The sequence below is a fragment of the Triticum urartu genome, chromosome 5A (genome assembly GCF_056163025.1).
Source record: "Triticum urartu cultivar PI428250 chromosome 5A, HENAU_Tu73, whole genome shotgun sequence".
Classification (NCBI taxonomy): Eukaryota; Viridiplantae; Streptophyta; class Magnoliopsida; order Poales; family Poaceae; genus Triticum; species Triticum urartu.
In genome coordinates this window covers 50,908,785-50,980,873 of record NC_141877.1, presented here as the reverse complement: position 1 = coordinate 50,980,873, position 72,089 = coordinate 50,908,785, and the positions used below count along the sequence as shown (strand labels likewise).

General features: G+C 45.4%; 2 long non-coding RNA genes across 7 annotated transcripts; one reads left to right on the top strand and one right to left on the bottom strand.

The window, feature by feature from the left end:
- Positions 1-12,043: 12,043 nt before the first annotated feature.
- Positions 12,044-16,959, bottom strand: LOC125531658 (uncharacterized). Of its 5 annotated transcripts, none has more exons than XR_007293402.2 (5): positions 14,943-16,959; positions 14,736-14,857; positions 13,406-13,526; positions 13,231-13,293; positions 12,044-12,411 (listed from the first exon to the last, which is right to left on the bottom strand). It is a non-coding gene; the product is annotated as an uncharacterized LOC125531658 (long non-coding RNA). The 5 variants fall into 5 exon arrangements; XR_007293404.2 differs by having other exon boundaries at positions 13,442-13,526; XR_007293401.2 differs by lacking the exon at positions 12,044-12,411 and having other exon boundaries at positions 13,030-13,293.
- A 22,840-nt stretch (positions 16,960-39,799) lies between these two features.
- Positions 39,800-45,313, top strand: LOC147967953 (uncharacterized). Of its 2 annotated transcripts, none has more exons than XR_015603921.1 (2): positions 39,800-40,540; positions 44,978-45,313. It is a non-coding gene; the product is annotated as an uncharacterized LOC147967953 (long non-coding RNA). The 2 variants fall into 2 exon arrangements; XR_015603920.1 differs by having other exon boundaries at positions 39,800-44,545.
- The last annotated feature ends 26,776 nt before the right edge of the window (positions 45,314-72,089 follow it).

The following is a 72,089-nucleotide window of genomic DNA, read 5'->3' as shown; positions in this document are numbered from 1 at the left end:
CGGAAACTTTCTTGAGAAGGAGTTTCTCTCGAAAGAAGTGAGTGGGAGGAAAGTAGAACTTGACGAGGTAACTGTACCTGCCCCCTTACTGGAAAGTAGTTCATCACAGAAAACTGTTTCAGTGACTCCTACACCAGTTAGTGAGGAAGCCAATGATAATGATCATGAAACTTCAGACCAAGATACTACTGAACCTCGTAGATCAACCAGAGTAAGATCCGCACCAGAGTGGTACGGTAATCCTGTTCTGGAAGTCATGCTACTAGATCATGATGAACCTACGAACTATGAAGAAGCGATGGTGAGCCCAGATTCCGCAAAGTGGCTTGAAGCCATGAAATCTGAGATGGGATCCATGTATGAGAACAAAGTATGGACTTTGGTTGACTTGCCCGATGATCGGCAAGCAATTGAGAATAAATGGATCTTCAAGAAGAAGACTGACGCTGATGGTAATGTTACTGTCTACAAAGCTCGACTTGTCGCGAAAGGTTTTCGACAAGTTCAAGGGGTTGACTACGATGAGACTTTCTCACCCGTAGCGATGCTTAAGTCTGTCCGAATCATGTTAGCGATTGCCGCATTTTATGATTATGAAATTTGGCAGATGGATGTCAAAACTGCATTCCTGAATGGATTTCTGGAAGAAGAGTTGTATATGATGCAACCGGAAGGTTTTGTCGATCCAAAGCAAGCTAACAAAGTGTGCAAGCTCCAGCGATCCATTTATGGACTGGTGCAAGCCTCTCGGAGTTGGAATAAACGCTTTGATAGTGTGATCAAAGCATTTGGTTTTATACAGACTTTCGGAGAAGCCTGTATTTACAAGAAAGTGAGTGGGAGCTCTGTAGCATTTCTAATATTATATGTGGATGACATATTGCTGATTGGAAATGATATAGAATTTCTGGATAGCATAAAGGGATACTTGAATAAAAGTTTTTCAATGAAAGACCTCGGTGAAGCTGCTTACATATTAGGCATTAAGATCTATAGAGATAGATCAAGACGCTTAATTGGACTTTCACAAAGCACATACCTTGACAAGATTTTGAAGAAATTCAAAATGGATCAAGCAAAGAAAGGATTCTTGCCTGTGTTACAAGGTGTGAAGTTGAGTAAGACTCAATGCCCGGACACTGCAGAAGATAGAGAGAATATGAAAGATGTTCCCTATGCATCAGCCATAGGCTCTATCATGTATGCAATGCTGTGCACCAGACCTGATGTGTGCCTTGCTATAAGTTTAGCAGGGAGGTACCAAAGTAATCCAGGAGTGGATCACTGGACAGCGGTCAAGAACATCCTGAAATACCTGAAAAGGACTAAGGATATGTTTCTCGTATATGGAGGTGACAAAGAGCTCACCGTAAAAGGTTACGTTGATGCAAGCTTTGACACTGATCCGGACGATTCTAAATCGCAAACCGGATACATGTTTACATTAAACGGTGGAGCTGTCAGTTGGTGCAGTTCTAAACAAAGCGTCGTAGCGGGATCTACATGTGAAGCGGAGTACATAGCTGCTTCGGAAGCAGCGAACGAAGGAGTCTGGATGAAGGAGTTCATATCCGATCTAGGTGTTATACCTAGTGCATCGGGTCCAATGAAAATCTTTTGTGACAATACTGGTGCAATTGCCTTGGCAAAGGAATCCAGATTTCACAAAAGGACCAAACACATCAAGAGACGCTTCCATTCCATCCGGGATCTAGTCCAGGTGGGAGACATAGAGATTTGCAAGATACATACGGATCTGAATGTTGCAGACCCGTTGACTAAGCCTCTTCCACGAGCAAAACATGATCAGCACCAAGGCTCCATGGGTGTTAGAATCATTACAGTGTAATCTAGATTATTGACTCTAGTGCAAGTGGGAGACTGAAGGAAATATGACCTAGAGGCAATAATAAAGTTATTATTTATTTCCTTGTAATCATGATAAATGTTTATTATTCATGCTAGAATTGTATTAACCGGAAACATAATACATGTGTGAATACATAGACAAACAAAGTGTCACTAGTATGCCTCTACTTGACTAGCTCGTTAATCAAAGATGGTTATGTTTCCTAACCATGAACAATGAGTTGTTATTTGATTAACAAGGTCACATCATTAGTTGAATGATCTGATTGACATGACCCATTCCATTAGCTTAGCACCCGATCGTTTAGTATGTTGCTATTGCTTTTCTTCATGACTTATACATGTTCCTATGACTATGAGATTATGCAACTCCCGTTTGCCGGAGGAACACTTTGGGTGCTACCAAACGTCACAACGTAACTGGGTGATTATAAAGGAGCATTACAGGTGTCTCCAAAGGTAGATGTTGGGTTGGCATATTTCGAGATTAGGATTTGTCACTCCGATTGTCGGAGAGGTATCTCTGGGCCCTCTCGATAATACACATCACATAAGCCTTGCAAGCATTACAACTAATATGTTAGTTGTGAGATGATGTATTACGGAACGAGTAAAGAGACTTGCCGGTAACGAGATTGAACTAGGTATTGGATACCGACGATCGAATCTCGGGCAAGTAACATACTGATGACAAAGGGAACAACGTATGTTGTTATGCGGTCTGACCGATAAAGATCTTCGTAGAATATGTAGGAGCCAATATGGGCATCCAGGTCCCGCTATTGGTTATTGACCGGAGACATGTCTCGGTCATGTCTACATTGTTCTCGAACCCGTAGGGTCCGCACGCTTAAGGTTACGATGACAGTTATATTATGAGTTTATGCATTTTGATGTACCGAAGGTTGTTCGGAGTCCCGGATGTGATCACGGACATGACGAGGAGTCTCGAAATGGTCGAGACGTAAAGATTGATATATTGGAAGCCTATGTTTGGACATCGGAAGTGTTCCGGGTGAAATCGGGATTTTACCGGAGTACCGGGAGGGTTACCGGAACCCCCCGGGAGCTATATGGGCCATAGTGGGCCTTAGTGGAAAAGAGAAGGGGCTGCCCTAGATGGGCTGCGCGCCTCCCCCTTCCCCTAGTCCTATTAGGACTAGGAGAGGTGGCCGGCCCCCTCCTCCTCTTTTCCCCTCCGAGGAATCCTAGTTGGACTAGGATTGGAGGGGGAATCCTACTCCCAGAGGGAGTAGGACTCTCCTGCGCCCTCCTCCTTGGCCGGCCAGCCCTCCCCCTTGGCTCCTTTATATACGGAGGCAGGGGACACCTCTAGACACACAAGTTGATCCACGCGATCTATTCCTTAGCCATGTGCGGTGCCCCCTGCCACCATATTCCTCGATAATACTGTAGCGGAGTTTAGGCGAAGCCCTGCTGCTGTAGTTCATCAAGATCGTCACCACACCATCATGCTGACGGAACTCTACCCCGACACTTTGCTGGATCGGAGTCCAGGGATCGTCATCGAGCTGAACGTGTGCTCGAACTCGGAGGTGCCGTAGTTTCGGTGCTTGATCGGTTGGATCGTGAAGACGTACGACTACTTCCTCTACGTCGTGTCAGTGCTTCCGCAGTCGGTCTGCGTTGGGTACGTAGACAACACTCTCCCCTCTCGTTGCTATGCATCACATGATCTTGCGTGTGCGTAGGAAATTTTTTGAAATTACCACGTTCCCCAACAACTCCTACTTCTATTTCAGAAGCGTATGCCTCTCCAGAAGCTAACTACTGGAAGGATGCGGTCCGTAGCGAGATGGATTCCATCATGGCTAACGGGACATGGGAGATCACTGACCGTCCCTATGGTTGCAAACCACTGGGATGTAAGTGGGTGTTCAAAAAGAAACTTTGGCCCGATGGTACAATTAAAAAGTACAAGGCTAGGCTTGTGGCCAAGGGCTATGACCAGCAAGAAGAGGAAGATTTCTTCGATACTTATTCACCTGTGGCTAGACTGACCACCATTCGAGTATTACTCTCATTGGCGGCCTCACATGGTCTTCTCGTCCATCAGATGGATGTTAAGACGGCTTTTCTAAATGGAGAGCTAAAGGAGGAAATCTACATGCAACTGCCTGATGGCTTTGTGATAGATCGTCAGGAAAGAAAGGTGTGTAGGTTGATAAAATCTTTATATGGCCTGAAACAAGCACCTAAGCAATGGCATGATAAGTTTAATACAACTCTGACATCTGTTGGTTTCGTTGTTAACGAGGCTGACAAATGTGTATACTATCGCCATGGTGGGGGCGAAGGAGTTATACTGTGCTTGTACGTTGATGACATACTGATATTCGGAACAAACCTCAAAGTCATTCAGGAGGTCAAATCGTTTCTATCTCAGAACTTTGAGATGAAAGACCTTGGTGTGGCTGATGTTATCTTGAACATCAAGCTACTGAGAGATAATGAGGGTGGGATCACACTTCTGCAATCCCACTATGTTGAGAAGGTGTTGAGTCGTTTTGGATATTCGGACTGCACACCATCTCAAACACCATATGATCCTAGCGTGTTGATTCTAAAGTCCAAAGGCATGGCTAAAGATCAATTGAGATACTCTCAAATCATTGGTTCACTGATGTACCTAGCGAGCACAACGAGGCCTGACATCGCGTGTGAGCAAACTGAGCCGGTTTGTTTCCAAACCGGGTGATGTACATTGGCATGCTGTTGAGAGAGTTATGCGCTATCTGAAAGGTACTATGAACTATGGACTTCACTATACCGGATACCCGTCGGTACTTGAAGGGTATAGTGATGCGAATTGGATCTCCGATATTGATGAGATGAAGGCCACAACTGGGTATATGTTTACTCTTGGAGGTGGTGCTATTTCCTGGAAGTCTTGCAAGCAAACGATCTTAACGAGATTGACAATGGAAGCAGAATTAACGGCATTAGACACATCTGGTGTTGAAGCGAGATGGCTTCGAGATCTTTTGATGGACTTGCCATTGGTTGATCAACCGGTTCCGGCTATCCTTATGAACTGTGACAATCAGACTGCCATCACCAAGGTGAAGCGTTCAAAGGACAACATGAAGTCCACCAAACACATAAGAATGAGATTAAAAGCTGTCAGAAAATTAAGAAACTCCGGAGTGATAGCGTTGGACTATGTCCATACGGCTAAGAATCTGGCAGATCCCTTTACGAAAGGGCTATCACGTGTTGTGATAGATAATGCATTGAGGGAGATGGGTATGAGACCCACATGAGTTGCCATGGTAGTAACCCAACCTATGTGATCGGAGATCCCGTGAAGTAGGACCTGGGAAAACAAGCCAGTGGTGAACTGAGGAGAGTAACTATAATAACCCCCTCCGTTGGAGATGCAATACTCTCGATACTGTATGGTAGGATGACTACTGTCGTAATGTGTTCCGAAGCTTATATAAGCAAGATGCTATCCTACAGAGCGATCTTTGGAGGAACAAACCTATATGAGCCCGACTACTGGTCACAGTCTATGAGATTGGAGTGATCTCTAGTAAGCTCATGAGACTTATATGCTCCACCCGAGGGGTCAGCCTTTGGCAGCGCAGTACTAGTAAGACATGTGGTGAAACTTCTTTACGCCAAACTGACAATTCAAGGCATAGTCCATTGTTCAGTTGCGAAGGAGTGTAGCTACTTGCTCTAGGTGAAGCTCAACCTTAACAGGTCTTCACTGAAACACTGGTATATCAAAACAGTAATTGGAACAGAGGACACAATGGGCCCTCGAGATCTGGTGGGGGATTGCTGAAATTTGAGATGGGCTCTAGGCCCATACGGCAATTTCTGAAAAATCTCTAAGGGCCCATGTGGGTATATGGCACTAGGTGTAGTGGGAAGTTTAGTCCCACCCCGGAAGTGGAAGAGGAGTTGGACCTCCTTATAAGGGTTTCTTTTCTACATGCTATTGGAGCTTGAGAAGAGAAGAGGCCCTCGCGCACTCCTCCTCCGCCGCCCGCCTCGCCAAGCCACGCCTCGTCACGACGCTCCGCGGGTTGCGGGATTGAGCCGAGCCGAGCTCACACCTACGCGCTTATTTTTGCCAGTCACTAACGGAGAGTTCTCTAACAGCTGGGCCACGATTTGAGACGTCAGATCGTGGGCTGTTACGGACTCGGACGTGGGTCGAGCCCACGTCTCTCCACGCGGCTGCGTCTACATAAGTGTGCGGTGTCTCCTAACCCTAGCCGCCACGAACAGATCACATCTGCTCACGCGCACGCCCACCGTCGTTCCTTTGCTGCTGCTGCCGCCGGTGACTCCATCCCGTCCGCCGCGTACACGGTCGACGGGAGAGCAGGTCTCCGAAACCACGCGCTTCTGGTTCCTGTACGGGGTGAGGGGCGAATAGGTTTTTGGGCAGCGATTACGCGACTGCTCGCTTCCGGTCGTCTACTTCCTGTACGTCCGCGTCGCCTTCATCATCACCATGTCCACCGACGCCGACCGTGCCCCGCCGAGAAAGCTGAAGCTGACAAGAAGGCTGCTGAGGACGCCGCTGCTGCCACCAAAGCCGCGGCCTCTGCATGGCCTACTGGAGGGTATAACTCGTTTATCCCGCTCCTATTGTTTTCTGTTTTAGCCATACTAGCGTTATACGTAGATCTTTCTACAATTAGCGTAGTATGTGCTAGTTTGACTGAATATCAGTATGCGTTTATTTCTGTCAATACCATGCTAGTGATTTACTCGTGGATTAATTTAATTGAGAAATTGCCTATTTACTCAACAATCCAAAAACCTATTATGTGTAGGAATTTTTCGGCAAGTGGCTTTGCCGCTGCAATGAAACCAGATAAGTTTACCGGTACATACTTTAAGCGTTGGTAGACTAAGACCACGTTATGGCTCACGGCTATGAAAGTGTTCTGGGTCACCGGTGTCTCCACGGGAACGATTGCTCCTGAACAGAAGAAGGAGTTCAAGGAGGCTACCGTTGTGTTTCTCGGAGCAGTTCTTAGCATGATCGGGGATAAACTGCTCGACGCATATTTACATGTGCATGTCGCCAAGGACTTGTGGGAGGCGCTCGAATCTAAGTTTGGGGCAGCCGATGCCGGGAGCGAGATGTATATTATAGAGCAGTTCCACGATTACAAGATGGTTGAAAACCGTCCTGTATTGGAGCAGGCTCATGAGAGAATATGCATTGTTAAGGAGCTTGAACTTCTGAAGTGCGAGTTACCGGGCAAGTTTGTCGCGGGCTGCATAATCGCTAAGCTCCCTAATTCCTGGAGGAACTTTGCCACCACTCTGAAACATCAGAGGCGTGAATTCTCTGTGGAGGATGTCATTGGCCATATGAGTGTTGAGCAGAATTCAAGGGCAAAAGACTCGCATGGAAAAGGGGCCGAAGGGACCTTTGTCGCCAACATGGTGAACCAGAAGAACTTCAACTCCCATAAGCCCAAGGGAAAGAATGGTGTCCAACAAAATACCGGATTTAAGAAGAAGGGTAAGAAGACCTTCAAGAAGAACAAGAAGGATGAAGGCTGCTTTACTTGTGGTTGGGTTGAACATTGGGCCAACAAGTGCCCAAACAAGTACAAGAAGCCAGGACAGGACTCCAAGTCTGTCAATATGATTGTGGGCAACAATGAGAATGGTGCATCTGGGTACGGTAATCTGTTTACTGTCTTTTCAGTGTTTCAGCCCAACGATTGGTGGGTGTACACAGGTGCAGGTGTTCATGTGTGTGCTGACATTTCATTGTTCACTTCTTACCAGGTCACAGGTCATGGGTCCGTATTGATGGGGAATGGCGCGAGTGCTTCTGTTCATGGTGTTGGCACGGTCGATCTGAAGTTTACTTCGGGAAGGATCGTGCAGCTGAAGAACGTGCAGCATGTCCCCGCCATCAAGAAGAACCTCGTTAGTGGCTCCCTTCTATGTAGAGAAGGGTTTAAGTTGGTTTTCGAGTCCAATAAATTAGTTGTTACGAAATATGGAATCTTTGTTGGAAAAGGTTATGAGAGCGGAGGGATGTTCCGCCTTTCCCTCGCAGATTTTTGTAATAAAGTCGTGAACCATATTCATTCAAATGTTAAGGAATCTAAGGTTTGGCATTCACGTCTTTGTCACATTAGTTTCGGTGTTATGAAGCGGCTAGCCAAGTTGGATTTAATCCCGAGTTTCACTTTAGACAAAGGTTCTAAGTGCCTTTCATGTGTGCAAGCTAAGCAACCTCGCAAGCCTCACAAGGCCGCGGAGGAGAGACACTTGGCACCATTAGAACTCATACATTCTGATCTTTGTGAGATGAATGGTGTGTTGACTAAAGGTGGAAAGAAATACTTCATGACATTGATAGATGATTCCACTAGATATTGCTTTGTGTATCTGTTAAATACTAAAGATGAGGCTCTACCCTACTTTAAAATCTATAAGGCGGAAGTTGAGAATCAACTTGAAAAGAAAATTAAACGAGTCCGGTCAGATCGTGGTGGAGAGTACTTCTCGAGTGAGTTTGATTCCTTCTGTTCGGAAGACGACATTATTCATGAGAGGACACCTCCCTATTCACCCCAGTCAAACGGGGTTGCCGAGCGGAAAAACCGTACTCTAACTGATTTGGTTAACGCCATGTTAGATACATCGGGTTTATCCAAGGCATGGTGGGGGAGGCTATATTGACGACATGTCATGTCCTGAATAAAGTTCTGACAAAGGATATTGAGATCACTCCCTATGAGAAATGGGCAAAGAGGAGGACAACACTCTCGTACTTGCGCACTTGGGGCTGTCTGGCGAAAGTCAATGTGCTGATCCCCAAAAAGCGTAAGCTTGGACCCAAGACTATGGACTGCGTTAATTTGGGCTACGCTAAGAACAGCGTTGGCTATAGATTTCTAGTAGTGAAATCTGAGGTACCTAACCAGAAGGTCGGTACAATTATGGAGTCTAAGGATGCTACATTCTTCGAGGATATTTTTCCTATGAGAGATATGCAAAGCACTTCTAGACAGGAATCTAAGGAGACTCCTGAACCTGCCATCCCTATGGAATATTATGAACAAACACATGATGAAAATCCTGAGGAGGATGACGAGGAAACCCTTGGTAGGGGCAAGAGACAAAGGACTGCAAAGACCTTTGGTGATGATTTATTCGTGTACCTCGTGGATGATACTCCTACTTCTATTTCAGAAGCGTATGCCTCTCCCGAAGCTGACTACTAGAAGGATGCGGTCCGTAGCGAGATGGATTCCATCATGGCTAACGGGACATGGGAGATCACTGACCGTCCCTATGGTTGCAAACCACTGGATGTAAGTGGGTGTTCAAAAAGAAGCTTAGGCCCGATGGTACGATTGAAAAGTACAAGGCTAGGCTTGTGGCCAAGGGCTATGACCAGCAAGAAGAGGAAGATTTCTTCGATACTTATTCACCTGTGGCTAGACTGACCACCATTCGAGTATTACTCACGTTGGCGGCCTCACATGGTCTTCTCGTCCATCAGATGGATGTTAAGACGGCTTTTCTAAATGGAGAGCTAATGGAGGAAATCTACATGCAACAGCCTGATGGCTTTGTGATAGATGGTCAGGAAAGAAAGGTGTGTAGGTTGATAAAATCTTTATATGGCCTAAAACAAGCACCTAAGCAATGGCATGATAAGTTTAATACAACTCTGACATCTGTTGGTTTCATTGTTAATCAGGCTGACAAATGTGTATACTATCGCCATGGTGGGGGCGAAGGAGTTATACTGTGCTTGTATGTTGATGACATGCTGATATTCGGAACAAACCTCAAAGTCATTGAGGAGGTCAAATCGTTTCTATCTTAGAACTTTGAGATGAAAGACCTTGGTGTGGCTGATGTTATCTTGAACATCAAGCTACTGAGAGATAATGAGGGTGGGATCACACTTCTGCAATCCCACTATGTTGAGAAGGTGTTGAGTCGTTTTGGATATTCGGACTGCACACCATCTCAAACACCATATGATCCTAGCGTGTTGATTCGAAAGTCCAAAGGCATGGCTAAAGATCAATTGAGATACTCTCAAATCATTGGTTCACTGATGTACCTAGCGAGCGCAACGAGGCCTGACATCGCGTTTGCTGTGAGCAAACTGAGCCGGTTTGTTTCCAAACTGGGTGATGTACATTGGCATGCTGTTGAGAGAGTTATGCGCTATCTGAAAGGTACTATGAACTATGAACTTCACTATACCGGATACCCGTCGGTACTTGAAGGGTATAGTGATGCGAATTGGATCTCTGATGCTGATGAGATGAAGGCCACAACTGGGTATATGTTTACTCTTGGAGGTGGCGCTGTTTCCTGGAAGTCTTGCAAGCAAATGATCTTAACAAGATCGACAATGGAAGCAGAATTAACGGCATTAGACACATCTGGTGTTGAAGCGAGATGGCTTCGAGATCTTTTGATGGACTTGCCATTGGTTGATAAACCGGTTCCGGCTATCCTTATGAACTGTGACAATCAGACTGTCATCACCAAGGTGAAGAGTTCAACGGACAACATGAAGTCCACCAAACACATAAGAATGAGATTAAAAGCTGTCAGAAAATTAAGAAACTCCGGAGTGATAGCGTTAGACTATGTCCATACGGCTAAGAATCTGGCAGATCCCTTTACGAAAGGGCTATCACGTGTTGTGATAGATAATGCATCGAGGGAGATGGGTATGAGACACACATGAATTGCCATGGTAGTAACCCAACCTATGTGATCGGAGATCCCGTGAAGTAGGACCTGGGAAAACAAGCTAGTGGTGAACTGAGGAGAGTAACTATACTAACCCACTCCGTTGGAGATGCAATACTCTCGATACTGTATGGTAGGATGACTACTGTCTTAATGTGTTCCGAAGCTTATATAAGCAAGATGCTATCCTACAGAGCGAGCTTTGGAGGAACAAACCTATATGAGCCCGACTGCTGGTCACAGTCTATGAGATTGGGGTGATCTCTAGTAAGCTCATGAATAGGCCAGGAGTGTGACTTATATGCTCCACCCGAGGGGTCAGCCTTCGGCAGCCCAGTACTAGTAAGACATGTGGTGAAACTTCTTTAAGCCAAACTGATAATTCAAGGCATAGTCCATTGTTCAGTTGTGAAGGAGTGTAGCTACTTGCTCTAGGTGAAGCTCAACCTTAACAGGCCTTCACTGAAACACTGGTATATCGAAACAGTAATAGGAACAGAGGACACAATGGGCCCTCGAGATCTGGTGGGGGATTGCTGAAATTTGAGATGGGCTCTAGGCCCATATAGCAATTTCTGAAAAATCTCTAAGGGCCCATGTGGGTTATATGGCACTAGGTATAGTGGGAAGTTTAGTCTCACCCCGGAAATGGAAGAGGAGTTGGACCCCCTTATAAGGGTTTCTCTTCTACATGCTATTGGAGCTTGAGAAGAGAAGAGGCCCTCGCGCACTCCTCCTCCGCCGCCCGCCACACCTCGTCACGACGCGCCGTGGGTTGCGAGATTGAGCCGAGCCGAGTTCACACCTACGCGCTTATTTTTGCCAGTCACTAACGGAGAGTTCTCTAACAGCTGGGCCACGATTTGAGACGTCGGATCGTGGGCTGTTACGGACTCGGACGTGGGTCGAGCCCACGTCTCTCCACGTGGCTGCGTCTACATAAGTGTGCGGTGTCTCCTAACCCTAGCCGCCACGAACAGATCACATCTGCTCACGCGCACGCCCACCGTCGTTCCTTTGCTGCTGCTGCCGCCGGTGACTCCATCCCGTCCGCCGCGTACACGGTCGACGGGAGAGCAGGTCTCCGAAACCACGCCCTTCTGGTTCCTGTACGGGGTGAGGGGCGAATAGGTTTTTGGGCAGCGATTACACGACTGCTCGCTTCCGGTCGTCTACTTCCTCTACGTCCGCGTCGCCTTCATCATCACCATGTCCACCGACGCCGACCGTGCCGCCGCCAAGAAAGCTGAAGCTGACAAGAAGGCCACTGAGGACGCCGCTGCTGCCACCAAAGCCGCGGCCTCTGCATGGCCTACTGGAGGGTATAACTCGTTTATCCCGCTCCTATTGTTTTCTGTTTTAGCCATACTAGCGTTATACATAGATCTTTCTGCAATTAGCATAGTATGTGCTAGTTTGACTGAATATCAGTATACGTTTATTTCTGTCAATGCCATGCTAGTGATTTACTCGTGGATTAATTTAATCGAGAAATTGCCTATTTACTCAACACTGTTATCACAAAAGCTACCGAATGAGCCTAGCAAAAAAATAGAAAGGTTATAGGAACCAGTCTGTACGTCTCCCCTCAAAGCCATCGACGGTCCACCATGGATAAGACACTACAACTCTTCCTAGAATAAGTTTCTTCTTGACTCGTGTTACAATATCAGCATCCACATCACCTGAATGCCCCTCTTGGCTAGGGTAAACCTTATCTGGATCACAGAACTCATCATGTTGAGTCCGCTAGCACCGCTCTCTTCAACTGTCACAAGGTGGGTGGATTCCTTTGTCTGCAACCTGCCAGCAGATAAATGCTTCTAGTACATTCTTAAATTCGGATAAGAAGCAATAATATGAAACACTATATGAGTGGAGACATTATTTAATATTATTAGAAGGAAATGATGACCGAGGTTTAGTTGAGGGAGCAGTCAGAAAGAATTCTGGAGTGTAGAAAAGAGCACTTCTAATACATCGTGAGTTGGTGTTGTTTTCTAATACATTCTTAAATTCGGGTAAGAAGCAATATTTTGAAACACTATATGAGTGGTGACATTATTTAATATTATTAGAAGGAAATGATGACCGAGGTTGAGTTTGGGGAGCAGTCAGAAATAATTCTGGAGTGTAGAAAAGAGCACTTTTACTGAATTTCTTCGAAATAAAATAATTTCGACCATAGATGGAGACACCCTACAACAAAGGGAACCTCTATATAAAAACCTGGATAACCGAAGTACTCGAAAAGTTATCGTAATTTTTTGCATGACAATGGTTTTAAAGTCTGACTACATATTGGTTGCATGGCAGCATGGACTACTAATTCTTATAACACACACCTAATATATATTTTCCTTTATTCTATTTTCAGTGAGATGCTATCACACTAACATACAAGTCAACACTCGTGGGTCATGCTGAATTAGCTTCCAGATACATACAAAATGTAAGTTGTAAAGACAATGGACAAATCAGAATCTATGGCGGTGCATAGAGAAATCTGGGAGATGAGTTTCAGTTTTGTCAAGTTTGTTACTTTGTTTGGTGTTAACAGAGTTGATGGATATGCCAGAAGCAAAAAAACAAACAGATACAGCAGGCTGAATTCCACCCAACTTGACAATGGTGTGTCATTTTTTCTGCAGTAGATTAACTCCTGAACATTGGCATCGTTGTAATCTGGAAATAATTGAAGAGGATAGTAAGCAAAGTATTCTGCCATCTCGCATGAATAGTAAGCAAAGTAGATTAACTCCTGAACATTTTTTCCTTACAGTTTGAAAATGCTTACTAATTGATACTGTAGAAGAGAAATCAATATTCTCACATTGAAGATATGTGGCAAGCACCCCCTACAATCTGTCCATCACCCCGTTGGCAGCCAAGCTCCCCTTTTGCTTGGTTCCTCACTGCTGCACGTACCGATTAGTGGGGTCAGATTTTTTTTGTCTTCTCTACTTTGGAAAAGAAGAGGTAAGGACCTACAGTACTGCAAATCCTCATATTTAAACATATTAATAATCCCTCGTTTTTCTTTCAAGAAAATAATCCCTTGTTTTATTATAATTATAGATTATCTTAAAATCAATTTCTGCTTTGTCATTTGTAAAGCATAAGCAATTGTGTAGAATAAGTGGTCGTATTTGAATGATTTGGATGTTCCATTGACATCGCATAATTACATACTGCATGTAATAGCTAGTGATCGATGGATGCAAGTTGGTATAACTTTAATGTCAAATGTATAGGAAAATATCCAAAGTCTTGTCCTGGTGTTGCTGCAAGGATTAGTTGCTGGCATGTTGTGACTGGAACCAGCATAAATTGTACAAAATGTACAGTTTTAAAATTTATGAACTAATCGAGGTTGTTTTTCTCTTCATGTTACAGGTAAAAACAACATATAGATCAAATAAGTTAGATGAACCAGCAAATGTTATATTAGTGAGCTCTATAGGTGCAACAATCAGTAACAGACCATCTCCATGAGCTTTGACTCCATGATCACTACTTAATACAGGAAAAAGGAAAGGCCAATATTGCTCAATTGGTACTGAAATTTTAAAGGAAATCAAGTGGCACTACAATATCAGGACATATGTGTAGAATGAAATGTCCATTGGTTGCAGTAGAAGACAATTCACTTCATCTCCTTTCAGAATAACACATTTACTCTTGGAGCATGTACAACAAAAATAGAACATAAAGCTAACCAAGAATATACATATCCATGTGTGCCACTTTCAGACTATATGACATAGTACCTCTGAGATATCTAACTTTTTGTTTCCATGCATTCAAGAAGCACTTTATTACTTTCAGGGATCCTATTCCAAATTTAATTTGTTTGATTCAAACCTATGTAGTAGCATCGTAATTTTCTGTGACATCCAAAAAAATATGTTTACATACCAAATAGGCAATACCAGTAATTCTTGGTCCAAATCAAGCATGGACAGGTTTGCATCTGCTAAATAACACTATAATGTTTCTCCTATTCCACAACCTAATGACCACATTTAAGCATGGACAGATTTGTGTATATGATAAAAGAACAACATGCTCCAAGTAATAAACCACAGGCTGGGAGGAAGCGATGCAGATGTAGTGGATTAGCATACTTGTCAGTTGTCAGCAGTTGTGCTTGTCAGCCTGGTGGAGGAGGTGTTGGTAGGTGACGGAGCTTCTTCACCTCGGGTGACTGCACCGCCATGTTCTTACATAACATAATATTCTTGCAAATCTGCAATTTAGAACAGAAAGGTAAAATTATCAAGTTCAGTACCCTGTTCAGAACAGAAAAACAAATCTGCTTAATTGGGATTTACCTTATGCAGATATATAAAAGTTCAGTACCCTGTTCCTCCTTTCCAAATCTACCAGACTGCTTAATTTACAAACAAAGAAACTTGTGCTGCTTGCCATGGAAGAGATGGAGGCAGGGAAAACAAAACCTTACTCCCTCCGTCCCATAATAAAGAATGTTTTTGACACTACACTGGTGTCAAAAACGTTCTTATATTATGGGACAGAGGGAGTAGAAAACATGCTGCTTGTATAACCCCAGAAATGTCAAGGATTTGACATGAGTGTCACAGGCGGCCAAGCAAATCTGCTACTTATCAACACATGCACGCACGCACAGTACATATTATCTACCAAAGTAACAACAGATCAGAGACAGATGCCTCATGTTGTCCCCACGGTTCAATGGAATGGATGTTCAATTTGAGCGCTGGTTTTGCAGCCACAGTTTTTGATAATGAAACACTTTCCAGCGCATGGGCAACGCACAGGCACATTTACTTCCTTGATGTGGATGCATTGTCCACTCTGAATCTAAAGATCAAAATCTCGTCACCACGACTCGCCAGAGTTACGTATGCAAGTAGCAGCCTTCTGTGTGTTCTCTGTATAGATGTGTAGTACTCCCTCTGTCCGGAAATACTTGTCCTCAAAATGGATAAAATGAAATGTATCTATAACTAAAATAAGTCTAGATACAACCATTTCGAGGACAAGTATTTCCGGACGGAGGGAGTAGTAACCAAGCAACAGCATGAACAAAATCGCAGGAGCAGGCTGCTGCTCTCCTCCCTGATCTCCCTCTATATGCAATAGCAGTAGCAGAACATCATAATTAGCACCGGCAGAACAACCTCTGAAAAATAGTAGGGATAATTAAAAAGATTCTAATGCGTTTATTTTGGCATATCAGAACATTTAGTGTGTATATCTGAGTTCAACACCAGCTATCATGGTTACGCATCATAACTCAAAATGTCTTGTCATAATTCATAAGTCCGCACACAGTGCTTTACCATGTCAAATTCGCGACAAATATTTAAGAGTCTGGAAATGTTTGATAAGCATAATTATCTCATTCTGATGATTCAACAATGTTTGGCCAAGTGACTTCTACTCCTTCTAGCAATCTGTGGCAGTAGCAATTTACAAAAAAGTTTCAGATTTGTTTCAAAAAAAGAGGGAAATTATATTGGTGGCTGGTGCCTGTAGTCTGTAGATGGATGGGGGATGGCTGGATACAGTGTGCTGTACTAAATGTTTGGTAACCTCAGTTTGCAGCAAGCCTTATCACAGTACCTATTGTATATTCCATTTGGTTTTCCAACTCAATTTGTATTCTGATGGTAAGCTGCATGGCATCAAGTATTGCTGCAAAATTAGTAATTTGGTAGCAGTACATAATTAGAATTGTGGCGCGTGGCTTACTATCTAATGCTATTAGCAGGATGGTCTGTGGCATCAGATTTGACAGTAGTCTGCAACGGTGGAAAGGTGTACGAAGAAATTGCTGATTACCATGGGACGCGGTGCCGGATGTCGCTCGTGGAACTGATTGAAGACTGAAGAAGGTTCGCCTCTCTGGATGGATGGATGCGGAGGATGATAAAGGAGGTCCAAGGCGGGAAATATTGCCGGCGACAGCGAGCCATTGACGCAGCCGCTTCCCGGTGTCCCTATTTGGCGAGCTGGGCACCGGAAGTCATGGAAGCACGCACCCCGGGTCGATGAGATGGCTCCATTTGCTGCTTCGTCCATTTGCTACGGCCTCCTCGTCGGTCGTACCCGTCGTCCCGCCTGGACCGCTTGAAGGGCGGCGACGGGGACCTCCTGGACGGCGGCGAGTGGCATAGGCGCGGCGGGGGCTGCAGGAGGCACGGCGGTCGCGGATGCGCTCGGGGCGCGAGGAGCCGATGGACGGTGGCGGATGCGCTCGGGGCGCGAGGAGCCGATGGACGGCAGCGGTAGGGAGGGCCGCGGGGGCAGCGGCTGATGAATAAATAGGCAGCTTTTCGATTAAATTAATCCATAAATAAATCATGAGCAAGACATGGACAGCATTGGTAACACACTGATTATGATCTAACAGAGCATGTACTACGCACATAGTAGAAACATCTACGCATATCACTATTACTACTATAACAGAAAGAAACACGAGAGGGATAAGTGATGTATACCATCCTCGACGGCCTTTTTGTCGGCCTCGGCCTTCTCAGCGGCGGCACGGTCGGCGTCGGTCGACATGGTGATGACGAAGGTGATGTGGACGTAGATGAACAGAAGCGAGCAGTCGCGTAGTCGCTGCCCAAAAACCTAATCACCCCTCTCCCGTACAGGATCTGGAGAGGCGGGGTTTCGGAGGCCTGCTCTCCCGTCTACCGTGTACGGGATGGAGTCGCCGGCGGCAGCAGCAGCAGAGGAACGACGTGGGCGTGGAGGCGGAGATGCGTTCTGTTTCGCTGCGGCTAGGGTTGGCAGCGCCCCACATATATATGTGCGGCCGCGTGGGCTGAACCCACATCCAAGTCGGTAGCCCATGATCTGACGTCTCAGATCATGGCCCTACCTGTCAAAGACTCGGCAAAAAGAAGCGCATAGGAGTGAGCTCGGCTCGGCTCAATCCCGCAACCCGCGTCGGGTCGCGTCGTGACGAGGCGTGGCGAGCGGAGGAGGAGGAGTACGCGAGGGTCTCATCTCTTCTCAAGCTCCAATAGCATGAGGGAGAGAATCCCTTATAAACCACTCCAACTCTCCTTCCACTTCCAGGGTGGGACTAAACTTCCCACCACCTTATCATGCCACCTACATGGGCCCTTAGAGATTAAATCTGAAATTGTCATATGGGCTCTAGGCCCATCTCATATTTCAACAATCCCCCACCAGATCTCAGGGGCCCACTTTGTCCTTTGTTCCAAACGCTGTTTCAATATACCAGCATCTCAGTGGAGACCGATTAAGATTGAGCTCCACCTAGACCAAATAGTTACACTCCTTCACAACTGAACAATGAACTATGCCTTGAATTGTCAGTTTGGCGTCAAGAAGTTTCACCACAAGTCTCACTGATACGAGGCTGCCGAAGGCCGACCCCTCGGGTGGAGCATATTAGTCACACTCCTGGCCTGTTCATGAGCTTGCTAGAGATCACCCCAATCTCATAGACTGTGATCAGCAGTCGGGCTCATATAGGTGTGTTCCTCCAAAGATCGCTCTGTAGGATAGCATCTTGCTTATACATATAAGCCTTGAAACACATTAAGACAGTAGTCATCCTCCCATATAGTTTTCGAGAGTATTGCATCTCCAACGGAGTGGGTTAGTAAAGTTACTCTCCTCAGTTCACCATTGGCTTGTTTTCCCAGGTCCTACTTCACGGGATCTCCGATCACATAGGTTGGGTTTCTACCATTGCAACTCATGTGGGTCTCATACCCATCTCCCTTGATGCGCTATCTATCACAACACGTGGTAGCCCTTTAGTAAAGGGATCTGCCAGATTCTTAGCCGTTTGAATATAATCCAACGCTATCACTCCGGAGTTCCTCAATTTTCTGACAACTTTCAATCTCATTCTTATGTGTTTATTGGACTTCATGTTGTCCTTTGAACTCTTCACCTTGACAATAACTGTTTGATTGTCGCACTTCATAAGGATGGCCGGAACCGGCTTCTCAACCACTGGCAAGTCCATCAACAGATCTCGAAGCCATTCCGCTTCGCCACCCGAGGTATCTAATGCTGTTAATTCTGCTTCCATTGTCGATTTTGTTAAGATCGTTTGCTTGCAAGACTTCCAGGAAACAACACCACCTCCAAGAGTAAATATATACCCAGTTGTGGCCTTCATCTCATCAGCATCAGAGATCCAATTCGCATCACTATACCCTTCAAGTACCAACGGGTATCCGGTATAGTGAAGTACATAGTCCATAGTACCTTTCAGATAGCGCATAACTCTCTCAAGAGCACGCCAATGTACATCACCCGGTTTGGAAACAAATCGGCTCAGTTTGCTAATAGCAAATACGATGTCAGGCCTCGTTGCGCTCGCTAGATACTGGAGTGAACCAACAATCTGATAGTATCTCAATTGATCTATAGCTGTGCCTTTAGACTTTCGAATTAGCACACTAGAATCATATGGTGTTTGAGATGGTTTGCAGTCCAAATATCCAAAGCGACTCAACACCTTCTCAACATAATGGGATTGCCGAAGTGTAATCCCACCCTCACCATCTCTCAATAGCTTGATGTTCAAGATAACATCAGCCACTCCAAGGTCCTTCATCTCAAAGTTCTGAGATAGGAAAGACTTAACCTCCTCGATCAACTTGAGATTAGATCCAAATATCAGTATGTCATCAACATACAAACACAGTATAACTCCTTCGCCCCCACCATCGCGATAGTATACACATTTGTCAGCCTCATTAACAACAAAGCCAACAGATGTCAAGGTTTCATTAAACTTGTCATGCCATTGCTTAGGCGCTTGTCTCAGGCCATACAAAGATTTCACCAACTTACAAACCTTTTCTTCCTGACCATCCACCACAAAGCCATCAGGCTGTTGCATATAGATTTCCTCCTTTAGCTCTCCGTTCAGGAAAGCCGTCTTAACATCCATCTGATGAATGAGAAGACCATGCGAGGCCGCCAACGAGAGTAATACTCGAATGGTCGTCAGTCTGGCCATAGGTGAATAAGTGTCGAAGAAATCTTCTTCTTCTTTCTGGGCGTAGCCCTTGGCCACAAGCCTAGCCTTGTACTTTTCTATCGTACCGTCGGGCCTAAGCTTCTTCTTGAACACCCACTTGCATCCCAATGGTTTGCAACCATAAGGACGTTCAGTAAGCTCCCAAGTCCCGTTAGCCATGATGGAATCCATGTCACTACGGACCGCATCCTTCCAGTAGACAACTTCTAGAGATGCATACGCTTCTGAAACAGAAGTGGGATTATCCTCCACGAGGTATATGAAGAAATCATCACCAAAGGTCTTTACAGTCCTTTGTCTCTTGCCCCTACCAAGGGTTTCCTCATTATCCTCCTCAGGATTTTCATCATGTGTTTGTTTATAATATTCCATCGGAGTGGCAGGTTCAGGAGTCTCCTCAGATTCCTGTCTAGAAGTGCTTTGTACATCTCTCATGGGGAAAATGAAGGAAATATGCCCTAGAGGCAATAATAAAGTTATTATTTATTTCCTTATAATCATGATAAATGTTTATTATTCATGCTAGAATTGTATTAACCGGAAACATAATACATGTGTGAACACATAGACAAACAAAGTGTCACTAGTATGCCTCTACTTGACTAGCTCGTTAATCAAAGATGGTTATGTTTCCTAACCATGAACAATGAGTTGTTATTTGACTAACGAGGTCACATCATTAGTTGAATGATCTGATTGACATGACCCATTCCATTAGCTTAGCACCCGATCGTTTAGTATGTTGCTATTGCTTTCTTCGTGACTTATACATGTTCCTATGACTATGAGATTATGCAACTCCCGTTTACCGGAGGAACACTTTGGGTGCTACCAAACGTCACAACGTAACTGGGTGATTATAAAGGAGCATTACATGTGTCTCCAAAGGTAGATGTTGGGTTGGCGTATTTCGAGATTAGGATTTGTCACTCTGATTGTCGGAGAGGTATCTCTGGGCCCTCTCGGTAATACACATCACATAAGCCTTGCAAGCATTACAACTAATATGTTAGTTGTGAGATGATGTATTACGGAACGAGTAAAGAGACTTGCCGGTAACGAGATTGAACTAGGTATTGGATACCGACGATCGAATCTCGGGCAAGTAACATACCGATGACAAAGGGAACAACGTATGTTGTTATGCGGTCTGACCGATAAAGATCTTCGTAGAATATGTAGGAACCAATATGGGCATCCAGGTCCCGCTATTGGTTATTGACCGGAGACGTGTCTCGGTCATGTCTACATTGTTCTCGAACCCGTAGGGTCCGCACGCTTAAGGTTACGATGACAGTTATATTATGAGTTTATGCATTTTGATGTACCGAAGGTTGTTCGGAGTCCCGGATGTGATCACGGACATGACGAGGAGTCTCGAAATGGTCTAGACGTAAAGATTGATATATTGGAAGCCTATATTTGGATATCGGAAGTGTTCCGGGTGAAATCGGGATTTTACCGGGTTACCGGGAGGTTACCGGAACCCCCCGGGAGCCATATGGGCCTTCATGGGCCTTAGTGGAAAGGAGAAAGGGGCAGCCCAAGGTGGCTGCGCACCTCCCCCCTCCCCTAGTCCTATTAGGACTAGGAGAAGGTGGCCGGCCCCCCTCTCTCTCTTTCCCCCCTTGGGAATCCTAGTTGGAATAGGATTGGGGGGGGGAGTCCTACTCCCGGAAGGAGTAGGACTCCTCCTGCGCCCTCTCCTGGCCGGCGCCCCCCTCCCCCCTTGGCTCCTTTATATACTGAGGCAGAGGCACCCCAGAAACACACAAGTTGATCCACGTGATCTATTCCTTAGCCGTGTGCGGTGCCCCCTGCCACCATATTCCTCGATAATACTGTAGCGGAGTTTAGGAGAAGCCCTGCTGCTGTAGTTCATCAAGATCGTCACCACGCCGTCGTGCTGACGGAACTCTTCCCCGACACTTTGCTGGATCGGAGTCCGGGGATTGTCATCGAGCTGAACGTGTGCTCGAACTCGGAGGTGCTGTAGTTTCGGTGCTTGATCGGTTGGATCGTGAAGACGTACGACTACTTCCTCTACGTCGTGTCAGCGCTTCCGCAGTCGGTCTGCGTTGGGTACGTAGACAACACTCTCCCCTCTCATTGCTATGCATCACATGATCTTGCGTGTGTGTAGGAAATTTTTTGAAATTACTACGAGACCCAACAGTGGCATCCGAGCCTAGGTTATTTATGTTGATGTTATATGCACGAGTAGAACACAAGTGAGTTGTGGGCGATATAAGTCATACTGCCTACCAGCATGTCATACTTTGATTCGGCGGTATTGTTGGACGAGACGACCCGGACCAACCTTACGCGTACGCTTACGCGAGACCGGTTCCCTCGACGTGCTTTGCACATAGATGGCTTGCGGGCGACTATCTCTCCAACTTTAGTTGAACCGAGTGTGGCTACGCCCGGTCCTTGCGAAGGTTAAAACGGAGTCTATTTGACAAACTATCGTTGTGGTTTTGATGCGTAGGTGAGATTGGTTCTTACTTAAGCCCATAGCAGCCACGTAAAACTTGCAACAACAAAGTAGAGGACGTCTAACTTGTTTTTGCAGGGCATGTTGTGATGTGATATGGTCAAGGCATGATGCTGAATTTTATTGTATGAGATGATCATGTTTTGTAACCGAGTTATCGGCAACTGGCAGGAGCCATATGGTTGTCGCTTTATTGTATGCAATGCAATCGCGATGTAATGCTTTACTTTATTACTAAACGGTAGTGATAGTCGTGGAAGCATAAGATTGGTGAGACAACAACGATGCTACAATGGAGATCAAGGTGTCGCGCCGGTGACGATGGTGATCATGACGGTGCTTCGGAGATGGAGATCACAAGCACAAGATGATGATGGCCATATCATATCACTTAAATTGATTGCATGTGATGTTTATCCTTTTATGCATCTTATCTTGCTTTGATTGACGGTAGCATTATAAGATGATCTCTCACTAAATTATCAAGAAGTGTTCTCCCTGAGTATGCACCGTTGCCAAAGTTCGTCGTGCCCAGACACCACGTGATGATCGGGTGTGATAAGCTCTACGTCCATCTACAACGGGTGCAAGCCAGTTTTTGCACACGCAGAATACTCAGGTTAAACTTGACGAGCCTAGCATATGCAGATATGGCCTCGGAACACGGAGACCGAAAGGTCGAGCGTGAATCATATAGTAGATATGATCAACATAACGATGTTCACCATTGAAAACTACTCCATCTCACGTGATGATCGGTTATGGTTTAGTTGATTTGGATCACGTAATCACTTAGAAGATTAGAGGGATGTCCATCTAAGTGGGAGTTCTTAAGTAATTTGATTAATTGAACTTAAACTTATCATGAACTTAGTCCCTGATAGTATCTTGCTTGTTTATGTTGATTGTAGATAGATGGCTCGTGCTGTTGTTCCGTTGAATTTTAATGCGTTCCTTGAGAAAGCAAAGTTGAAAGATGATGGTAGCAATTACACGGACTGGGTCCGTAACTTGAGGATTATCCTCATTGCTGCTCAGAAGAATTACGTCCTGGAAGCACCGCTGGGTGCCAGGCCTGCTGCTGGAGCAACACCAGATGTTATGAACGTCTGGCAGAGCAAAGCTGATGACTACTCGATAGTTCAGTATGCCATGCTTTACGGCTTAGAATCGGGGCTTCAACGACGTTTTGAACGTCATGGAGCATATGAGATGTTCCAGGAGTTGAAGTTGATATTTCAAGCAAATGCCCGAATTGAGAGATATGAAGTCTCCAATAAGTTCTATAGCTGCAAGATGGAGGAGAATAGTTCTGTCAGTGAGCATATACTCAAAATGTCTGGGTATAATAATCACTTGATTCAATTGGGAGTTAATCTTCCGGATGATTGCGTCATTGACAGAATTCTCCAATCACTGCCACCAAGCTACAAGAGCTTCATGATGAACTATAATATGCAAGGGATGAACAAGACTATTCCCGAGCTCTTCGCAATGCTGAAAGCTGCGGAGGTAGAAATCAAGAAGGAGCATCAAGTGTTGATGGTTAACAAGACCACTAGTTTCAAGAAAAAGGGCAAAGGGAAGAAGAAGGGGAACTTCAAGAAGAACGGCAAGCAAGTTGCTGGTCAGGAGAAGAAACCCAAGTCTGGACCTAAGCCTGAAACTGAGTGCTTCTACTGCAAGCAGACTGGTCACTGGAAGCGGAACTGCCCCAAGTATTTGACGGATAAGAAGGATGGCAAGGTGAACAAAGGTATATGTGATATACATGTTATTGATGTGTACCTTACTAGAGCTCGCAGTAGCACCTGGGTATTTGATACTGGTTCTGTTGCTAATATTTGCAACTCGAAACAGGGACTACGGAATAAGCGGGCACTGGCAAAGGATGAGGTGACGATGCGCGTGGGAAACGGTTCCAAAGTCGATGTGATCGTGGTCGGCATGCTACCTCTACATCTACCTTCGGGATTAATATTAGACCTAAATAATTGTTATTTGGTGCCAGCGTTGAGCATGAACATTATATCTGGATCTTGTTTAATGCGAGACGGTTATTCATTTAAATCAGAGAATAATGGTTGTTCTATTTATATGAGTAATATCTTTTATGGTCATGCACCCTTGAAGAGTGGTCTATTTTTATTGAATCTCGATAGTAGTAATACACATATTCATAATGTTGAAGCCAAAAGATGCAGAGTTGATAATGAAAGTGCAACTTATTTGTGGCACTGTCGTTTAGGTCATATCGGTGTAAAGCGCATGAAGAAACTCCATACTGATGGACTTTTGGAACCACTTGATTATGAATCACTTGGTACTTGCGAACCGTGCCTCATGGGCAAGATGACTAAAACACCGTTCTCCGGTACTATGGAGAGAGCAACAGATTTGTTGAAAATCATACATACCGATGTATGTGGTCCGATGAATATTGAGGCTCGTGGCGGATATCGTTATTTTCTCACCTTCACAGATGATTTAAGCAGATATGGATATATCTACTTAATGAAACATAAGTCTGAAACATTTGAAAAGTTCAAAGAATTTCAGAGTGAAGTTGAAAATCATCGTAACAAGAAAATAAAGTTTCTACGATCTGATCGTGGAGGAGAATATTTGAGTTACGAGTTTGGTGTACATTTGAAAAACTGTGGAATAGTTTCGCAACTCACGCCACCCGGAACACCACAGCGTAATGGTGTGTCCGAACGTCGTAATCGTACTTTACTAGATATGGTGCGATCTATGATGTCTCTTACTGATTTACCGCTATCGTTTTGGGGTTATGCTCTAGAGACGGCTGCATTCACGTTAAATAGGGCACCATCAAAATCCGTTGAGACGACGCCTTATGAACTGTGGTTTGGCAAGAAACCAAAGTTGTCGTTTCTTAAAGTTTGGGGCTGCGATGCTTATGTGAAAAAGCTTCAACCTGATAAGCTCGAACCCAAATCGGAGAAATGTGTCTTCATAGGATACCCAAAGGAAACTGTTGGGTACACCTTCTATCACAGATCTGAAGGCAAGACATTCGTTGCTAAGAATGGATCCTTTCTAGAGAAGGAGTTTCTCTCGAAAGAAGTGAGTGGGAGGAAAGTAGAACTTGACGAGGTAACTGTACCTGCCCCCTTACTGGAAAGTAGTTCATCACAGAAAACTGTTTCAGTGACTCCTACACCAGTTAGTGAGGAAGCCAATGATAATGATCATGAAACTTCAGACCAAGATACTACTGAACCTCGTAGATCAACCAGAGTAAGATCCGCACCAGAGTGGTATGGTAATCCTGTTCTGGAAGTCATGCTACTAGATCATGATGAACCTACGAACTATGAAGAAGCGATGGTGAGCCCAGATTCCGCAAAGTGGCTTGAAGCCATGAAATCTGAGATGGGATCCATGTATGAGAACAAAGTATGGACTTTGGTTGACTTGCCCGATGATCGGCAAGCAATTGAGAATAAATGGATCTTTAAGAAGAAGACTGACGCTGATGGTAATGTTACTGTCTACAAAGCTCGACTTGTCGCAAAAGGTTTTCAGCAAGTTCAAGGGATTGACTACGATGAGACCTTCTCACCCGTGGCGATGCTTATGTCCGTCCGAATCATGTTAGCGATTGCCGCATTTTATGATTATGAAATTTGGCAGATGGATGTCAAAACTGCATTCCTAAATGGATTTCTGGAAGAAGAGTTGTATATGATGCAACCGGAAGGTTTTGTCGATCCAAAGGGAGCTAACAAAATGTGCAAGCTCCAGCGATCCATTTATGGACTGGTGCAAGCCTCTTGGAGTTGGAATAAACGTTTTGATAGTATGATCAAAGCATTTGGTTTTATACAGTCTTTCGGAGAAGCCTGTATTTACAAGAAAGTGAGTGGGAGCTCTGTAGCATTTTTGATATTATATGTGGATGACATATTGCTGATTGGAAATGATATAGAATTTCTGGATAGCATAAAGGGATACTTGAATAAAAAATTTTCAATGAAAGACCTCGGTGAAGCTGCTTACATATTAGGCATTAAGATCTATAGAGATAGATCAAGACGCTTAATTGGACTTTCACAAAGCACATACCTTGACAAAATTTTGAACAAGTTCAAAATGGATCAAGCAAAGAAAGGGTTCTTGCCTGTGTTACAAGGTGTGAAGTTGAGTAAGACTCAATGCCCGACCACTGCAGAAGATAGAGAGAATATGAAAGATGTTCCCTATGCATCAGCCATAGGATCTATCATGTATGCAATGCTGTGTACCAGACCTGATGTGTGCCTTGCTATAAGTTTAGCAGGGAGGTACCAAAGTAATCCAGGAGTGGATCACTGGACAGCGGTCAAGAACATCCTGAAATACCTGAAAAGGACTAAGGATATGTTTCTCGTATATGGAGGTGACAAAGAGCTCACCGTAAAAGGTTACGTTGATGCAAGCTTTGACACTGATCCGGACGATTCTAAATCGCAAACCGGATACGTGTATACATTAAACAGTGGAGCTGTCAGTTGGTGCAGTTCTAAACAAAGCGTCGTAGCGGGATCTACATGTGAAGCGGAGTACATAGCTGCTTCGGAAGCAGTGAACGAAGGAGTCTGGATGAAGGAGTTCATATCCGATCTAGGTGTCATACCTAATGCATCGGGTCCAATGAAAATCTTTTATGACAATACTGGTGCAATTGCCTTGGCAAAGGAATCCAGATTTCACAAAAGGACCAAACACATCAAGAGACGCTTCAACTCCATCCGGGATCTAGTCCAGGTGGGAGACATAGAGATTTGCAAGATACATACGGATCTGAATGTGGCAGACCCGTTGACTAAGCCGCTTCCACGAGCAAAACATGATCAGCACCAAGGCTCCATGGGTGTTAGAATCATTAAAGTGTAATCTAGATTATTGACTCTAGTGCAAGTGGGAGACTGAAGGAAATATGCCCTAGAGGCAATAATAAAGTTATTATTTATTTCCTTATAATCATGATAAATGTTTATTATTCATGCTAGAATTGTATTAACCGGAATCATAATACATGTGTGAATACATAGACAAACAAAGTGTCACTAGTATGCCTCTACTTGACTAGCTCGTTAATCAAAGATGGTTATGTTTCCTAACCATGAACAATGAGTTGTTATTTGATTAACGAGGTCACATCATTAGTTGAATGATCTGATTGACATGACCCATTCCATTAGCTTAGCACCCGATCGTTTAGTATGTTGCTATTGCTTTCTTCATGACTTATACATGTTCCTATGACTATGAGATTATGCAACTCCCGTTTACCGGAGGAACACTTTGGGTGCTACCAAACGTCACAACGTAACTGGGTGATTATAAAGGAGCATTACAGGTGTCTCCAAAGGTAGATGTTGGGTTGGCGTATTTCGAGATTAGGATTTGTCACTCCGATTGTCGGAGAGGTATCTCTGGGCCCTCTCGGTAATACACATCACATAAGCCTTGCAAGCATTACAACTAATATGTTAGTTGTGAGATGATGTATTATGGAACGAGTAAAGAGACTTGCCGGTAACGAGATTGAACTAGGTATTGGATACCGACGATCGAATCTCGGGCAAGTAACATACCGATGACAAATGGAACAACGTATGTTGTTATGCGGTCTGACCGATAAAGATCTTCGTAGAATATGTAGGAACCAATATGGGCATCCAGGTCCCGCTATTGGTTATTGACCGGAGACGTGTCTCGGTCATGTCTACATTGTTCTCGAACCCGTAGGGTCCGCACGCTTAAGGTTACGATGACAGTTATATTATGAGTTTATGCATTTTGATGTACCGAAGGTTGTTCGGAGTCCCGGATGTGATCACGGACATGACGAGGAGTCTCGAAATGGTCGAGACGTAAAGATTGATATATTGGAAGCCTATATTTGGATATCGGAAGTGTTTCGGGTGAAATCGGGATTTTACCGGGTTACCGGGAGGTTATCGGAACCCCCCGGGATCCATATGGGCCTTCATGGGCCTTAGTGGAAAGGAGAAAGGGGCAGCCCAAGGTGGCTGCGCACCTCCCCCCTCCCCTAGTCCTATTAGGACTAGGAGAAGGTGGCCGGCCCCCCTCTTTCTCTTTCCCCCCTTGGGAATCCTAGTTGGAATAGGATTGGGGGGGGGTCCTACTCCCGGAAGGAGTAGGACTCCTCCTGCGCCCTCTCCTGGCCGGCGCCCCCCTCCCCCTTGGCTCCTTTATATACTGAGGCAGAGGCACCCCAGAAACACACAAGTTGATCCACGTGATCTATTCCTTAGCCGTGTGCGGTGCCCCCTGCCACCATATTCCTCGATAATACTGTAGCAGAGTTTAGGCGAAGCCCTGCTGCTGTAGTTCATCAAGATCGTCACCACGCCGTCGTGCTGACGGAACTCTTCCCCGACACTTTGCTGGATCGGAGTCCGGGGATCGTCATCGAGCTGAACGTGTGCTCGAACTCGGAGGTGCCGTAGTTTCGGTGCTTGATCGGTTGGATCGTGAAGACGTACGACTACTTCCTCTACGTCGTGTCAGCACTTCCGCAGTCGGTCTGCGTTGGGTACGTAGACAACACTCTCCCCTCTCGTTGCTATGCATCACATGATCTTGCGTGTGCGTAGGAAATTTTTTGAAATTACTATGAAACCCAACAGAAAATGTGCTCAAAGAATGTAGCATCCTTAGACTCCATAATTGTACCGACCTTCATGTCAGGTACCTCATATTTCACTACTAGAAATCTATAGCCAACACTATTCATAGCACAACCCAAATTAACACAGTCCACAGTCTTTGGTCCAAGCTTATGCTTTTTGGGGATCGGCACATTAACTTTCGCCAAGCAGCCCCAAGTACGTAAGTACGAGAGTGTTGTCCTTCTCTTGGTCCACTTCTCATAAGGAGTGATATCGTTATCCTTTGTTGGAACTTTATTCAGGACATGACATGATGTCATTATAGCCTCCCCCCACCATGCCTTGGATAAACCCGACGTATCTAACATGGTGTTAACCAAATCAGTTAGAGTACGATTTTTCCGCTCGGCAACCCCGTTTGACTGGGGTGAGTAGGGAGGCGTCCTCTCATGAATAATATCGTGTTCCGCACAAAAGGCATCAAATTCTTTCGAGAAGTACTCTCCACCACGATCTGACCGGACTCGTTTAATTTTCTTTTCGAGTTGATTCTCAACTTCTGCCTTATAGATTTTAAAGTAGTGTAGAGCCTCATCTTTTGTATTTAATAGATACACATAGCAATACCTAGTGGAATCATCTATCAAAGTCATGAAATATTTCTTTCCATCTTTAGTCAACACACCATTCATCTCACAAAGATCAGAATGTATGAGTTCAAGTGGCGCCAAGTGTCTCTCCTCTGCTGCCTTGTGAGGCTTGCGAGGTTGCTTAGATTGCACACACGAATGGCACTTAGAACCTTTGGCTAAAGTGAAACTTGGGATTAAATTCGATTTTGCTAGCCGCGTCATAACGCCGAAACTAATGTGACAAAGACGTGAATGCCAGACTTCAGATTCATTAACACTCAAATGAATATTGTTCATGACTTTATTACATAGATTTGCAAGAGAAAGGCGGAACATGCCTCCGCATTCATAACCCTTTTCCAAAAAATAGTCCATATTTCGTAACAACTAATTTATTAGACTCGAATACCAACTTAAACCCTTCTCTACATAGAAGGGAGCCACTAACGAGGTTCTTCTTGATGGCGGGGACATGCTGCACGTTCTTCAGCTGCACGATCCTTCCCAAAGTAAACTTCAGATCGACCGTGCCAACACCAAGAACAGAAGCACTCACGCCATTCCCCATCAGTACGGACCCGTGAGCTGTGGCCTGGTAAGAAAAAAACAATGAAATGTCAGCACACACATGAACACCTGCACCTGTGTCGACCCACCAATCGGTGGAAGGCCAAACTGAAAATACAGCAAATAAATTACCGTACCCAGATGCACCACTCTCATTGTTGCTCACAATCATATTGACAGACTTGGAGTCCTACCCTGGCTTCTTGTACTTGTTTGGGCACTTGTTGGCCCAATGTTCAACCGAACCACAAGTAAAACAGCCCTCATCCTTCTTGTTCTTCGTGAAGGTCTTCTTACCCTTCTTCTTAAAGTCGGCATTCTGTTGGACACCGTTCTTTCCCTTGGGCTTGTGGGAATTGGAGTTCTTCTGATGTACCATATTGGCCACAGAAGTTCCTTCGACCCCTTTTCCGTGCGAGTCCTTTGCCCTTGAATTCTGCTCAACACTCAGATGGCCAATGACATCCTCCACAGAGAATTCACGCCTCTGATGTTTCAGAGTGGTGGCAAAGTTCCTCCAGGAATTGGGGAGCTTAGCGATTATGCAGCCCGCGACAAACTTGCCCGGTAACTCGCACTTAAGAAGCTCAAGCTCCTTAACAACGCATATTATCTCATGAGCCTGCTCCAATACAGGACGGTTTTCAACCATCTTGTAATCGTGGAACTACTCTATAATATACATCTCGCTCCCTGCATCGGCAGCCCCGAACTTAGATTCGAGCGCCTCCCACAAGTCCTTGGCACACCGCATATGCAAATATGCATCAACCAGCTTATCTCCAATCACGCTCAGAACTGCCCCGAGGAACACGACAGTGGCCTCCTTGAACGTCTTCTCCTGTTCAGGAGCGATCGTTCCTTTGGGAGTCACACCGGCGACCCAGAACACATTCATGGTCGTGAGCCATAAGGTGGTTTTAGTCTGCCAACGCTTAAAGTACGTCCCCGTAAACGGGGACGGTTTCAGTGCAACAGCAAAACCAGAATTCGAAAAACTCCTACACACATTAGGTTTTTGGATTGATGAATAAATAGGCAGTTTTTCGATTAAATTAATCCATGAATAAATCATGAGCAAGACATGGACAGCATTGGTAACACACTGATTACGATCTAATAGAGCATGTTGAAAGAACATGCGGTGCCCCCATGTTTGGTTTTGGTAATTAATGACAATCTCTATGAACTAATGGTTGCCTTGAATTATATTTGAAGGATTTGTCCATAGGCATTTCTTGAGGTCCATGTGTTGGTTTCAAGGAGTTTATGTGGTGATCAAGGTGTTATTAAGGAATTATCCAAAGATTGGTCATGTGAGAGTTGAGCTTATTGCAAGCATGTCTTGAAGAAGAAGATTGTGTGATCATTCATGTTTACCTTCAAGACATCATCCAAATGAAGAGAGTTGGAAAGAGTCAAGGTTGATCAAGACTAAGTCAAGAGTGAATCAAGTTGATCAACACACAAAGCACACAAGATGTACCTGTTGGAAATATGCCCTAGAGGCAATAATAAAATGATTATTATTATATTTCCTTGTTCATGATAATTGTCTATTATTCATGCTATAATTGTGTTATCCGGAAATCGTAATACATGTGTGAATACATAGACCACAACATGTCCCTAGTGAGCCTCTAGTTGACTAGCTCGTTGATCAATAGATGGTTACGGTTTCCTGACCATGGACACTGGATGTCGTTGATAACGGGATCACATCATTAGGAGAATGATGTGATGGACAAGACCCAATCCTAAGCATAGCACAAAGATCGTGTAGTTTGTTTGCTAGAGCTTTCCAATGTCAAGTATCATTTCCTTAGACCATGAGATCGTGTAACTCCCGGATGCCATAGGAATGCTTTGGGTATGCCAAACGTCACAACGTAACTGGGTGACTATAAAGGTATACTACGGGTGTCCCCGAAAGTATCTGTTGGGTTGACACGGATCGAGACTGGGATTTGTCACTCCGTATGACGGAGAGGTATCTCTGGGCCCACTCGGTAAGCATCATCATAATGATCTCGATGTGATCAAGAAGTTGTTCACGGGATGATGTGTTACGGGAACAAGTAAAAGAGACTTGCCGGTAACGAGATTGAACAAGGTATCGGGATACCAATGATCGAATCTCGGGCAAGTATCGTACCGATAGACGAAGAGAATTGTATACGGGATTGATTGAATCCTTGACATCATGGTTCATCCGATGAGATCATCGTGGAACATGTGGGAGCCAATATGGGTATCCAGATCCCGCTATTGGTTATTGGCCGGAAAGGTGTCTCGGTCATGTCTGCATGGTTCCCGAACCCGTAGGGTCTACACACTTAAGGTTCGGTGACGCTAGAGTTGTTATGGGAAATAGTATGTGGTTACCGAAGGTAGTTCGAAGTCCCGGATGAGATCCCGGAAGTCACAAGGAGTTCCGGAAGTGTTCCGAGGGTACTAGGCTATGGCCAGCATGACCGAAAGGTGTTTTGGGAGCCCCGGCAAGCTTCCACCTTCTTGGCTTGGGAGGGAAGCCTCCTTGGCTTGGGAGGCAAGCTTCCACCTTCTTGGCTTGGGAGGGAAGCCTCCTTGGCTTAGGAGGCAAGCTTCCACCTTCTTGGCTTGGGAGAGAAGCCTCCTTGGCTTGGGAGGCAAGCTTCCACCTTCTTGGCTTGGGAGGGAAGCCTCCTTGGCTTAGGAGGCAAGCTTCCACCTTCTTGGCTTGGGAGGGAAGCCTTCCTGGCTTGGGAGGCAAGCCTCCACCTTCTTGCCTTGCCCCTATATATAGTGGAGGGGTGGGAGGGCAGCAGTGGCCTCTTCCCTGGCGCAGTCCTCCCTCCTCCTACACCTCCTCCTCCTCCATAGTGCTTGGCGAAGCCCTGCCGGAGAACCACGAGCTCCACCACCACCACGTCATTGTGCTGACGGAGCTCTCCTTCAACTTCTCCTCTCCCCTTGCTGGATCAAGAAGGAGGAGACGTCCCCGGGCTGTACGTGTGTTGAACGCGGAGGTGCCGTCCGTTCGGCACTTGGATCGGATCTTCCACGATTTGAATCACCGCGAGTACGACTCCATCAACCGCGTTCTTGTAACGCTTCCGTTTTGTGATCTTCAAGGGTATGAAGATACACTCCCTCTCTCGTTGCTAGAATCTCCTAGATTGATCTTGGTGACACGTAGGAAAATTTTGAATTATTACTACGTTCCCCAACAGTGGCATCATGAGCTAGGTCTATGCGTAGATTCTATGCACGAGTAGAACACAAGTAGTTGTGGGCGATGATTTGTTCAATTTGCTTGCCGTTACTAGTCTTATCTTGATTCGGCGGCATCGTGGGATGAAGCGGCCCGGACCGACCTTACACGTACGCTTACGTGAGACAGATTCCACCGACTGACATGCACTTGTTGCATAAGGTGGCTAGCGGGTGTCTGTCTCTCCCACTTTAGTCGGATCGGATTCGATGAAGAGGGTCCTTATGAAGGGTAAATAGCAATTGGCATATCACCGTTGTGGCTTTTGCGTAGGCAAGAAACGTTATTGCTACAAACCCATAGCAGCCACGTAAAACATGCAACAACAATTAGAGGACGTCTAACTTGTTTTTGCAGCAAGTGCTTTGTGATATGATATGGCCAAAGGTTGTGATGAATGATATATGTGATGTATGAGATGATCATGTTATTGTAATAGGAATCACGACTTGCATGTCGATGAGTATGACAACCGGCAGGAGCCATAGGAGTTGTCTTAATTTGTTTATGACCTGCTTGTCAACATAAACGTCATGTAATTACTTTACTTTATTGCTAAAGCGTTAGCCATAGTAGTAGAAGTAATAGTTGACGTGGCAACTTCATGAAGACACGATGATGGAGATCATGATGATGGAGATCATGGTGTCATGTCGGTGACGACGATGATCATGGCGCCCCGAAGATGGAGATCAAAGGAGCGAAATGATATTGGCCATATCATGTCACTATTTGATTGCATGTGATGTTTATCATGTTTTACATCTTATTTGCTTAGAACGGCGGTAGCATAAATAAGATGATCCCTCGTTAAAATATCAAGAATGTGTTCTCCCTAACTGTGCACCGTTGCTAAGGTTCGTCGTTCCGAAGCACCACGTGATGATCGGGTGTGATAGGTTCTTACGTTCGCATACAACGGGTGTAAGCCAGATTTACACACGCAATACACTTAGGTTGGATTGACGAGCCTAGCATGTACAGACATGGCCTCGGAACACGGAAGACCGAAAGGTCGAACATGAGTCGTATAGAAGATACGATCAACATGGAGATGTTCACCGATGATAACTAGTCCGTCTCACGTGATGATCGGACACGGCCTAGTTGACTCGGATCATGTATCACTTAGATGACTAGAGGGATGTCTAATCTGAGTGGGAGTTCATTAAATAATTTGATTAGATGAACTTAATTATCATGAACTTAGTCTAAAATCTTTACAATATGTCTTGTAGATCAAATGGCCCACGCTAATGTCAACCTCAACTTCAACGCGTTCCTAGAGAAAACCAAGCTGAAAGATGATGGCAGCAACTATACGGACTGGGTCCGGAACCTGAGGATCATCCTCATAGCTGCCAAGAAAGCATATGTCCTAGAAGCACCACTAGGTGAAGCTCCCATCCTAGAGAACCAAGACGTTATGAACACTTAGCAGTCTCATGCTGATGATTACTCCCTCGTTCAGTGCGGCATGCTTTACAGCTTAGAACCAGGGCTCCAAAAGCGTTTTGAGAAGCACGGAGCATATGAGATGTTCGAAGAGCTGAAATTGATTTTCCAAGCACATGCCCGGGTCGAGAGATATGAAGTCTCCGACAAGTTCTACAGTTGTAAGATGGAGGAAAATAGTTCTGTCAGTGAGCACATACTCAAGATGTCTGGGTTACACAACCGCTTGTCCCAGCTGGACATTAACCTCCCGGACGAGGCGGTCATTGACAGAATCCTTCAGTCGCTCCCACCTAGCTACAAGAGCTTTGTGATGAACTACAATATGCAGGGGATGGAAAAGACCATTCCTGAGGTATATTCAATGCTGAAATCAGCAGAGGTAGAAATCAAAAAGGAACATCAAGTGTTGATGGTGAATAAAACCACTAAGTTCAAGAAAGGCAAGGGTAAGAAGAACTTCAAGAAGGACGGCAAGGAAGTTGCCGCGTCCGGTAAACCAGCTACCAGGAAGAAGTCAAAGAATGGACCCAAGCCTGAGACTGAGTGCTTTTATTGCAAGGGAAAGGGACACTGGAAGCGGAACTGCCCCAAATACTTAGCGGACAAGAAGGCCGGCAACACTAAAGGTATATGTGATATACATGTAATTGGTGTGTACCTTACCAGTACTCGTAGTAGTTCCTGGGTATTTGATACCGGTGCGGTTGCTCATATTTGTAACTCAAAACATGAGCTGCGGAATAAACGGAGACTGGCGAAGGACGAGGTGACGATGCGCGTCGGGAATGGTTCCAAGGTCGATGTGATCGCCGTCGGCACGCTACCTCTACATTTACCTACGGGATTAGTTTTAAACCTTAATAATTGTTATTTAGTGCCAGCTTTGAGCATGAACATTGTATCAGGATCTTGTTTAATGCGAGATGGCTACTCATTTAAATCCGAGAATAATGGTTGTTCTATTTATATGAGAGATATGTTTTATGGTCATGCCCCGCTGGTGAATGGTTTATTCTTGTTGAATCTCGAACGAAATGTTACACATATTCATAGTGTGAATACCAAAAGATGTATGGTTGATAATGATAGTCCCACATACTTGTGGCACTGCCGCCTTGGTCACATCGGTGTCAAACGCATGAAGAAGCTCCATACAGAAGGACTTTTGGAGTCTCTTGATTTCGAATCATTTGACACGTGCGAACCATGCCTCATGGGCAAGATGACCAAGACTCCATTCTCCGGAACAATGGAGCGAGCAACCAATTTATTGGAAATCATACATACTGATGTGTGTGCTCCAATGAGCGTTGAGGCTCGCGGTGGCTATCGTTACGTTCTCACTCTCACTGATGACTTAAGTAGATATGGGTATGTCTATTTGATGAAATACAAGTCTGAGACCTTTGAAAAGTTCAAGGAATTTCAGAATGAGGTAGAGAATCAACGTGACCGAAAGATAAAATTCTTACGATCAGATCGTGGGGGAGAATATTTAAGTCACGAATTTGGTACGCACTTAAGGAAATGTGGAATCGTTTCACAACTCGCGCCGCCTGGAACACCTCAGCGTAACGGTGTGTCCGAACGTCGTAATCGCACTCTATTAGATATGGTGCGATCTATGATGTCACTCACTGATTTACCGCTATCATTTTGGGGATACGCTCTAGAGACAGCCGCATTCACTTTAAATAGGGCTCCGTCGAAATCCGTTGAGATGACACCGTATGAATTATGGTTTGGGAAGAAACCTAAGCTGTCGTTTCTAAAAGTTTGGGGATGCGATGCTTATGTCAAGAAACTTCAACCTGAAAAGCTCGAACCCAAATCGGAAAAATGCGTCTTCATAGGATACCTCATTGAAACAGTTGGGTATACCTTCTACCTCAGATCCGAAGGCAAGATCTTTGTTGCCAAGAACGGGTCCTTTCTGGAGAAAGAGTTTCTCTCGAAAGAAGTAAGTGGGAGGAAAGTGGAGCTTGATGAAGTACCGCCTCTTGAAACAGAAGGCAGCGCAGCTCAGGAAGATGTTCCTGTGATGCCTGCATAGGCTAGAGAGGAAGTTAATGATGATGATCAAGGTACTTCGGATCAAACTCCTAATGAACTTCGAAGGTCCACAAGGACACGTTCCGTACCAGAGTGGTACGGCAATCCTGTCTTGGAAATCATGTTCTTAGACAACGGTGAACCTTCGAACTATGAAGAAGCAATGGCGGGCCCAGATTCCGACAAATGGCTAGAAGCCATGAAATCTGAGATAGGATCCATGTATGAAAAGGAAGTATGGACTTTGACTGACTTGCCCGATGATCGGCGAGCCATAGAAAATAAATGGATCTTTAAGAAGAAGACAGGCGCGGATGGTAATGTGACCATCTATAAGGCTCGACTTGTCGCTAAGGGTTATCGACAATTTCAAGGGGTTGACTACGATGAGACTTTCTCACCCGTAGCAAAGCTGAAGTCCGTCCGAATCTTGTTAGCAATTGCCGCATACTATGATTATGAGATATGGAAAATGGACGTCAAAACGGCATTCCTCAACGGCTTTCTTAAGGAAGAATTGTATATGATGCAGCCGGAAGGTTTTGTCGATCCTAAGAATGCTAACAAGGTATGCAAGCTCCAGCGCTCGATCTATGGGATGGTGCAAGCATCTCGGAGTTGGAACATTCGTTTTGATGAGATGATCAAAGCGTTTGGGTTTACACAGACTTATGGAGAAGCTTGTGTTTACAAGAAAGTGAGTGGGATCTCTGTAGCATTTCTCATATTATATGTAGATGACATACTTTGATGGGAAATGATATAGAACTTTTGGACAGCATTAAGGCCTACTTGAATAAGTGTTTTTCAATGAAGGACCTTGGAGAAGTTGCTTATATATTAGGCATCAAGATCTATAGAGATAGATCGAGACGCCTCATAGGTCTTTCGCAAGGCACATACCTTGATAAGATATTGAAGAAGTTCAATATGGTTCAGTCCAAGAAAGGGTTCTTGCCTGTATTGCAAGGTGTGAGATTGAGCACAGCTCAATGCCCGACCACGGCAAAAGATATAGAAGAGATGAGTGTCATCCCCTATGCCTCAGCCATAGGGTCTATTATGTGTGCCATGCTGTGTACCAGACCTGATGTAAACCTTGCCGTAAGTTTGGTAGGTAGGTACCAATGTAATCCCGGCAAGGAACACTGGACAGCGGTCAAGAACATCCTGAAGTGCCTGAAAAGGACTAAGGATATGTTTCTCATTTATGGAGGTGACGAAGAGCTCGTCGTAAAGGGTTACGTCGACGCTAGCTTCGACACAGATCTGGATGACTCTAAGTCACAAACCGGATACGTGTATATTTTGAATGGTGGGGCAGTAAGCTGGTGCAGTTGCAAGCAAAGCGTCGTGGCGGGATCTACATGTGAAGCGGAGTACATGGCAGCCTCGGAGGCAGTGCATGAAGCAATATGGATGAAGGAGTTCATCACCGACCTAGGAGTCATACCCAATGCGTCGGGGCCGATCACTCTCTTCTGTGACAACACTGGAGCTATTGCCCTTGCCAAGGAGCCCAGGTTTCACAAGAAGACTAGGCACATCAAGCGTCGCTTCAACTCCATTCGTGAAAATGTTCAAGATGGAGACATAGAAATTTGTAAAGTGCACACGGATTTGAATGTCGCAGATCCGTTGAGTAAACCTCTTCCGCGGGCAAAACATGATCAACACCAGAACTCTATGGGTATTCGATTCATCACAATGTAACTAGATTATTGACTCTAGTGCAAGTGGGAGACTGTTGGAAATATGCCCTAGAGGCAATAATAAAATGATTATTATTATATTTCCCTGTTCATGATAATTGTCTATTATTCATGCTATAATTGTGTTATCCGGAAATCGTAATACATGTGTGAATACATAGACCACAACATGTCCCTAGTGAGCCTCTAGTTGACTAGCTCGTTGATCAACAGATGGTTACGGTTTCCTGACCATGGACACTGGATGTCGTTGATAACGGGATCACATCATTAGGAGAATGATGTGATGGACAAGACCCAATCCTAAGCATAGCACAAAGATCGTGTAGTTCGTTTGCTAGACCATTCCAATGTCAAGTATCATTTCCTTAGACCATGAGATCGTTTAACTCCCGGATGCCGTAGGAATGCTTTGGGTATGCCAAACGTCACAACGTAACTGGGTGACTATAAAGGTATACTACGGGTGTCCCCGAAAGTATCTGTTGGGTTGACACGGATCGAGACTGGGATTTGTCACTCCGTATGACGGAGAGGTATCTCTGGGCCCACTCGGTAAGCATCATCATAATGAGCTCAATGTGATCAAGAAGTTGTTCACGGGATGATGTATTACGGGAACGAGTAAAAGAGACTTGCCGGTAATGAGATTGAACAAGGTATCGGGATACCGACGATCGAATCTCGGGCAAGTATCGTACCGATAGACGAAGAGAATTGTATACGGGATTGATTGAATCCTTGACATCATGGTTCATCCGATGAGATCATCGTGGAACATGTGGGAGCCAATATGGGTATCCAGATCCCGCTATTGGTTATTGGCCGGAAAGGTGTCTCGGTCATGTCTGCATGGTTCCCGAACCCGTAGGGTCTACACACTTAAGGTTCGGTGACGCTAGAGTTGTTATGGGAAATAGTATGTGGTTACCGAAGGTAGTTCGAAGTCCCGGATGAGATCCCGGAAGTCACAAGGAGTTCCGGAAGTGTTCCGAGGGTACTAGGCTATGGCCAGCATGACCGAAAGGTGTTTTGGGAGCCCCGGCAAGCTTCCACCTTCTTGGCTTGGGAGGGAAGCCTCCTTGGCTTGGGAGGCAAGCTTCCACCTTCTTGGCTTGGGAGGGAAGCCTCCTTGGCTTAGGAGGCAAGCTTCCACCTTCTTGGCTTGGGAGAGAAGCCTCCTTGGCTTGGGAGGGAAGCCTCCTTGGCTTAGGAGGCAAGCTTCCACCTTCTTGGCTTGGGAGGGAAGCCTTCCTGGCTTGGGAGGCAAGCCTCCACCTTCTTGCCTTGCCCCTATATATAGTGGAGGGGTGGGAGGGCAGCAGTGGCCTCTTCCCTGGCGCAGCCCTCCCTCCTCCTACACCTCCTCCTCCTCCATAGTGCTTGGCGAAGCCCTGCCGGAGAACCACGAGCTCCACCACCACCACGTCGTTGTGCTGACGGAGCTCTCCTTCAACTTCTCCTCTCCCCTTGCTGGATCAAGAAGGAGGAGACGTCCCCGGGCTGTACGTGTGTTGAACGCGGAGGTGCCGTCCGTTCAGCACTTGGATTGGATCTTCCACGATTTGAATCGCCGCGAGTACGACTCCATCAACCGCGTTCTTGTAACGCTTCCGTTTTGTGATCTTCAAGGGTATGAAGATACACTCCCTCTCTCGTTGCTAGAATCTCCTAGATTGATCTTGGTGACACGTAGGAAAATTTTGAATTATTACTACGTTCCCCAACAGTACCGAGGGATCAAGCGATCCCATGGTATGGTAAGCATTGTCAATTACGCTTTGTGTACTAACCCATGGTCTTCATGAGAGTTCTTTGTGGGGTTAGGTTGCGGTGTGCAAGTTCAAGTGAAGCGGGCAAGTTCAAGTAAAGCATCATGAAGAGATCAAATGCTTGAAGCTTGCCATCCATTGTGGTGACAACAGACTTGTGAAGATGTGCGGAAGGGTGACTCACCCATAGTGGAGTATGGGGGAGCAATCAACTAGTCTTCATCGAGCCAACGCAATTGAGAAAGGTGGTTCATCTTGAGGGAGTCAAGATCGTCATCATCTAGCTCAAGTGGACCATGTGCAAGGCAAAGGTTTGCTCTTAATAGGTTTTCTATTTTACCAGTCTCATGATGGTAGTTGGGAGACCGGGTTATAGGATCGATTGTCGTACTATCAAGGGGGGCTCTCGATGAGTAGCTTGATCGTATCGTTCATAGAGAGCTCAAACCATTGCATCCTTGCATCATCTTTATTGGTTCTTGTTTGGTTCTTCTCTTTGTGAGTTTTGGAGCTTATGGTCATCTTGATGACAAGCTCGAGTTCATCGAAAATGGAGTTCACTCGCATCTTCAATGATGTTTTTGATGTTGGAGGTTATGCCGGTTCTTCTCGGTTGGAGGTTTCACTCCTCTTTTGTTGGCATACCTCCCCTGCCTCTTCTTACTATAACCAGTCGATGTTTTGATGCTACTCGTCGTCTTGTTTCCAACAAGCTTGAGTTTGCTCAATTCGGAGATCATATGAAGAAGTTGTGGCAGTTCTGGTTGGTCCCAGCGGTAGTAACGCTTGGGTGCTACAAGCGGCAGTACTGCTCCACAGCGGTAGTACCGCTGGTAGCCCCCAGCTGTAGTACCGTTGCGGCTTCGTGCTAGTACCGCCTTGATTTGAGGGGTCTTTTTCGTGTCGGGTTTTACGGTGCTAGCCGCGGCAGTGGAGGTGGTAGTACCGCTCGTGTGCGGTAGTACCGTCCTGACCACCACGGTAGTACCACTCTGGGCCCAGCGGCAGTACCGCGAAGGGGAGCGGTAGTACCGCTGGCCAAGCGGTAGTACCGCGGTAGTCAAGCGGTAGTACCGCTCTCTGCGGGGCTGATATGGGGGTAACAGTTGGATTTTCCCCCTCCTATAAAAGGGGGTCTTCTTCCCCAATGAACCTTATCCTTTGAGCTCGTGTTCTTCCCCCATTGTTGACCTTCTTCGAGCTTGCTAACTCTCAATCCCTCCATGGATTCTTGCTAGTTTTTGAGGGAAAAGAGAGAGGAGATCTAGATCCACATTTCCACTAATCACTTTCTCCTCTATGTGAGGGGAACCCCTTGGATCTAGATCTTGGAGTTCTTGGTGTTCTCCTTCTTGTTCTTCCTCTCATTTTCCTCCCTAGCATTAGTTGCTTCGGTGGGATTTGAGAGAGAAGGACTTGGGCACTCCGTGTGCCCTTGCCATTGCATTTGGTGCATCGGTTTGAGTTCTCCACGGTGATACGTGGAAGTTTCAAGTTGAGAAGCTTATTACTCTTGGGTGCTTGGTACCCTTGAGCTTGTTCCTCTTGGGTGCTTGGGCGCCCTAGACGGTTGGTGGTGTTCGGAGCTCAATCATTGTGGTGCAAAGCTCCGGGCAAGCGTCGGGGTTTCCAACTAGGTTGTGGAGATCGCCCCGAGCAATTTGACGGGTACCGGTGACCGCCCCCAAGGGTTGCCAAAGTGTACGGGTTCGGTGACCGCCCCCAAGGGTTGCCATTTGTACGAGTTCGGTGACCGCCCTCAAGGGTCCCTTAGTGAAATCACGGCATCTTGCATTGTGCGAGGGCGTGAGGAGATTACGGTGGCCCTAGTGGCTTCTTGGGGAGCATTGTGCCTCCACACCGCTCCAAACGGATATTAGCATCCGCAAGGGTGTGAACTTCGGGATACATCGTCATCTCCGCGTGCCTCGGTTATCTCTTACCCGAGCCCTTTACTTGTGTACTTTACTTTGTGATAGCCATATTGTTTCTTGTCATATATCTTGCTATCACTTAGTTGTTTATCTTGCTTAGCATAAGTTGTTGGTGCACATAGGTGAGCCTAGTTGTTGTAGGTTTTGTGCTTGTCAAATTAACCGCTAGGTTTATTCCGCATTTGTTCAAGCCTAAACCGTAATTATTTTAAAGCGCCTATTCACCCCCCTCTAGGCGATGTGTACCCTCCAATCGGCCATGCGGCGGCGGTGACGGTGGCAGCAGCCGCGGCATCCTCGGCAGCCTTCTTGTCGGCCTCGGCCTTCTCAACGGCGGCATGATCGGCGTCGGTCGACATGGTGATGACGAAGGTGGTGTGGACGTAGATGAACAGAAGCGAGCAGTCGCGTAGTCACTGCCCAAAAACCTAATCGCCCCTCTCCCGTCTACCGTGTACATGGTGAACAGGATGGAGTCGCCGGCGGCAGCAGCAGCAGAGGAACGACATGGGCGTGGAGGTGGAGATGCGTTCTGTTTCCCTGCGGCTAGGGTTGGCAGCGCCCCACATATATATGTGCGGCCGCGTGTGGAGAGACGTGGGCTGAACCCACATCCAAGTCGGTAGCCCATGATCTAACATCTCAGATCGTCCCTACCTGTCAAAGACTCTCCGTTCCTGACCGGCAAAAAGAAGCGCATAGGAGTGAGCTCGGCTCGGCTCAATCCTGCAACCCGCAACCCGCAATCCGGCGCGGCGCGTCGTGGCGAGGCGAGCGGAGGAGGAGGAGTGTGCGAGGGCCTCATCTCTTCTCAAACTCCAATAGCATGAGGTAGAGAATCCCTTATAAACCACTCCAACTCTCCTTCCACTTCCGGGGTGGGACTAAACTTCCCACCACCTTGTCATGCCACCTACATGGGCCCTTAGAGATTAAATCTGAAATTGTCATATGGGCTCTAGGCCCATCTCATATTTCAACAGCGGCGGCTGGTGCAGTGGCAGCGGCACGGGGCGGTCCTCGGGGCTGTCGGGCGGCGGAGGCAACGGGCGGGGCGCCCCGGAGCCGGGCGGAATTCTTTCAGATCCAAGGGCTTATTTGTAAAACTGAATCGTTTCCCAGATATAATCACTTAAAGAGGGACTGCGGGTGCAATTTCCAGAAAACAAGAGGACCTTTTTGCAAAAGTGTCATGATGACGGATGACCAGAAGAAAGTGGTTTATTAGTACGTAACTAGCACATATGTCCGTGCGTTGCAACGGAAGGATTATGACTATGTTTTAAAAAATTGGAACCGTGTAAAATCACACATGTTGTGCTATGGAGTAAGTAAATGCTAGCTGTCATGAATTAGGATTGCCTGAGTAACAAACTGGATCGTAGGAGAAGAGTCGCTAGCGACAAAAATGCGTCATCAATGTGTTCTTGGAGATGGGACTCATGGAACATGATAGCACTTGCTAGAGAATGATAGTCTGACGTTCCTCCAACACCATGTTGAGAACCCACCCGATGGCAAGCCAAGCACCAATTCAGGTTGCTAATGTTATGGGCATCGCCGTCGCGGCTAAAGGAGACCATGTGAGGGAGGAGTTTGGACATGGGCGCACGAGGAGGGGTTAATATTATAGGTGTTGGTACACAAACAATTCAGTCCATGCACTTAAGATTTACGGTCCCGGAAGAAATTTAGCACACCAAAAACAATGCATTATCTGAAAATAGCTTCAACGGGGGGTACGCAAAGGCAGGATACAATCCCGTTTAAATGTCAAATGCATACAGCAGGGTGTATGCCCTCATATAGCCTCATTTAATCCCACAAATTGTTCCGATTAATATCCATGCATGCTCACAAGTTATACTCTTGTTTCGCACCCTTATTCCTTATTCAGCCCACAATTGACTCACCTTTAATCCACGTTTAGTGTCATGCAGCCTCCTATAGCCTCTTTTAATCTCATAAATTATCTCAATTAATATCCATGCATGCTCATGATTAAAGGCTGCCCACAATTCCTGTATGTAATGTCATTCACAGAGAGGCACCTCCTCCGTCCTGGTTAATTCCTGAGTTCTCTTGTTGGCAGGCTACTCGCGAACGTATAAGAATTGGTAGAATTTAATGTAAGAAGTCAAGGTGGGATTATTAAACTATGGAACCTGTGCGTCCTTCATCTGTAATATATTTTTCCAAAGTTTTCCAATGTAAACTTGAATAGATGCTTGGCCTAGTTGGCAGCTGCAGCTACTGCTAGTACACAAGGTCCTGAGTTCGATTCTTCACCTTGCCAGCTAATTTTTTCCTTGTTTTGCTGTAGTAGGCCCACTTGCGTGCCTGATGGCCCATAACAGTAGCGCGGAGCAACTACCTGGCCCTGTACGTGAATATTTTTCGTTTTCATAGAACAAGAAAATTAGTACCACCTCGGATTTTCAAAATTCTCAAAAAATATAATATGGGTGAACGGATGAAAATTTTGGATAAACGCACCTTACTTTATTAGTAGGTATAGAGGTATAGATTATTTCTTTTCAATATTCCACTCAGTTTTAATTATTATATCTGATATGTATTTGTAAGATGTGGTAGCTACATGAATATTATGACATCCAGCAGCAAGTAATTATAATGGGTGCGCTCATTCAAAAATATTGTAAGGGCATGTACAACAGCATCTAGTCAGTCCTATGTAACAAAGGACACGTAGGAAAAAAGTGACGTGGGGGGAGTTAGAGCATTTTACGGCTGGCCTAACAGACAGCCTGCTATGTGGTTTATTTCTAACCCCGCTGTTTCTTTTGCTCGCAGCTTGCGAGGAGGCCAGGGCGCGCCTCGTCCAGCCGCGGCCTACCTGCTGTGTCAGTCAGCCCAGCCGCCTCGACTCGGCCTTCTCTGCTCCCACTTTTTGGAAATCGCGTGTCCTCCGTCGAGCGAGGGCGCCGGTGGTGGTGTTCGCTCGGTGGACTCTGTTCCATTTTCTTCGCTCCTTCACGCTTTGGCGATTCCTTCCGTTCCCTTTCTCTGCTTGTTTTGATTTCTAATGTAGCTTGTTGATTCTCATGGCAGCTCTCGTACACATATAAATTGGTGAGAATATATGTATATCAGCGAGGTGGGACAATTTAATTGAAGTGCAGTTGCAAAGCTCGTTGTATCTGAATTTAGCCACCTAAAAAGGACAGCGGGTTGAATACTCAAAAGCATAGGGTCTTTTCTGTAAGAACGAAACGTTTTCTTCGAGAACCACTTAAAATAGGACTGCGGATTGAATACCTGAAACAGTAGGGACTTTTGTAGATGCCCTTACAATGTTTTTGGATGAGCGCACCCATTATAATTACTTGCTGCTGGATGTCATAATATTCATATACCTACCACATCTTACAAATACATATCAGATATAATAATTAAAATTGAGTGGAATATTGAAAAGAAATAATATTTATTAAGGGAAATGATATTTGAGGCTCACCGGTATTTGCTGATCATCAAGGATATTCCTCAACTAAGAACGAAACGTTTTCTTCGAGAGCCACTTAAAATAGGACTGCGGGTTGAATACCTAAAACAGTAGGGACCTTTTTACAAAAAACGTCGACGACATACGACCAGAAGCACTTGGTGCTTTATTAGTAGATAAAGATAAAGACTAGTACAAATGCCCTGCGTTGCAACGGGCATAGAAACTCGCAAAATCTGATCTATCTGCTATTACGTTCTATTTTTTTATTCAATTATGATAAACATCGATAATAAGGTTACATTGATTATTACCTTTTAGAGTATGCATTTTGGACGTTAAGAAGCCACCTTAGTTTTGTTCATCGGATAGAAGAGTAGTGGCCCATGGAATAGTCTGTGAATACTTTTTTTTCTTCAAAGAAACATGACTATTTATTTATTTTTATATAAGAGTAGTGAACGCTTTATTCAAATTGAATTTTTTAAGGAAAACATTTTCTGAACTGAATTTTTAAAAATGTGAATATTTTAATTTTCTTTGAATATTTCTATATGTATTTTTTAAATGGAACATTTTTTGTGGTTTTGACCAGTTTTTAAAGAGTGTTACATATACATCTATGTGCAAATTTTAAACTATTTTTCTTACTATATTAAAATGTTTTTAGATATAGTTCGTAGTTTGGTTGGGAAGAGTTATTGTTTTTTTTTCATTATTTGGGTTTGGCCCAAACAAAGAAGGCATATGGCAATAAAAATATTATACACATAACATTTTTGTTGAAGTAATTTTAACTAGACGCAATTGTTCCTTCGCACGCTAAGCATGGCATCTTCTTGTCGGAAACAACAACTTGAGTTTGATCAGACTCTATGGCCATGACTTCTAACTGTGTTTTGGCATTGGTGGTATATCAACATGTATATATAGGCAAGCTCGGCAGTGTCCGTTCGCAAAACACATTGGTGGTATATATCAACGTGTATATATAGGCAAATTCAGCAGTGTCCGGCGGATCTCATGGGGTCCGGTTGGTTTTTGTCTTCGGTGGGTCTGACTGGATCCGGTCTTCGTTCATCTACGTCTATGTGTCTGCAGGTTGGATCCTTCCGATCTATGCTTCTCTTCATCGGCGGCGGCTGCTGTTCTGGTGTGCTGGTCCTATGAGACCTTAGCACGCCGACTTCCCTACTGTCTACTACAACAATGTTTGTCCGGCTCCGACGAGGGAGGGGCGATGACGATGGCGCGCCTTCGGCTCGCTCCACTGATTGTAGTCGTCGCTAGGTGGTCTACGGACCTGTATGTAAATTTTACTTTTTGTGCTTTTTGTACTACCTTGACAGTTGATGAATAGATCGAAAGTTTTCTTGCAAAAAAAATCAGCAGTGTCCGAAAGAAGTTCACTTTCCTGTTGTACGTCGTAGGTCCGTGTTCGTTTGCTTTCTGCCTGTACGTAAGCTCTGACATGTTTTGTTTTTGTTGGGCATGAGCAACGCATGCAGTAGCAAACCTGCATGCAATGCATCACACAAGAGGTCGGGGCTTGCCTGCTCCTGCCTCCCTGCTGTTCCTTTTAGCACTGATCCAGCAAAAAATTTCTCCCACGTTTCTTTTTTATTGCCAAAAGAGAAAGCAAGAAATACCTCATCCAATTGGCGATATATGCATATCATTGAAACCTCCTTTGGCCAATACGTCCATGGGATAAAGTCCGTTCACAGTAGCCATGCCATGTTGACGCCGTCCTGCCGCCCAAAGCTGCAAGTTCTTGAATCTTGATACTGGCATGTTCGCGCCCCAGCGAGCTCGCCGTGCTTAATGTTGGCTGGCCGTCCTCCAAGAGATCATAGTGCAAAATTATGGAGACCATCCACTCTCCAGTGTAGCACCCGCCGAATTCTGCCCGCCCTCGCCCTTGCATGTACAGCCTCATGCCCTCATCCACGGCCTTTGGCGTTCCCCATTGCCACTCTATCCGCCTCAACCCCCCCCCCCCCCCCCCCCCCCCTCCCGGTGTTGTCCCCTTGCTCCAACGGCCCATGCCCAACCGGTTCAGTTCAGAACTTCAGATACCGATCTTTTGCTGCTGAAATTCCACCGTGTATCAAACGCCAACATCCATCTTATTATCTTCAGTAAAAAAAAAGGCTGACCACTTGAAGCATAACTGGCATTCAATCTCTTATATATATATATATATATATATATATAAAATAAAAAAATAAAAAAAAGAAAAGATAAAGATAAAGGTTAGGTCAAGATAAGATTTGTATTGGCCGAGCGAACGAGCGTGTCAGGTTTGGTGTTGGGGGCGTCGGTGCGCCTGAAGCGGCCTACACATTAGTCTGTGGTCTGTGTGGAATTAGTCTGTGCTCGACTCGACCTACACGGAATTAGTCTGCGGCTTACGCATTAGTCCAGGCGGTCATTTTTAAAAGGCGATGCTAGGCGCCGGTGCGCCGGCCGAAACGTTTCGGCCGGTCGCACCCTAGCCGTCAGATCGGCCCGTCCCGAGCCATTGAATCCTTATCCGACCAGGTCGTCGTCTTCCTCTCGCGAGCGCGTAACGAGCGTCGTCTTGCACTCGCGAACCCCGTCTCGCCGGCCGCACGCGTCCTCCCTCGTCGCCGCCCCTCCCTCGCCTGCCCTCCTCGTCCCTGGTCGCCGTCCTCGCCGGCCGTCTTTCCCGGCCGCCCTGGTCGCCGGTCCAGTCCTTGGCGGCCATCCTCGTCACCGGCTTCGCCCCATGCAACAGCCCACCCCTGCGATTGAAGCTTTCATGGCCACCGTTGCAGCTCCGGTGGCGACGACCGGAGCTCACCGGTGTGCTCGCCGCGCGCTCATATCCAGGTTGCAAACAAAAAAAACGAGCGCCAGGGGAGATGCCCGGTGCTGCAACCGACGATGGAAAAAGCTACAATCGCTGACGAAAAAAGCTTCAACCAGCTATGAAAAAAGTTTCAACTCTTACGACGGAAAACTATGAACGACCAAAGAAAAGCTACAACCAGCGATGAAAAAAAGCTTCATCCGACGACCAAAAAAGCTTCAACCGGCTATGAAAAAAGTTTCAACTCGTATGACGAAAAACTATGAACAATCAAAGAAAAGCTACAATCGGCGACGAAAAAAGCTTCATCCGACGACGAAAAAAGCTTCAACCGTGGAGCGTAAGCCATGGACGACAAACGAAAAGCTACAACCGGCGGTTACAAAAGCTACAACCGGCATTGAAAAAAGTTTCAAACTAATTGTCTCAGCTGTGAATCCCGCGATGGCGATGACGTCGTTTTGCTGCAACCATAGTTGGTTTTGCTACAAACGGCGTTGGAATTTGCTACAACCATTTTTCACAGCTACTTGCTGCTGCTCCGCCGAGCTCCCACGTCTGCCCATGGCCATCGTCGCCGCGGTGCCGTTTCGGGAGGAAAAAGGTTCAACGGTTGCAGCTCCGCGCGTGGTGGGTTGCAGCTCAGACGTGTGGTCGGGTCCGACGAGGGCAGGCAGAGCTCCGGCGGCGCAGATCCGAGCAGATCTGGCCGAGGGCAGCTGGATCAGCTGATTCCCATGGCGCCGGCGCCCTAGGAGTTCTCCGGACGGCGAAGCTTGGCCATGGCAGCGGGGAGAGAGAGAGACAAGCGACGGGAAGAAGAGAAACAGGGGGGAGAAGACGCACGTGGGCGGGCCCCCCGTCCTACGTGTCGCTAGGTGAGTCGCTTGGTATGTTTGCGTGTGGACGCATCGGCCGAAGCTTCGGCCGGTGTCCCGTCGTGAAACGTTTCCCTTTTTAAAAAGAACTAAATAGGCATGAGCTACTTAAAATAAAGCCATGCATGTGAATCAACCGGTCAAAGTCCACTTAGACCATGATTAAAAATAAAATATTAATAATAAAACTAAAGAAAAAGGACCAAGGACATCCTAGTTCGGGGAGTTTGGTACGTATGTGGCGTTGCGGTGTTGCTTCGGCGTGAGGAGAGCCCACCGCTTGCGGATCTCTTTGGCACGCACGTAATTGGACTACGACACAGTTGACACTGGAATGCGGTGGGGGTCGAGTGCCAGCCGTGGGGAGATTCACGTCCGGCCACAACAGCGGGACGCGGTACTCCCAGTGGTACTCCGCGCGGTGCACCCGGATGTACGGTTGGTCGCGTGGTCGTGCCCTCCCCACGGCACCAACTTGAAGCCGTCTGGCCTCGCGATGAGCCGACCTCATGGTCATGCTTGCCCTTGCCCTTGCCGAAGAAGCTCATAGTGACAGCGTGGCTAGGGCTTGTGTCGGCCGGTGTGGGAGCACAACGGTCCGTCTCGTGTCCATGTGGACGCAAATCATGCGCAAATTTGGACCAGAAATGCATCTAGATGGACAACGAGCGGACATGATTTTAGTTTAGGTCAGCGAGTTGGGTGAATGTTTTTGTCCATTTCAACACAAACAGACATGCACGGACAAAATGCTTCGGCGTGTTGGAGTTGTCCCGAATCGACCACAATTATGGACACTTTTTAGCCATCCAATGTGGGTCATCTAAAATGTTCAAAATGATTATCTGAAATCCCACAAATCAACATATTGATTTTATGTGGAACCAAAAACAAATAGAAAACATGAACTCAAATAACAGGTTAGCCTAGAAAATAATATAAATTGTTATAAGAAGTATATAAAGGTACTAACATAATAGCATGAACAATAAAAATTTATAAATATGTTTAAGACGTATCAAGCGCCTATTAGATTAGAATCCTCTCTTTATTAAAAAGATAATCATACTAGTATTATTTATGTTTTCATCCACCTCGTTCTTCGGCTCCGGGCCGGTTTTCTCGCCCGTGTCGGTTGGGCCCATACACCCGGTTGACTGGGAGTGGTGTGTGGCCGTATGATCCGAGATGGCCAGCCGGTTGTGTCGATAGGGTCGGTCGTCTAGGTAGATATGGCCAGCCGACCGTATCGAGAGGGTCAACCGGGTAGAGATGGTCAGGCGGACAGAGATGGCCAGCCGTCCAGACGGGTAGAGATGGCTAGCTAGGAAGAGATGGTAAACTGGCTGGATCGAGAGGGCTAGCTGGCGGAGGTGCAGCTGTAAGGACCCGGGCAACCAGCGTGTCTCTAGTTGGAGGGACCAGGTGAGTGGGTCACCAGTCGTCGGTGTGTATATCAGTTTGAAGTAAATTGCAAGAACCCACCACTTTGAAGGTTAGGTTTGCAGAGAACACTACGTTACATTTTTTTTACAGAAAACACCATGTATTGTGTAATCGTTTTGCAAAAAACACTGATCAGCGGATATGGCTATGTTAAGTGAGCTTGTGACAGATGGACCCTGCTTTTTGCATATGTGGCACTCCTAGCCGCCCCGATAGCCATTAGACGGCACCGTCGGGACCAAATCCATTTCCTCCCGCTCACGCCACACACCATTTTTCCCCTTCCCACTCCCTTCTCGTTGCCCGCTCCCTCCCTCCATCCTCGCGGTACAGAGATGGCTACTTATGCGAGACCAGGTGATGCTAGCGGCGGCGGGTGATACGTCTCCATCGTATCTATAATTTTTGATTGTTCCATGCCAATATTATTCAACTTTCATATACTTTTGGCAACTTTTTATACTATTTTTTGGGATTAACATATTGATCCAGTGCCCAGTGCCAGTTCCTGTTTGTTGCATGTTTTATGTTTCGCAGAAAACTCATATCAAATGGAGTCCAAACGGGATAAAAACGGATGGAGAATATTTTTGGAATATTTATGATTTTTGGGAAGAAGAATCAACACGAGACGATGCTCGAGGGGCCCACAAGGCAGGGGGCGCGCCCTAGGGGGGTGGGCGCGCCCCTGACCCTCGTGGACACCCCGTAAGGTGCTGCTCTTCTTTTGCCGCAAGAAATCTAATATCCGGAAACAAATCGTGTTGAAGGTTTCAATCCAATCGGAGTTACGGATCTCCGGTAATATAAGAAACGGGTAAAGGGCAGAATCGGGAAACGCAGAAACAGAGAGAGGCAGAGAGACAGATCCAATCTCGGAGGGGCTCTCGCCCCTCCCACGCCATGGAGACCATGGACCAGAGGGAAACCCTTCTCCCATCTAGGGAGAAGGTCAAGGAACAAGAAGAAGAAGGGGGGGCTCTCCCCCTCTCTCCCGGTGGCGCCGGAATGCCGCCGGGGCCATCATCATCACCGCGATCTACACCAACACCTCCGTCATCTTCACCAACATCTCCATCACCTTCCCCCATCTATATTCAGCGGTCCACTCTCCCACAACCCGCTGTACCCTCTACTTGAACATGGTGCTTTATGCTTCATATTACTATCCAATGATGTGTTGCCATTCTATGATGTCTGAGTAGATTTTCATTGTCCTTTCGGTTATTGGTGAATTGCTATGATTGGTTTAATTTTCTTGTGGTTATGTTGCTGTCCTTTGGTGCCCATCATATGTGCGCGCGCGTGGATCACAACATAGGGTTAGTTGTATGTTGATAGGACTATGTATTGGAGGGCAAGAGTGACAGAAGTTTCAACCTAGCATAGAAATTGATGCATACGGGATTGAAGGGGGACCAATATATCTTAATGCTATGGTTGGGTTTTACCTTAATGAACGTTAGTAGTTGCGGATGCTTGCTAATAGTTTCAATCATAAGTGCATAGAATTCCAAGTCAGGGATGACATGCTAGCAGTGGCCTCTCCCACATAAAACTTGCTATCGGTCTAGTAAAGTAGTCAATTACTTAGGGACAATTTCACAACTCCTACCACCACTTTTCCACACTCGCTACTAACTTTATTGCTTCTTTATCTAAACAGCCCCTAGTTTATATTTGTGTGCTCTTTATATTCTTGCAAGCCTATCCAACAACACCTACAAAGTACTTCTAGTTTCATACCTGTTCTAGGTAAAGCGAACGTCAAGCGTGCGTAGAGTTGTATCGGTGGTCGATAGAACTTGAGGGAAGATTTTTTCTACCTTTAGCTCCTCGTCGGGTTCGACACTCTTACTTATCGAAAGAGGCTACAGTTGATCCCCTATACTTGTGGGTTATCAATACCGTTTTCTGGCGCCGTTGCCGGGGAGTTATAGCGTGGGGTGAATATTCTCGTGTGTGCTTGTTTGCTTTATCACTAAGTAATTTTTAGTTGCTGTTCTTAGTTGTTCTCTATCTTTAGTTATGGATATGGAACACGAAATACCAAAAAAAATTAGGTGTACTTGCTACTCATGGAGATGGGGAACCTCCTAAAACCCTCGATGCTCATTATGTGAAAGATATTATGTACTACTTTGATAATCTTGAGAAAACCCCATTCAATTATGTTATGGGAGACACGTTGGATCAACGTGAATACTTTAGGGATTATCGCTTGACACAAAAAGGGAAACTATTATGGGATCAAATTTATATGTTGCATTGGTATGCTCGGCAACTATGCTTGAGATATGATTATACTTGTTGCTCTAGGATGAAGGCTCCACACCTTCCCTTTTCATGCAAATTTAATGATGATAAAACCTTGGCTTCTTATGCTAATGATATATATGATTACTATGATGTGGAACAAATAGAAGAATTTGTTGCTTTTATGGGTGCTTATGAAATTGAATCTCTGTTTAAAGAGTGTGAAAATCTTGATGATGTTGTTTACAGACCTGGAAATTTTGCTATACTTAAATATTGTTATGAGAATTATGAATACAATGCCGATATTGATGCGTTTATTGAGAAAGTCTCCGATGTGCAAGAAGAGACTAATATTTTGCAGGAATCTATGGAAGAAGAAATTGATGAAACTATGAGCTCATTGAATGAAAAAGATGAGGAGGAGAGCGAAGAACAAAAGGAGGAAGAGCGGATTGATACCCCGTGCCCATCTTCTAATGAGAGTAACTCTTCAACTCATACATTGTTTAATTTCCCTTTGTGCTTACCGAAGGATGATAGCTATGATGATTGTTATGATCCCGTTGATTCTCTTGTCGTGGAATTGTCACGTCAGATGTCCTAGTGTGAGGACTTAGTCATGAGGCCAACGCATCTATGCGGTAGCTTGAAGGGGTTGGTCAGAGTCGACAGACGCGGGGCGGATCAACACACAAGACAAGGATTTAGACAGCTTCGGGCCCCGGGAAACATCATCCGGTAATAACCCTACATGCTGTTTGTGGCTAGGTCTCATTATGATCATGAGAGAGTTGCCGGTAAGCCGGCTCTTTTTGTCTAGCCCTAGAGATTGTTTCCTGCCCTCTTGGGGTGCCCCGCCCCTCCTTATATAAGCTGAAGGGGAGGGTTACATGTAGAGTCCAACTCGGACTTAATACTTAACCTTATTTTGATGTCTTACCATGGGCTTCTTTAACGTCTTGGGCTTCTTACGGACTGGCTTACCATCTGGCTTACCGTCTGTCGGGTTACATGACTGTGTCTGCCGGGTTATATGACTATGTCTGTCGGGTTATATGACTGTGTCTGCCGGGTTATATGACTGTGTCTGCCGGCTTACAATGCTTAACTGTTCCCGCCGGTCTTATAGTCTGCTGGGTCACCAATGAAACATCAAGCCCCAGCCGGGTCATATCTCCGGCCGGGTCATACCGCGGGGTATATCCCCGACATTAGCCCCCAGTTTAATTTGGATTCATCCATGTTAAACTGATCCTATAAAACAAACACAAGAACAATTTTGACAGATTATGCTCCGGGTAAAACATCTTTGTAAGCCAGCACCCGATCATCCTTAACTCTTTGTTATTTCCTTTTTAACAAATTCGGGTCAATAAGCCAACTTCGTAATCAATTTGCTGACGTTGGTTTCTCACAGAGAAAGACTGAAGAATAACTCATTTGACCCAGCTCCCAATGTTTAAAAATATAGGTCTTGAAATACTCATGTGACCTTCAACCGGCTTAAAGATGAAAAAACTTGTCGGGTTATAAATAGATGATGCCGAGTCATAATTGTTGCCGATGCTGGGTCAAAACTGAGAATTTTGAAGATTTCTCTCCCTCATATCCATATTACCTGTAGCCCCCAAGTCTTGAGTAGAGCAAAGTGATGACTTAAGACTTGCTTCAATATAAATATTATCACTTTGAAGAAATCCATGTTGCTCATCTCAATCACTAGTCAAAACTGAGTATTCCACATATGTAGCCCCTAAGTGCCGGGTCATTATGCAATAATGAGCAAAGACTTTATGGATATGATCATGTAGACTTAAGCAGCAACGTGTAGCCCCCAAGGACCGGCTCAGTAAGATAATATTGAGCTGAGACTTTATGTATACTTCTTTGCAAAGAACATCTTATGCCGCAACCCTCACCATGGGGCTCGAACCCACGTCCATAAGGTTAAGAGCTTTTTACTCTACCAACTGAGTAGTAGACCGTTCAATATAATGGATTAATGCTTATGTACCTTGAATTTTTGACAGGAGCAATTGATAGCCCTCAAGGGCCGGCTCATTAAAATGGGATGAGTCGGGTCTTCGATAAGTTGATCAAAAAATGACTTTACATTAGCCCCCAAGTGTCATGGTGCATGCTTGCAGCAACATGAAACTTGCATATTTGATTTAATCTCAACTTGAGTAATGTAGCCCCCAAGTGCCAGGTCGTAAGCCTACAGCAACTCGGGACTATTCCCTCCATTGTAAAAATAAATCATGTCCATTAATAAAATAATAACCATTGCGCTGAAGCGACTTTGAAAACCTCCATCATAATATTGGCTATTGATAACCATAAAAAATCCACCCATGTTTGCTATTAAAGATTTGAATAATATAATCTGGTTTGGAAAACCGGTTCCTGTGATATTGAATCGTACTGCCGGTTTAAGATACCTGTGCAGTAAGGGTGATAACCCAATTTTTTGAAGCCAAAAACTTCCAAATGTTTATGATTTTCATATATGGCGACTTATCATCCAAAGTCAAGCCGGGTTAATAGAAACCACATATTTGCTTCAAATATGAACAAAAAGGTCTCAAGATAAAACCAAAGATTGCTTTCAAAAAACTTAAGCCAAATAGAAAGAAAAATTGAGGCTTCTGATTCGAATACGATCAGTAAACCGTTCCAAAGGGGTTAAGCTAGGATTCGAATACGATCATGTAGCCCCCAGTGGCTTTGGCGTTGTGTCGATCAAGAGGGTACCGACAGCTGTGTTCTCTTTGGTTCAAATACGACCTATGTTTGAACAAGAAGCCCCCAAATGACCTTGAGAGGTTTTTGACGACCCTGATTCGAATACGATCCAAGTCGGACCCAAAAGGGGTTAAGCTATGGTTCGAATACGATCAAGAAGCCCCCTAGTGAGTTTGGCAGTGTGCCGATCAAGAGGGTACCGACAACTGTGTTCTCTTTGGTTCAAATACGACCTATGTTTGAACAGGAAGCCCCCAAGTGACCATATAAATTTTGCCATCGCGCCGATCAAGAGGGTACCGACAGCTGTGCTCGATGAGCAAGAAGCCCCCAAGTGACCATAATAAGATAAGCCGTAAGGCAGGATACCCATGTTTGAGCCGCGCAGCATGGCGTCAAGTTCTCTTTGGCAACCTTTAATTTTCCTTGAGCCGGATGTTTGAACCGGATTTGAGAGCTTCAAAGCTTTGCAGGAGAGAGATGTCTCTTGAACCAGATTTTAAACCAGAATCTTTATTTTGAACCGACAATCTTCTGACGGCCTTTAAATTTTCATCAATATGGCGGTGTCCTCCGAAACCGGGTTATCATTCCCTCCAATGACCCGGAATTCCCGATTCATGCCATTGTAGCCCCCAAGTCTTAAGACTTAAAGAGTTGGCTTAAGATTCTCCGTAGTTGACCGTGATATAAACCGGTTTGAGTCCTGCATGGGAGAACTTGCAAGCCAAAGTAATTGCTCTTTTAAAGAAAATAATATGCAATATAAATATACTGGATGGATTTCACCTGGTATGCCAGGCTAGTGATTATCCACCGCAGAGTTGATGATCACCATAGTAAAACTGAAAATCAATCACGGGTGAGCCATCCGCGGCAGTGTGAGCCAGTGCGGACGGGCGAGTCAACCACGTTATGTTGATGTAGCCCTTTGCGACACCTTTGTAATGAATAGTGGTCCTGCGAGAGAAATACCACGAACCCAAAGTAATGTCTCTTAAAAAAATAAAAACATATATTGATGAAATTCATAAGAAAAATAGCATCTGGTATTTTTTGTTGGATGACCGTGCTGGACAATGCATAACACCGCTTTGGCTTTTGACAGAAGAATTGCTCTGATGTGTGTAAAGACAGTGATTGGAGACTGAAATCTGCCAACACGTCTCATTTGGTTCCTTGAAAATCGTGCCATGTTGAGAGGAGCAATAATACTGATTCTCCTGTCTTCAAATGCCCGGGATGATTGAGGTCTCTTTATATAGCTTCTTTTGACCGCGACTTACTTGATCGTGAAATCTTTCGCGTGAACAGTGGCAGGAGTGACTGAAGGAACTTTGCTTCTGCCCCACTGTTGCTTTTAACCTCACGTGCATGTGTAGCAGACTTCTATTTGTTTTCCTCATCATCAGGATATCCACGCAGATTGATAAACCAGTCTTTCCAGCATCAAGCAATATACAAGTGCCGAAAACTATGACACAGCGTAGTAACGGGCGGCTCATGGTTGTGAAGACGACGACTGTGAGGCGGAATCGAAGTTGACTTGGAAACGAGGCGGGACTGTCCGCGACCCGGATCCAGACCCGTGGCCATCTTTTCGCCGGAGGGGCCGGCGACAGCGACTCGGACGACGGCGGCTCTGCCGCGGGCGACTCGTGCGACGGCGACGGTGACTCGGATGACGGCGGCTCTGATGCGGGCGATTCGTGAGCCGGCGGCGACTCGGATGATGGCGGTTCTGCCCCGGGCGACTCGTGAGCCGGCGACGGTGACTTGGTTGACGACAGCTCTGGTGCGGGCGATTCTTGAGCCGGCGGCGACTCGGACGACGGCGGCTCTGCCCTGGGCGATCGTGAGCCGGCGACGGCGACCCGTATGACGGCGGCTCTGTCGCGTGCGATTCGTGAACCGGCGGCGACTCGGACGACGTTACGGGGCCAGCCGCGGTGCGAGAGGCCAGCGGCAGAGGGCACGGGGCCAGCCCCGGACGGGTGCAGCAGCGAGGTTGAGCACCCGGTCGCGGGCGGTTCCACACGGGGTAAGGCCGGCTCATCCTGGCCCCGAGGACGTTTTAACACTGACGGGAGTGAGGCGCGGCGGCGGCTCTCATAGTAGGGGCAAGCGGCTCGAGGCCGGAGCCAGGCGAAGCTGCAGCAGCGGTTCAAAGTCAAGGGCATTCGGAGTAGAAGCAGAGAACACTCGATGGATAGGGCGGCCCGCAGCGGTGAAGGCGTCTGGCGGCTCAAGGCGCGGGCGAGTGAGGCCGCGGCAGCGACTCGACACTGCGGAGGCGGTTGGGCATGTCGGCGAGCCCGCGGTGGCGAGGCGGGGCAGCTTGAGGCAGAGCCTGCCCAGCGCGGCCGCGACTTGAGGCTGCGGTGGCACAAGGCCGAGACGGCGGCCGGCGACGCAAGGCTGGATAACTTATGGCAGAACAGGGGCGGCAAGACCACACGGCTGAGGTCAGTGGAGGCAACTCGAGGCTGGTGACCCGGGGGCGGCGACTTGAGGCCGGATGGCAGCCCGTCAGTAGCGGCATCTCACAAGCAGCAGTTGTGGCCTGAGGTGCATCGATTTAGAGGTGACGGCGACTCACATCCGGGGCAGCCCAGTAGATGGTGACGGTGACTCAATACATTAGGCCAATTCGAAGTGCGGCGGCTGATTTGACCACTGCGGCGGCTCGCACGGAGTCCGGAAGAGACAACCAGGGCGGCGACTTTCAAAACGAGTGCAAACGCAGCGAGGCGGCTTGGAGACCAAGGCGGTGCAGGGCGCTTGGACAAACCGAGGACCGCCGCGGCCAGAGGCGGCTTGCGAGGCTAGGCGGCGCAGGGCGCTTCAGATAAAGGTGAGTGACGAGGCGGGGTCCCGGGCCATCATGGGAGGAGCGCTTAGGCGGGGCGACTTTGGCAGCGACGAACCGAGGCGGAGCGATGAATCGGACTAACGAAACAGCGGCTTGACCACGGTCTAGTGAGGCAAAACAGCCGGCGTAGGCGAGGCGTCAGGGCACCGCAGCGGCTTAACTCGGCTGCGTGGGCGGCGGCTTGAGACCGGAGCAAGGTGATTGCGGCAGCTCGACAGGGCCCGGCAGAGGAGATCACGACAGCGACTCTGCGGTCATGGCGATTTGATGCATCGGGTGGATTTTAATGGTGATGTCTCTGGTCACTTTAGATTTTGATGGTTGTATATGCGGAGCAGCTACGGCGACTATAAAGTGGCGATAGAGAGGCACCGTGGCGAGACGAGGTCGAAGCAAAAGCGAGCGGCTTGCGACAGGGTCGGGCCCGCGAAGCCACGGTGGCAAAGGCCAGTGGCAGCTCAGAAACAGGGCACAGTTCAGCGCACGTACAATGCTTGATAAGACAGTCTTATCTTAAGTCTTGCATGTAATTTAGAGATGACAAAAAAGTATGTCTACAATAGGTTATATCTTAGTCTTATCTTCAATAACTAGCAATTCCTTAAAACATGGTGAGACAAATTGTGTTAAGAGATCATCTCTTGTCTTATCTTAAATAAGAGAAGACAAGCCTTTTCTTACGAGTTCTCTCTCCTCCACCTCATCATTTATCCTACGTGGCAATCCTAAGATAGCACCATTGTACATGCCCTCAGAGGCAGCTCTGGCAAGGCCGCAGTGGTGGCAGCGAATTTGAAAGTAGAAGCAGGGTGAGGCAAGTCCGGGTTGTGATCGGCCCCATTTCCGCGTCTTCAGAAAATTCACGTCTGCCTCTTCCCTTTTCCTTGACTTTTTCCTTTGCGGTTGATGGTTGAACGGTGAACGGCAACTCCAACCGTACTGGTTTTGACGAGTTACCGACAGAAACCTGACACGCCGATGATTTTGGCGACTTTGTGATTTTTTTCTTGGCGACTTACGGCAGCCATCAGATCGCAACCTTAATTTTCCTTAAATCTCCTAGACTATGAATCTGGACCAATGAACTCGAAGCTGATGCATATCCTTCCAAACCGGCTCTTCTTCAACCAGAAATTACGAACTTCTCGATCCCTGTGAGAGATCCCTCCAAGAACTCAACACCACCGTGCGCTAGCCCTATGGTGGGCGCCAACTGTTGTGGAATTGTCACGTCAGATGTCCTAGTGTGAGGACTTAGTCGTGAGGCCAACGCATCTATGCGGTAGCTTGAAGGGGTTGGTCGGAATCGACAGACGCAGGGCGGATCAACACACAAGACAAGGATTTAGACAGCTTCGGGCCCCGGGAAACATCATCCGGTAATAACCCTACATGCTGTTTGTGGCTAGGTCTCATTATGATCATGAGAGAGTCGCCGGTAAGCCGACTCTTTTTGTCTAGCCCTAGAGATTGTTTCCTGCCCTCTTGGGGTGCCCCGCCCCTCCTTATATAAGCTGAAGGGGCGGGTTACATGTAGAGTCCAACTCGGACTTAATACTTAACCTTATTTTGACATCTTACCATGGGCTTCTTTAACGTCTTGGGCTTCTTACGGACTGGCTTACCATCTGGCTTATCGACTGCCGGCTTACATGACTGTGTCTGCCGGGTTACATGACTGTGTCTGCCGGGTTATATGACTGTGTCTGCCGGCTTACAATGCTTAACTGTTCCGGCCGGTCTTATAGTCTGCTGGGTCACCAATGAAACATCAAGCCCCAGCCGGGTCATATCTCCGGCCGGGTCATACCGCTGGGTATATCCCCGACATCTCTTGAAATACCCCTTTTTGATGATGCTTGCTATGCTTGTGGCCATGATGCCAATATGAATGATGCTTATGGAGATGAACTTGCTATAGTTCCTTATGTTAAACATGAAATTGTTGCTATTGCACCCACACATAATAGTCCTATTATCTTTTTGAATTCTCCAAACTACACTATATCGGAGAAGTTTGCTCTTATTAAGGATTATGTTGATGGGTTGCATGTTACCGTTGCACATGATGATTTTGATAGATATAATATGCATGTGCTTGCTGCTCCAACTTGCAATTATTATGAGAGAGGAACTACATCTCCGCCTCTTTATGTTTCCAACACGATAGGATTGCAAGAAACTGCTTATACTATGCATTGGCCTTTACTTGGTGTGCATGAATTGTTCTTTTATGACATGCCGATGCATAGGAAGAGAGTTAGACTTCGTTGTTGCATGATATATGTTACTTTATGCTCACTACTAAATCACAAATAATTGTTAATTAAAATTGGCTTTGATATACCTTGGGATCCGGGTGGATCCATTACTTGAGCACTATATGCCTAGCTTAATGGCTTTAAAGAAAGCGCTGCCAGGGAGACAACCCGGAAGTTTTAGAGAGTCATTTATTTCTGTTGAGTGCTTTAATAATGTTTAAAAACAAAAAATAAAGAGGGGAACCCAAAAAATTTCATCAAAAATAATTATCCCCTTGTACAATTCCATTGTATTATAAAAATAATGTGCCAAGGTTTGCCTTTAGAATGTTTACAATGCTTGTTGGTTTGTGCGGTGCAGGACATAAACTTTGGCTGTAGTGCGCAATTTTACATTTTTTTACTGGAACATCAAATGATTCTGAAACTTTTTGCACTGTCTTTCTATACAAATTGTTTATTTTTCCTAATTTTGGTAGAATTTTTGGAGTACCAGAAGTATGGTGAATGTTCAGATTACTACAGACTGTCCGGTTTAAGACAGATTCTGTTTTTGATGCATAGTTTGCTTGTTTTGATGAAACTATCAATTTCTATCAGTGTATTAAGCCATGGAAAAGTTATATTACAGTAGCTACAATGCAAAAACAAAATATGAATTGGTTTGCAACAATACTTAGAGTAGTGATTTGCTTTATTATACTAACGGATCTTACCAAGTTTTCTGTTGAAGTTTTATATGGATGAAGTGTTGGAAGATCGAGGAGGTCTTGATATGAGGAAAAGGAAGAGAGGCAAGATCTCAAGCTTGGGGATGCCCAAGGCACCCCAAGTGAATATTCAAGGAGACTCAAGCGTCTAAGCTTGGGGATGCCCCGGAAGGCATCCCATCTTTCTACAAGTATCGGTATGTTTTCAGATTCGTTTCATTCATGTGATATGTGCAAATCTTGGAGCGTCTTTTGCGTTTAGTTTTCACTTTTATTTTATGCACCATTCTGGTATGAGATAGTCCTTGGTTGATTTATAGAATGCTCTTTGCATTTCACTTAAATCTTTTGAGTATGGCTTTATAGAATGCTTCATGTGCTTCACTTATATCTTTTGAAGTTTGAATTGCCTGTTTCTCTTCACATAGAAAACCGCCATTTGTAGAATGCTCTTTTGCTTTACTTATATTTGTTAGAGCGTGGGCATATCTTTTGTAGAAAGAATTAAACTCTCTTGCTTCACTTATATCTATTTAGAGAGATGACAGGAATTGGTCATTCACATGGTTAGTCATAAAATCCTACATAAAACTTGTAGATCATCGAATATGATATGTTTGATTCCTTGTAATAGTTTTGCGATATAGAGATGATAATATGTGGGAGGTTCTAGTAAATGGTTGTGTTTAGTAAGGATATTGGTGTTAAGTTTGTGATTCCCGAAGCATGCACATATGGTCTCCTAACTATGTATCCAAATTGGCGCGCATTGCATTTTGATTCTTTATCTTTGCGTGAAGGTCGGGGGCGCGTGATGGTTAACTCCTACCAACGTCCCCCCTAGGAGCATGTGTAGTAGTACTTTGCTTCGAGGGCTAATAAACTTTTGCAATAAGTATATGAGTTCTTTATGACTAATGTGAGTCCATGGATTATACGCACTCTCACCCTTCCGTCATTGCTAGCCTCTTCGATACTGTGCATTGCCCTTTCTCACCTCGAGAGTTGGTGCGAACTTCGCCGGTGCATCCATATCCTGTGATACGATACGCTCTATCACACATAAGCCTCCTTATATATTCCTCAAAACAGCCACCATACCTACCTATCATTGCATTTCCATAGCCATTCCGAGATATATTGCCGTGCAACTTTCATCATCATCATATACATGACTTGAGCATTCATTGTCATATTGCTTTGCATGATGTAAGATAGCTAGCATGATGTTTTCATGGCTTGTCCGTTTTTTGATGTCATTGCTATGCTAGATCGTTGCACACCCCGGTACACCGTCGGAGGCATTCATATAGAGTCATATTTTTGTTCTAGTATCGAGTTGTAATATTGAGTTGTAAGTAAATAAAAGTGTGATGATCATCATTATTAGAGCATTGCCCCAGTGAGGAAAGGATGATGGAGACTATGATTTCCCCACAAGTCGGGATGAGTCTGGACTTTATGAAAAATAAAAGAGGCCAAAGAAGCCCAAATAAGAAAAAAGAGGCCAAACAAGCCCACCAAAAAAATATAAAAAAGAAAAAAAGAAAAAAATGAGAGAAAAAGAGAGAAGGGACAATGTTACTATCCTTTTACCACACTTGTGCTTCAAAATAGCACCACGTTCTTCATATAGAGAGTCTCTTGAGTTATCAGTTTTATATACTAGTGGGAATTTTCATTATAGAACTTGGCTTGTATATTCCGATGATGGGCTTCCTCAAATGCCCGAGGTCTTCATGAGAAAGCAAGTTGGATGCACACCCACTTAGTTTTAGTTTTAGCTTTCATACACTTATAGCTCTTAGTGCATCCGTTGCATGGCAATCCCTACTCCTCGCATTGACATCAATTGATGGGTATCTCCATAGCCCGTTGATTAGCCGCGTCGATGTGAGACTTTCTCCCTTTTTGTATTCTCCACACAACCTCCACCATCATACTCTATTCCACCTGTAGTGCTATATCCATGGCTTGCGCTCATGGAAATGCAATGATAGGTAGTCCATGCCAATATTATTCCTCAAAACAGTCTCCATCGTATCTATAATTTTTTTTGTTCCATGCCAATATTATTCAACTTTCATATACTTTTGGCAACTTTTTATACTATTTTCGGATGTTTTATGTTTCGCAGAAAACCCATATCAAACAGAGTCCAAAGGGGATAAAAACATACGGAGAATATTTTTGGAATATTTATGATTTTTGGGAAGAAGAATCAACGCGAGACGATGCTCGAGGGGCCCACGTGTTGGGTAACGCAGTAATTTCAAAAAATTTCCTAGGCACACGCAAGATCATGGTGATGCATAGCAACGAGAGGCGAGAGTGTTGTCTACGTACCCTCGTAGACCGGCAACGGAAGCGTTGACGCAACGTAGAGGAAGTAGTCGTACGTCTTCCCGATCCGACCGATCAAGCACCGAAACTATGGCACCTCCGAGTTCGAGCACACGTTCAGCTCGATGACGATCCCCGGACTCCGATCCAGCAAAGTGTCGGGGATGAGTTCCGTCAGCACGACGGCGTGGTGAAGACCTTGATGTTCTACCGTCGCAGGGCTTCGCCTAAGCACCGCTACAATATTATCGAGGATTATCGTGGAGGGGGGCACCGCACACGGCTAAGAGAACGATCACGAAGATCAACTTGTGTGTCTATGTGGTGCCCCCCACCCCCGTATATAAAGGAGTGGAGGGGAGGGGCGGCTGGCCAGGAGGAGGCGCGCCAGGGAGGAGTCCTACTCCTACCGGGAGTAGGACTCCCTCCTTTTCCTTGTCCAACTAGGAGAGGGGGAAGGAAGGGAGAGAGGAGAGGAAGGAAAGGGGGGCACCGCCCCCCTCCTTGTCCAATTCGGACTAGAGGGAAAGGGGGCGCGCGGCCTGCCCTGGCCACCCCTCCTCTTCTCCACTTTGGGCCCATGAGGCCCATTAACCCCCCGGGGGGGGGGGGGGGGTTCCGATAACCCCCCGGTACTCCGGTTTTATCTGAAACTCTTTCGGAACACTCCCGGTGTCCGAATATAGCCATCCAATATATCAATCTTTATGTCTCGACCATTTCGAGACTCCTCGTCATGTCCGTGATCACATCCGGGACTCCGAACAACCTTCGGTACATCAAAATATATAAACTCATAATGAAACTGTCATCGTAACCTTAAGCGTGCGGACCCTACGGGTTCGAGAACAATGTAGACATGACCGAGACACGTCTCCGGTCAATAACCAATAGCGGAACCTGGATGCTCATATTGGCTCCCACATATTCTACGAAGATCTTTATCGGTCAGACCACATAACAACATACGTTGTTCCCTTTGTCATCGGTATGTTACTTGTCCGAGATTCGATCGTCGGTATCTCAATACCTAGTTCAATCTCGTTACCGACAAGTCTCTTTACTCGTTCCGTAATACATCATCTCGCAACCAACTTATTAGTTGCAGTGCTTGCAAGGCTTAGGTGATGTGTATTACCTTGAGGGCCCAGAGATACCTCTCCGACAATCGGAGTGACAAATCCTAATCTCGAAATACGCCAACCCAACATGTACCTTCGGAGACACCTGTAATGCTCCTTTATAATCACCCAGTTACGTTGTGACGTTTGGTAGCACCCAAAGTGTTCCTCCGGCAAACGGGAGTTGCATAATCTCATAGTCATAGGAACCTGTATAAGTCATGAAGAAAGCAATAGCAACATACTAAAGGATCAAGTGCTAAGCTAACGGAATGGGTCAAGTCAATCACATCATTCTCCTAATGATGTGATCCTGTTAATCAAATGACAACTCATGTCTATGGCTAGGAAACATAACTATCTTTGATCAACGAGCTAGTCAAGTAGAGGCATACTAGTGACACTTTGTTTGTCTATGTATTCACACATGTATTATGTTTCCGGTTAATACAATTCTAGCATGAATAATAAACATTTATCATGGTGTAAGGAAATAAATAATAACTTTATTATTGCCTCTAGGGCATATTTCCTTCAGTCTCCCACTTGCACTAGAGTCAATAATCTAGTTCACATCGCCATGTGATTTAACACCAATAGTTCACATCGACATGTGACCAACACCCAAAGGGTTTACTAGAGTCAATAATCTAGTTCACATCGCCATGTGATTTAACACCAATAGTTCACATCATCATGTGATTAACACCCATAGTTCACATCGCTATGTGACCGACACCCAAAGGGTTTACTAGAGTCAATAATCTAGTTCACATCACTATGTGATTAACACCCAAAGAGTACTAAGGTGTGATCATGTTTTGCTTATGAGAGAAGTTTAGTCAACGAGTCTGACATATTCAGATCCGTATGTATTTTGCAAATTTCTATGTCAACAATGCTCTGCAAGGAGCTACTCTAGCTAATTGCTCCCACTGTCAATATGTATCCAGATTGAAACTTAGAGTCATCCAGATCAGTGTCAAAACTTGTATCGACGTAACCCTTTACGACGAACCTTTTGTCACCTCCATAATCGAGAAACATATCCTTATTCCACTAAGGATAATTTTGACCGCCGTCCAGTGATCTACTCCTAGACCACTATTGTACTCCCGTGCCAAACTCAGGGTAGGGTATACAATAGGTCTGGTACACAGCATGGCATACTTTATAGAACCTATGGCCAAAGCATAGGGAATGACTTTCATTCTCTTTCTATCTTCTGCCGTGGTCAGGCTTTGAGTCTTACTCAACTTCACACCTTGTAACATAGGCAAGAACTCTTTCTTTGACTGTTCCATTTTGAACTACTTCAAAATCTTGTCAAGGTATGTACTAATTGAAAAACTTATCAAGCGTCTTGATCTATCTCTATCGATCTTTGATGCTTAATATGTAAGCAGCTTCACCGAGGTCTTTTTCTTTGAAAAACTCCTTTGAAACACTCCTTTATGCTTTGCAGAATAATTCTACATTATTTCCGATCAACAATATGTCATTCACATATACTTATCAGAAATGTTGTAGTGCTCCCACTCACTTTCTTGTAAATACAGGCTTCACCGCAAGTCTGTATAAAACTATATGCTTTGATCACACTATCAAAGCGTATATTCCAACTCCGAGATGCTTGCACCAGTCCATAGATGGATCGCTGGAGCTTGCTCACTTTGTTAGCACCTTTAGGATCAACAAAACCTTCTGGTTGTATCATATAAAAAAATACATCCATTAAGGAATGCAGTTTTGACATCCATTTGCCAGATTTCATAAAATGCGGCAATTGCTAACATGATTCAAACAGACTTAAGCATAGATACGAGTGAGAAATTCTCATCGTAGTCAACACCTTGAACTTGTCGAAAACCCTTTTTGCGACAATTCTAGATTTGTAGATAGTAACACTACTATCAGCGTCCGTCTTCCTCTTGAATATCCATTTATTTTCTATGGCCTGCCGATCATCGGGCAAGTCAACCAAAGTCCATACTTTGTTCTCATACATGGATCCTATCTCAGATTTCATGGCCTCAAACCATTTTGCGGAATCTGGGCTTACCATCGCTTCCTCATAGTTCGTAGGTTCGTCATGGTCAAGTAACATGACCTCCAGAACAGGATTACCGTACCGCTCTGGTGCGGATCTCACTCTGGTTTAGCTACGAGGTTCGGTAGTAACTTGATCTGAAGTTACATGATCATCATCATTAGCTTCCTCACTAATTGGTGTAGTAGTCACAGGAACAGATTTCTGTGATGAACTACTTTCCAATAAGGGAGCAGGTACAGTTACCTCATCAAGTTCTACTTTCCTCCCACTCACTTCTTTCGAGAGAAACTCCTTCTCTAGAAAGGATCCATTATAAGCAACGAATGTCTTGCCTTTGGATCTGTGATAGAAGGTGTACCCAAATGTTTCTTTTGGGTATCTATGAAGACGCACTTCTCCGATTTGGGTTTGAGCTTATCAGGACGAAACTTTTTCACATAAGCATTGCAGCCCCAAACTTTAAGAAACGACAGCTTAGGTTTCTTGCGAAACCATAGTTCATATGGTGTCATCTCAACGGATTTAGATGGTGCCCTATTTAACGTGAATGCAGCTGTCTTTAATGCATAATCCCAAAACGATAGTGGTAAATCAGTAAGAGACATCATAGATCGCACTATATCTAATAAAGTGCGTTTACGACGTTCGGACACACCATTACGCTATGGTGTTCCAGGTGGCATGAGTAGTGAAACTATTTCACATTGTTTTAACTGAAGACCAAACTCGTAACTCAAATACTTTTTTTCACGATCAAATCATAGAAACTTTATTTTCTTGTTACGATGATTTTTCACTTCACTCTGAAATTATATGAACTTTTCACATGTTTCAGACTTCTATTTCATTAAGTAGATATACCCATATTTGCTCAAATCATCTATGAAGGTCAGAAAATAATGATACCCGCTGCAAGCCTTAATATTCATCGGACCACATACATTAGTATGTATGATTTCCAACAAATCTGTTGCTTGCTTTATTGTTCCGGAGAACGGCATTTTAGTCATCTTGCCCAAGAGGCATGGTTCGCAAGCATCAAGTGATTCATAATCAAATGATTCCAAATTCCCATCAGCATGGAGTTTCTTCGTGCGCTTTACACCAATATGACTTAAACGGCAGTGCCACAAATAAGTTGCACTATCATTATTAACTTTGCGTCTTTTGGCTTCAATATTACGAATATGTGTATCACTACGATCGAGATCCAACAAACCATTTTTGTTGGTGTGTATGACCATAGAAGGTTTTATTCATGTAAATAGAACAACAATTGTTCTCTAACTTAAATGAATAACCGTATTGCAATAATCATGATCAAATCATATTCATGCTCAACGCAAACACCAAATAACACTTATTTAGTTTCAACACTAATCCCGAAAGTATAGGAAGAGTGCGATGATGATCATATCAATCTTGGAACTATTTTCAACACACATCGTCACCTCGACTTTTACTAGTTTCTGTTTATTCTGCAACTCCCGTTTCGAGTTACTACTCTTAGCAACTGTACCAGTATCAAATGCCGAGGGGTTGCCATAAACACTAGTAATGTACACATCAATAACCTGTATATCAAATATACCTTTGTTCACTTTGCCATCCTTCTTATCCGCCAAAATACTTGGGGTAGTTCCGCTTCCAATGACCAGTCCCTTTGCAGTAGAAGCACTTAGTCTCAGGCTTAGGACCAGACTTGGGCTTCTTCACTTGAGCAGCAACTTGCTTGTCGTTCTTCTTGAAGTTCCCCTTCTTCCCTTTGCCCTTTTCTTGAAACTAGTGGTCTCGTCAACCATCAACACTTGATGTTTTTCTTGATTTCTACCTTCGTCGATTTTAGCATCACGAAGAGCTTGGTAATTGTATCCGTTATCCCTTGCATATTATAGTTCATCATGAAGTTCTACTAACTTGGTGATGGTGACTAGAAAATTCTGTCAATCACTATCTTATCTGGAAGATTAACTCCCACTTGATTCAAGCGATTGTAGTACCCAGACAATCTGAGCACATGCTCACTGCTTGAGCGATTCTCCTCCATCTTTTAGCTATAGAACTTGTTGGAGACGTCATATCTCTCAACTCGGGTATTTGCTTGAAATATTAACTTCAACTCTTGGAAAATCTCATATGGTCCATGACGTTCAAAACGTCTTTGAAGTCCCGATTCTAAGCCGTTAAGCATGGTGCACTAAACTATCAAGTAGTCATCATATTGAGCTAGCCATTCATAACGTCTGCATATGCTCCTGGAATAGGTTTGTCACCTAGCGGTGCATCAAGGACATAATTCTTCTGTGCAGCAATGAGGATAATCCTCAGATCACGGATCCAATCCGCATCATTGCTACTAACATCTTTCAATATAATTTTTCTCTAGGAACATATCAAAATAAACATAGGGAAGCAACAACGCGAGCTATTGATTTGCAAAATACTATCAGGACTAAGTTCATGATAAATTAAAGTTCAATTAATCATATTACTTAAGAACTCCCACTTAGATAGACATCCCTCTAATCTTCTAAGTGATTACGTGATCCATATCAACCACACCATGTTCGATCATCACGTGAGATGGAGTAGTTTCAATGGTGAACATCAATATGTTGATCATATCTACTATATGATTCTCGCTCGACCTTTCGGTCTCCGTGTTCTGAGGCCATATCTGTTATATGCTAGGCTCGTCAAGTTTAACCTGAGTATTCTGCGTGTGCAACTGTTTTGCACCCGTTGTATTTGAACGTAGAGCCTATCACACCCGATCATCACGTGGTGTCTCAGCACGAAGAACTTTCGCAACGGTGCATACTCAGGGAGAACACTTATCTTGATAATTTAGTAAGGGATCATCTTATAATGCTACCGTCAATCAAAGCAAGATAAGATGCATAAAAGATAAACATCACATGCAATCAATATAAGTGATATGATATGGCCATCATCATCTTGTGCTTGTGATCTCCATCTTCGAAGCACCGTCATGATCACCATCGTCACCGGCGCGACACCTTGATCTCCATCGTAGCATCGTTGTCGTCTCGCCGATCTTATGCTTCTACGACTATCGCTACCGCTTAGTGATAAAGTAAAGCATTACAGGGCGATTGCATTGCATACAATAAAGCGACAACCATATGGCTCCTGCCAGTTGCCGATAACTTCGGTTACAAAACATGATCATCTCATACAATAAAATTTAGCATCATGTCTTGACCATATCACATCACAACATGCCCTGCAAAAACAAGTTAGACGTCCTCTACTTTCTTGTTGCAAGTTTTACGTGGCTGCTACGAGCTTAGCAAGAACCGTTCTTACCTACGCATAAAAAACCACAACGATAGTTTGTCAAGTTGGTGATGTTTTAACCTTCGCAAGGACCGGGCGTAGCCACACTCGGTTCAACTAAACTTGGAGAAACTGACACCCGCCAGCCACCTGTGTGCAAAGCACGTCGGTAGAACCAGTCTCGCGTAAGCGTACGCGTAATGTCAGTCCAGGCCGCTTCATCCAACAATACCGCCGAACCAAAGTATGATATGCTGGTAAGCAGTATGACTTATATCGCCCACAACTCACTTGTGTTCTACTCGTGCACAACATCAACGCATAAAACCAGGCTCGGATGCCACTGTTGGGTAACGTAGTAATTTCAAAAAATTTCCTACGCACACGCAAGATCATAGTGATGCATAGAAACGAGAGGGGATAGTGTTGTCTACGTACCCTCGTAGACCGGCAACGGAAGCGTTGACGCAACGTAGAGGAAGTAGTCGTACGTCTTCCCGATCCGACCGATCAAGCACCGAAACTACGGCACCTCCGAGTTCGAGCACACGTTCAGCTCGATGACGATCCCCGGACTCCGATCCAGCAAAATGTCGGGGATGAGTTCCGTCAGCACGACGGCGTGGTGAAGATCTTGATGTTCTACCATCGCAGGGCTTCGCCTAAGCATCGCTACAATATTATCGAGGATTATCGTGGAGGGGGGCACCGCACACGGCTAAGAGAACGATCACGAAGATCAACTTGTGTGTCTATGTGGTGCCCCCACCCCCGTATATAAAGGAGTGGAGGGGAGGGGCGGTCGGCCAGGAGGAGGCGCGCCAGGGAGGAGTCCTACTCCTACCGGGAGTAGGACTCCCTCCTTTTCCTTGTCCAACTAGGAGAGGGGGAAGGAAGGGAGAGAGGAGAGGAAGGAAAGGGGGGGGGCGCCGCCCCCCTCCTTGTCCAATTCGGGTTCCGGTAACCCCCCGGTACTCCGGTTTTATCCGAAACTCTTCCGGAACACTTCCGGTGTCCGAATATAGCCGTCCAATATATCAATCTTTATGTCTCGACCATTTCGAGACTCCTCGTCATGTCCGTGATCACATCCGGGACTCCAAACAACCTTCGGTACATCAAAATATATAAACTCATAATGAAACTGTCATCGTAACCTTAAGCGTGCGGACCCTACGGGTTCGAGAACAATGTAGACATGACCGAGACACGTCTCCGGTCAATAACCAATAGAGGAACCTGGATGCTCATATTGGCTCCCACATATTCTACGAAGATCTTTATCGGTCAGACCACATAACAACATACGTTGTTCCCTTTGTCATCGGTATGTTACTTGTCCGAGATTCGATCGTCGGTATCTCAATACCTAGTTCAATCTCGTTACCGACAAGTCTCTTTACTCGTTCCGTAATACATCATCTCGCAACCAACTTATTAGTTGCAGTGCTTGCAAGGCTTAGGTGATGTGTATTACCTTGAGGGCCCAGAGATACCTCTCCGACAATCGGAGTGACAAATCCTAATCTCGAAATACGCCAACCCAACATGTACCTTTGGAGACACCTGTAATGCTCCTTTATAATCACCCAGTTACGTTGTGACGTTTGGTAGCACCCAAAGTGTTCCTCCGGCA